At 37.8% G+C, this 72,089-nt stretch overlaps 3 protein-coding genes across 12 annotated transcripts in view; all 3 read right to left on the reverse strand.

Moving 5' to 3' along the window:
* Nucleotides 1–2,900: 2,900 nt before the first annotated feature.
* On the reverse strand, nucleotides 2,901–20,683 carry LOC121864642 (zinc finger protein 525-like). 4 transcript variants are annotated; one of them, XM_042363753.1, is made up of 4 exons: nucleotides 20,360–20,509; nucleotides 14,475–16,413; nucleotides 9,986–10,068; nucleotides 2,901–6,108 (listed from the first exon to the last, which is right to left on the reverse strand). In XM_042363753.1, the coding sequence occupies exon 4, from the start codon at nucleotides 5,819–5,821 to the stop codon at nucleotides 4,610–4,612; it is 1,212 nt and encodes a 403-aa protein (XP_042219687.1). In that variant the 5' UTR covers nucleotides 5,822–6,108; nucleotides 9,986–10,068; nucleotides 14,475–16,413; nucleotides 20,360–20,509; the 3' UTR covers nucleotides 2,901–4,609. The 4 variants fall into 4 exon arrangements, with proteins under 4 accessions (XP_042219687.1, XP_042219688.1, XP_042219689.1 ...); XM_042363756.1 differs by lacking the exon at nucleotides 20,360–20,509 and adding an exon at nucleotides 20,546–20,683 and having other exon boundaries at nucleotides 5,823–6,108; XM_042363754.1 differs by lacking the exons at nucleotides 14,475–16,413; nucleotides 20,360–20,509 and adding an exon at nucleotides 11,476–12,131.
* Nucleotides 20,684–29,036: 8,353 nt separating this feature from the next.
* On the reverse strand, nucleotides 29,037–37,140 carry LOC121864644 (zinc finger protein 525-like). Of its 2 annotated transcripts, none has more exons than XM_042363757.1 (2): nucleotides 37,022–37,140; nucleotides 29,037–30,761 (listed from the first exon to the last, which is right to left on the reverse strand). In XM_042363757.1, exon 2 carries the CDS (start codon nucleotides 30,432–30,434, stop codon nucleotides 29,394–29,396), a length of 1,041 nt encoding a protein of 346 aa, XP_042219691.1. In that variant the 5' UTR covers nucleotides 30,435–30,761; nucleotides 37,022–37,140; the 3' UTR covers nucleotides 29,037–29,393. The 2 variants fall into 2 exon arrangements, with proteins under 2 accessions (XP_042219691.1, XP_042219692.1); XM_042363758.1 differs by lacking the exon at nucleotides 37,022–37,140 and adding an exon at nucleotides 34,180–34,219.
* A 19,809-nt stretch (nucleotides 37,141–56,949) lies between these two features.
* The window catches only part of LOC121864645 (UHRF1-binding protein 1-like), a 126,636-nt gene continuing 111,496 nt past the window's right edge, over nucleotides 56,950–72,089 (reverse strand). For 5 of the 6 annotated variants that reach the window (XM_042363763.1, XM_042363760.1, XM_042363764.1 and 2 more), the window contains 3 exons: nucleotides 60,827–61,099; nucleotides 58,073–58,226; nucleotides 56,950–57,830 (listed from right to left, as the gene is read on the reverse strand). In XM_042363763.1, the coding sequence (XP_042219697.1) occupies nucleotides 57,649–57,830; nucleotides 58,073–58,226; nucleotides 60,827–61,099 (609 nt within the window). In that variant the 3' untranslated portion in view covers nucleotides 56,950–57,648. Of the gene's footprint in view, nucleotides 57,831–58,072; nucleotides 58,227–60,826; nucleotides 61,100–71,446; nucleotides 71,497–72,089 lie in introns of those variants that run through there. The other variant, XM_042363765.1, reaches the window with a different exon arrangement.

Raw genomic sequence — 72,089 nt, forward strand, 5'->3', positions numbered from 1 at the left:
AGGTAGGTGTATGGACCAACATGGGTACAGTCCCGGACGAAAACATTTTATTGAGTCAAGGTGGATGGTGTGAAGTCAGCCCCACCCTTACTGGGCGGCGGGTCGTTGTCAGTGATGCCACTCGTGAAAAAACAAAGTTTACCAGATTCGTGTCCGAATATTTCCAAATTGCTAAACAAAATTTCGAGCAGAACATCTCCAACAAGTTTCTCTTGATCCTCAACAATGCGTCATCGTACCCGCCTACAATGGGTGAGTGGAATAACTATATCAGTATGATGTTTCAGCCCGCCAACACCACCTCACTCATCCAGCGGATGAATCAAGGAGTCATCGCAACCTTCAAGGCCTACTACTTGAGGAGGTTGATGAAGCAGCTGTCTGAGGTAGCAGATGGGGAGGGAAAGCCGACCATCAAAGAATTCTGGCATAGCTACAACATCCAGCACGCCACACACAGCAACGACTAGTAGTGGAAAGAGGTCACAAAAGCTGCCTGAATGCAACATGGAAGAAAGTGTGGCCCGAGCGTGTACACGACTTAGCAGCTTTACAGATGTTGTAGCCTACACCACGACATCACCAGCATCTCCCAGGAAGCTGGCTTTCAGGAAGTTGATGAAGGGAATGTGGCTGATGTCTTGGAGAGCCACTCTGAGGAGTTCAGCACAGAGGACCTGTTGCTCCTGGAAAAGCAGCAGAGAAAGGAGGAGTTAACGGGTGAGGAGGACAACCCTGCACCCATGATGCTGACTTTGAGGATGCTGAGTACTGCACTTGACTGTGTGGACTCAGCAATAGAGCTCCTTGCTGAGAATGACCCCAACTTCATCTGTGAGGGTAGTGGTGGAGGGCATGGTCTGTTACAAGGAGCTGTACCTTAAAAAGGAGGCACGCCAGACAACAATCACCTTTTTTCACACCCCACCACAGTCAGAGCCACAACCCTCAACTTCTGACACCTCTGCAGGCCCACCCAGGAGCTTCAACCTCTTTAAAGCCAGGCCAAAGCTTACGCCTCCAGCCCCCAAAGTAGAAGCCCATTCTAGGACTCTGACTCTGTCTCCAGCCTCTCCAGGCTTCCCACAGGTTGTGTGGGTGTCAGAGTGATGTCTCCACTCCACTTACAAAAGTCCTCTTAGCCTTGAAGGGGATATGTGATGATGACCAGGCTTATTCTTCAGGATGTGGTGAGTGCTATTAAATTGTTTTCTATTGGTTTTATAAGTGTAGGAATTTTTTTGTTGGTGATACATGTGTTTTTGGGGACTGGCTGGGAACATATCCCATTGAACCTAATGTTATAATGCTCCCTATCTACAATATTTCACCAAGCGATGGGTTTTTCAGGAACTTAACCCCATTGTTTATCGAGGTTTACCTGTACACAGTATACTGTACACTCCCCAGCAGATGCTGTCATCTTGGGCTTGTGATGCAGGCAAGTCAAATGGTGATATGATGATGCAGGATGGCCTGCTTTGTCCTGTACCATCTACTGTAGCAGGTGTTACTAACTGTTACTCTCCTCTCCCTCCTTCATGCACTGTACACTATACATACACCTCTACACACTAGCCTACAGTAGGCAAACACTGTCCACTCTGTTATGTAAAATACAGTGATCCCTCGGTTAACGAGATTTTGGTTAACGAATTACCTTCCATAAGATTCTTAACTTAGGTTAACGAGCAATCCCTCAATTAACGAATTTCTTACGAGCGCCCCTCCACATGTTTTTGCTTGTATTTGGCGGTCCACCAGCTGTAGTATTAGTCCGCCAATACAGTAATCGGTTCTAGGGCTTAAATTCCTTACTATTTTAGTAAATATCAAGAAGTTTGTACTACAGTATTCAATAATTTTAAAAGTTTTGTTAAATTTTTTAGTCATTTTAAAAATTATTGAACATAATTGAAGTATAGAAAGCTAGTTTTTTGCGCGCCAAACAGCCTGTCAACACACCATAGAGGCGTCAGTCTCTGTCTTTTCAGTGGAGGTAACATCTTGCTTCAGACTCTCTTCAACATAAATGCTTTTTTCTGTGTTTCCAAGCAAATTATTGGTCATTTTGAAATTTATTTTACATATTGACAATATATAATGCAGTGCAGTGTTGATTTAAAGAAAATAATCTTGAATTACACCAGAGCTAAAATTTTATGGGTGAAATGGTGCCATGGGGTGACTTCTCTTCCACCCCAATGCCTTCTCTTCTCCTTTCTCCTCCACCCCCATTCTAATTCCCATCATCATCATCATCATCCAGGAGCCTTCTACATACACACCTCAAAGTAAGTGTACTTTACTACCTTTTTTGTTGACTTTAGGTAATTTTCGGTGAGCTGGAACCAATTGCCCAAAAACCCATTGAAACAATGGTTTCGGTTAACAAATTTTTCGGTTAACGAGCAACCTTCTGGAACGAATTGTGCTCGTTAACCGAGGGACCACTGTACTTAAACACCTACTCTGACGAAACGGAAAGATTTTCTTGGAATCTCTCTGAAAAATGTGCATGATTTCATCCTTGGAAACTCATTTCCATGCCGAGAATGAAGAGTGTTTTCTCGGAAGGCTCAAAATTTATTCGGCGATTGGAAAGTTCTGGAGACTGGAGATTCTGGCTAACGGGGAGATTACTATAATATACAGTACAATACTGCGATCAATTATTACATTAAAGCTTGTGTTTGAGTAAGGCAGACAGGTTGGAAATGTGAGAAAATTATAGTTTTATCTGATTGGTTATTTTTTTTTAAATACTGTGCTATCCTCTCTTATTGCTTACAATATATCAGATTCAGCCTTAGCACAATAATTTCTGTGGATGAAGCAGAGGTACAGTACTGTATATAGAGACAGTTAATCCCTAAAATTGGTTCAATAAAATGAGGGAAACCGGGGAGTTAACATTTATTTTTAAAGTTAGTTACCGGTTAATGAATCACCTATGTAACTGATAAAATATTCCACAATTGTCTTTTCTTATAGGAATATTTCTGAAGAAATACAACAAAATATTATTACAAATTCAATATGAAGTCCCCTGATCTGCACTAGTTAAAAATGAAGGCTTGATCTTTAAACTCCATTTTACAACAGCCAGTGAGGAGTGACATGGGTACGGTATGTCTGCCTATGGAAACCTGTGGTGTAATGGTCAGCATGCTCGCCTCACAAGCGAGTGGACCTGGGTTTGATCCCCAGGCAGGGTGAAACTATTGGCAAGATTCTTTACACCATTTCCTCTGTCTACCCAGCAGTAATTGGGAACTTGGATGTTCATCGATTTGCGAATCATGTTCCCGGGGTAATGGTTAGCCAGTGCAGTTGAGAGTTGTCCGGTCTTCTCGGACTATTCCTTGACACTGGGTCATGCAACTCGTTAATTTAGGGTGTGGTTGTTGTGTTGGAGACAGCTTCTACACCTTAAACAAATTCACGCCTAGGTGGCCCTTGGGCCAGCCATTCTCATTACACGAGGGGCGACCATTACAGATCTTTAACTCGGGCAACCCTAAACTAATGCAACTGGGGTTAATCCAGAGTCATAACCTCTTCGGGAGGGCTCCCTCTGCACCACTATAAAATATCTTCATCATCCAAAACTATTTACTGCCTCACTTGTCTGTCAATTTAATAATTTCTGTATGTTGATTGATGTCAAAGTATTGATGTGGCATGGCCATGTGTTAAGACAAGTGATGGAAAGGCTGCAAAGGTAATGTTTACGGAGAAATTCAAAATTCTAAAAATTTGTGGTAAATATATACACAATACATGTTACAGAACAGTGTTATGGAAATACAGTATACCATTAACCCCTTGGGTATGAGGGGTGTGTGTGTTGAATAAAATCATCTTGTGTTAGCCAAACAAAATTCAAAATTGTGTCCCACAGTGAAGGGGTTGAGCATTATTAAACATTACTATCAAGGAAAGAATATGACATACCTAATGCAAGAGGTAAAAGATATTTCCAGGTGGGATGATGAAGCAGATGTATGAGTCAATATGACCCCCTCCTGTTCTTCAAGTAATTGATTCAAAATAAACAATACAATTTTCAAAAGAAAAACTAGTACAGGTACTGTAGCAATGACTTGGATTAAAAATTAATTTTATAGGTGAAACCCATTTTACAGAACACAGTCTCAAGTTTAATACCTTACAAGTGAGATGAATTTGAGCTTTTGCGAATTTTTCAATATGCTTTCAATGTTTATTTACAGTATAATGAAAAATGAAAGTGGGCCCCATAGGCATGACTGCCCATTAGGAACAGTGTGGATACAGCAGACTGTATACTAAGCCTTCAGTTCACAAGAAGGCAGTATGGCTGGTACTGTACTGCACTCGACCACATTCACTCCCTAAGTTGTAAACTTAGGAACCCCTTTACAGATGGGTGAACTGGGAGTGCTTGGGAATCGAACCACCGACCCATGAAAAAGGAGATGAGCATTGTATCCACTCAACTGCCACATGCCATATTTCATAATGAATGCCATTAAAAAAGGAGAGGCATGTGAGATTCAATGTTGAAAATCTTAATACTATAGTAGCAAAACCAACAACTACAGTACTGTATATATTAATAAATCTGTTATTCATAGGATTCCATTTCTTCTTTAATGAAAACATCATTTACCTGTGTTTCACTTTTTATGCACTTTTCCTGATTGTTAGTCTTGTCATCATTTTTTATATATATTGTTTCTATGTGAAACTTTTGAGTATCCTCACTGGTGGTTGTGTTGTCACTCAGTAAGTCAAGACCCTCTGTTGAGGAATTACTTTGTTCACTCACACTAGCAGGTGGAATCCCTACTGTCTGGTGGAGTATATGTTTATCTTCACTGGCTATACCAGACTCTTCTCCGTTATGAGACAGTAAGTGACGCTTGAAATCAGACTTCAGAGAGAACTCCTTCCCACATGCCAAACATTTTGAGGATTTTTTGCTGGAGTGAAAACGCATATGTTTTTGAAGATGGCATTTACGAGAAAAATGCTTGCCACATTCTATACAATTAAAAGGCTTCTCTCCCGAGTGAACGAGCATGTGAGTTTTAAGATTACCAGCTCGTGTAAACACCTTCCCACATTCGCTGCAGGTAAGTCGTTCTTTACCAATGTGGTAATCCATATGTAATTTGAGAGTTGCACATGATTTAAACTCCTTTTCACAAATAACACATTTCTGAGATGATTGTATTCCAGGGGAGTTCATATGTTTTTTAAGTTCATCCAACCACATGAAGACATTCTTACATACTGAACACTGAAATGGCTTTTCTCCAGTATGAATTCTCATATGTGTTTCAAGGTCAGAATCACTTCGAAATTCTTTGTGACAAATTGAACAACTTTTAACTGTCAAATAGATTCTTGTTTTCTCCCTGATGTGCACATTCATGTGCTGTCTTAAGTACCAGTTTTTGGTAAAGGCTTTGCCACATTTTGGACATTTAAAATTTTTTCCTATATCATGAACTGACAGGTGCTGTTGAAGATCATTACTCCACATAAATGCTTCCTCACAATATTTACACTGGTAAGGTTTCTCTCCAGTGTGGATGCGCATATGCATTTGCAGAAGATTACTATGTGCATATCCTTTACCACATACTTTACATTTATGAGGTTTCAGTTCAATATGTTTCAGCGAATGTTTTTTAAGTTCACTTCTCAACATGAATGTCTCCTGGCACTTATCACACTTAATAGGTTTTTCTCCAGTATGGACACGCATATGAATGTTAAGAGCATAAACAAAAGAAAACTCTTTCCCACATTCTGAGCACTTCAAGCCCATAGTTTCTGGTAATGTATTTACTCGTATGGGTTTTGTATACAGTATAATGGATCACTTTATTTCTAAGCAAAAACTCAAATTTTTTTGTCTAACCATTTTGTAAATTTACTATCTTAATACTATCTTGAATGTCTTTTATTTCACTGTGAGTATTATTTTCACTTTCGAACAATTGTGGATAACCATTAAAGTCAACTGTTGGTATGGATGAATTACTGGTGACTGTCTAGATGTTGACCTATTACCAGTAACTTGATCAGTGTTGCTGTTGTAGTGATCCTTCCATCCTGTGGAAAAACAACAAATATGATGCTTATTTTCATAATACTGTACTTTAATATGCTAAAATAAACTGTATAGTACCAGTCAGGAAAATGAGATGTTACAGTTTACTGTACATATAGACAAAAAATATGATGTACAGTACAGTGTACAGTTTACATCTCATGTAAAACTGTACAAGCAAGCCTAAATATAAAGTGTGAAATCACAAATTGTCCAACTTACCGTAATTTTTTATAATACAAAAAAAGTACCATCATCAATAGTAATGAACATTAAATGTTGAATCAAACTGCTGTATCTCCAGCAGTAACGCATATCTCTCACCAATGTATCAAGGGTTCGAGCCCAGACACATGTGAGAAGAGTGTTACCCAGTATGACCCTACCAAACATCACAGGTTTCCCGGCCTCTGGTTTCCTCCTGTATTAACAATGGATAAACCAACCGCCGAAAAGTGGTGGGGAAAAAAAATTCCATTCTCTATTGTAAGTCACGAACTCCCTCATAAATATTATCTTACCAAAATGGCACCAAACTGTACAACAAATCATTAATAATTTTCTTTGATGGAAGAGAAGTTATCAGAGCAAAAGACAAGAGTATTTTGTTTCCTATTAAAATCACTCTTAAGTCCTAGCTGGATGAGATTGATTATGTTAGTGTCAGGGAGTTTAACCACCTCATGAAATAAGCTGGGATACCTAATTTTTATGTGGCCCCATTATTTTCCAATAAAAAAAAATATATATGAAATACATGTACAGTATAGTCTGGGTTTACGCAGATAAATTATACGCGGACGGCCATTTACGCCGCACCTGTCCAGAAGAGATAATTATTATTTACTCGGTAAATGCCATCATATACGCGGCAAGCGGCGGGGTAAGGTGCTGGCCGCTGACGTCAGACTCGTGCCGATGACGTCGAGACTGTGATTGGGCCACGTATCTTTACCACCCACGCACCCCCTCCGCCGCGCGCTGTGATTGGTCTATTTAACCTTGCCACCCCTGCCACCCGCGCTCTCGACCACCGCCGCGCCAGTCTCACTGTCCCCGCGTATATTCACTCATACCCAGGAACTGGTTTTGTTTTTTTCTTTCTACACAAAGGCTTCCGCCGGACCCCCACTACCCATGAGAAGCCCTGAACTACCTGGCCCAAGCCCAAGAAGGTGCGACACGCCTTAAGCTATGAAGTAAAGTACAAGATCCTCCTGGAGTTAGAAAAAGGCACATGAACATTACCAAGTCTGTAGGTGCCTCGCTGGTGAAATATTGCCACAATAAGGTGCTGTTGAAGACAGAGAGTTTAATGGTAAGCTACATTATTCGTCAATCAAGAAGGAACATGGCGGTCGACACTCGGGCACTGCAGGACTACACCCAAGAACTCTATGGAGCAGTAGCAAGAAAAATGGGGGTTGCAGAGCCCAAGCCCTCCAGTGCTTCCGTTGGGTGGCTGCGAGGTTTTAAACGACGCAACAAGATCACGAATATTGAGATAGTCGGAGAATGAGCAAGTGCCGACCGGGCTGCCGCCATGAATTTTCCCCCATTTTTACGGAAAATTATGGAGGAAGGACAGTACACCGACGACCAAGTGTTCAATATGGATGAATTAGGGTTGTACTGGAAGAAATTGCCATCCAAGACCTTCGTAGTCAAGTCTGCTAGCAAGTGTCGGGGGTGCAAAATGCAGAAGGAACGCATCACCGTACTGTTCACCACCAATGCCTCCGGCACTGCTAAGCTGAAGTTGTCTGTGATCTACAAAGCCTGCAAGCCGCATGCCTACAAGAATATGGACATGAGCAAGTTAAATGTCCACTGGCTAACCTCAGGTAAGGCATAGATGTTCTCTGGTCTGTCCCTCTCCTGGTTTGACAACTGTCTCGTTCCTGATATCAAGAAATTCTGCGTGGAAAATAATGGGCCATTCAACATTTTGTTGCTCTTCGACAATGCACCAGGACACTCACCCCTTTTGCTGGATTGTCACCCCAACATAAATGTGGTCTTCCTGCCCACTAACACTACGTCATTAATCCAGCCCATGGATCAAGAGTTGATTTGCAACGTGAAGGCTGCTTTCTCCGCCAAGAAGTTTTGGCTCCTGAACGACTTCACCAACACCAAGGATGAACTGCAAAACCTAGAGAGTGGCACAAATAGCGAGAGCGAGGACGAGGAACACGAACAAGATTTGGCGGACCATGAAGTGCTGGTCAAGCAGTTCTGGAAGCAATTTAACGTGAAGAAGGCTGTTGATTTCTTGGTGGAGGCATGGGGGCAGCTATCTGTGGCAACGATTCGGCACGCGTGCCTGCATGTGTTGGAGGGTATCCCAGGTGGGAGGCAGAGGCAAGCGGTGGCTGGCGAGGCTCAGTCTGTTGCTGTAGCATCGGAGAATGCAAGAAGGATTGCACAAAGTGCAGTAATGTGTACTGTATTTACTAATTAATGAATAAATACAGAATATAGCATCATGAATAACAAAATGAGTGAGAGACACGAGTCACGGTGACAAGCACTGAATGAGTAGCAACCCTTTATGGGGAGGAGGGGTGTCTGTATGGTCACTTTTACCCTCCAGTGGTCCCTCCCCCCTCTCCCTCCCTTCCTCACAGCATCTGCTCTAAACTTCTAATTGGGTTAAAGAGGAATTTGATAACATAATGATCCTGTATAAATTCTCTACGAGATGTTTTCAATATGATATCCCTAAACAAAATATTTTTACATGGTAAAACGTGACCAAATGTGCTGAGATTTCCCAGATAATTTTATACAACTCAATATTTGCCGACTTATTTTATAATAAATTCCAAGACCATATACGTGCCGAATTAAATAAAATTTTGAGATATCGAATGCCAAGTTATCAAGGGTTTACTTTAAGTTATTTCTGCCTAATATGCCAGAGAGTGGATATCCCAGCTAGGAAGTTAGGTAAGGTTAGGTAAGAATATTTCTTTAGGTCAGGTTCTATTAGGTTCTGTACACTGTTGTATCGGTTTTATTACTTACTATCTCCCAAAGATCATCTGTGAAAAAATTAACAAAATTGAACAACTCCTTCAGGTATTGAAATTGAAACATTTATTTAGCCAGAAAAATACAGTTACAGTGGTTAATGATAACAATATTGACATGGCTAAGCCAATTGGGAGATATGAGCTCTCTTAGTGGTGTTAGCTGTCTGCTCCACCATTATTAAGAATCCAGTAAATTTGCATAAATCACCTGGTATTGAATTTTGTGAATTTTATGGTTGCGATCTGTAGTTTAGATAATTCGAAGACACTTTTCTTCTTTGATGTTTCTCTGCCAAACGACCTGAACTAACCTCCTAACAGCAGCAGAGGACCCCCAACATATATAAGTCTTTTGTGAGGGAAACAACATAGAAGAAGTATCTTAGAATTATCTAAACTATTGATTGCAACCATAAAATTCTCAATCTTCTACACCGGGTGACTTATGCAATAACACAGTTTCCAGAATCCTTGGAGTTATCTTGTGTTACCCTACCAGATCTCACAGGTTTCCTCCAGGTACTACACCTTCCTTCTGTACTGTATTAGCACTGGACAGTAAATGGGAATTTCTGAAAAGAGCATTACCACCAGAAGTTGTTCAATTTCGTTCATTTTTCCACAAATGTTCTTATCATTATAGTAAGTATTTTGAGAGGGAGAAAACTTTTATTTTATTTATGATTATTTTCTTTTTCTCTATATATAATCATAAATCACCTATAGTGGGCAGGGTATGAAGGATGAGGGAAATTGCAGAGTAAAACAGTGAAAAAATTAACATATGACACTAAAATTATGTCTTTTAAGTGCTTTGTATGCGAAGAAATTAATTATTTACCGTAAATACTCCTCAGAAACATCTGTCGTTGTCTGTGCTGTTTGTTTAAAATCAATCCACTCGGTCCAAGCGTAATCTCACATCTACAAAAAACGAAAAATTACACCATACCACTTCAAAAAAATTGCTTTCATTGGTACCAGATATCAAAATACTGTAAGTACTTTTTGTTCGGTCCGACTAATTACCCAAATGTAGCCGCAATGAAGTCAAATAATGGTCCTACATGAATAAATCGGGTTACCAATCACTTCTCGACTAGTATTTGGTGTCACAAAGTCACAAAAAATTGGAAAACTTACTTTAATCTGAGTTAATACATCGCGTGCATGTAGCGAGGGAGCGAGGAATTACCCAAATGTACCCAAATGTAGTCGCAATGAAGTCAAATAATGGTCCTACATGAATAAATCGGGTTACCAATCACTTCTCGACTAGTATTTGGTGTCACAAAGTAAAAAAAAATTGGAAAACGTAATTTATTTTGAGTTAATAGATCGAGTGCATGTACCGAACCTAACCTAACCTCGACTAGTATTTGGTGTCACGAAGTCACAAAAAATTGGTAAACTAAATTTAATCTGAGTTAATAGATCGCGTGCATGTACCGACGGAGCGAGGAATTACCCAAATGTACCCAAATGTAGCCGCAATGAAGTCAAATGATGGTCGTACAAGCGTAATTCGGGCTGTGAATCACTTCTCGATTATTATTTGGTGTCAAAGTAAAAAAAAATTGGTAAACTTAATTTAATCTGAGTTGTGTTGTGTTAGGTTAGGTTAGGTTAGGTTAAATTAGGTTAGATTAGATTAGGTTAGGTTAGGTACATGCACTTGATTTATTAACTCAAATTAAATTAAGTTTACCAATTTTTTGTGACTTCGTGACACCAAATACTAGTCGAGGTTAGGTTAGGTTAGGTACATGCACTCGATCTATTAACTCAGATTAAATTAAGTTCACCAATTTTTTGTGACTTTGTGACACCAAATACTAGTCGAGAAGTGATTGGCAGTCTGATTTATTCATGTAGGACCATTATTTGACTTCATTCCGGCTATAATTGGCTACATTTGGGTAATTAGTCGGACCCCTTTTTGTTTAATATGACAGGGGGCTAGGAAGTTAGGGAAGGTTAGATATGTTTCTTTGGTTAGTTAAGTCAGGTTCTATTAGGTTCTAGAGTATTTTATGAAACCGCTACTGCCAGAAAACGTTTTTGGATTTTCATTATTTTTTACTTACTTGTTGTTCTGGTGATTGTAAGTACAACAGTTTATAAGAGCGACAACTTTATATTTTCACTTTTGGTGTTTTTTTTTTCCTTCATTTTCTTATACAGTACTGTACCTATGATCAAAAATTACCTGTAGTGGGCAGGGCATGAGGGATGGGGGAAATTGTGGGGTAAAACACTATTAAAAACTAATCACATGGCACTAAAATGATATCTCTATGTGGTTTGTACACGAAGAAATTAATTACTAACCATAAATACTCCTCCTAAAAACTGGGTGCTGTTGATGGGTGCTGTCGATGGGTGCTGTTTGTTTACACTGACTGCTCCACCAAACACTCTCACCTCCACAACAAACATCAAACTACACCATGACACTTAAACCAAAGACTATAATATATAAAATTGCTTCCTGTATGTATATTTATTTAAATCAATACTGTATAGGAATGAATAAAACCATTGAACTGTACAGTATTAATATATTAATACCTTACCAAAGAAGATCTTTCCAGATAGTAAAACAGAAGCTGCACCGTAATATGAAAGGGTTGTTCATTCTTCTGTGGATAATTATTGGGCCAAATTATTCCGCTCGTGTTAATTTGGTCGAAATCACATAACAGTTTTCATTAATAATCTCTGCTCACAGCTTGTTTCTCTTGGAACTCTTCACTGGTGATAGAAAACAATAGTAACTCTATATTCAGTTGTTCTGAATAACATTAAAATAAATCTGAGTCTGTTGACATTTGAGTTTACTGTAATTGAATATAGTTAATTAAAAAATGTTGCACACATTAATTATTAGAATAACTTGTAGGGGTATCGAGATATTAATGTTGTCTAGCACTCAGGATGGAAGGAAACTCTAATGTGGTTTTCTTGTATAATATAAGTTATATGATAGACAGTCTGGTGCTGGAGGTGCCGTGTGGTGAGGGGCCAGCGTGGAGCTTGCTGGAGGAGGTGTTGCTTGTTCAGGAAGATGGGCAGAATGAGAGTTGGTTGGTGAGGAAGCTCAGAGAAGGACAGCTGGTGGGTCGCCATGCTCGCTGGCGGGAGCGAGGGCCGCCAGGCAGGCGAGGAGAATCGAAGGCAGCCAGGCAGCGGCGGAGGAGGAGGTGTTGCTAGTTCAAGAAGAATGGTCAGAATGAATCTCAATGGAGAGACAGAGCTTATATACCCAGCAGCAGCCGCCATGAGTCATGTTGGGAAAACCCGAGAAGTCGCCGGTCACTAGTTCCGTTGCTAAGATACGGTAACATCTGGTTGGTTGCTAGGGAGGATGGTAGCAGCTTGGTGACGCCGCTACGCAGTTTGTAGGGGAGACGTCCACTACAAACTATATGCTCAGAAATGGAGTCTGTTCAGATAGTGTACTTAATGTAAATAATTAAAGTATTTCTACAACTTCAGCTTTTACTTTTACTTTTATCCTCTTCGCCACTGATTGGCTCATTAGCCGCTTGGGCGATCGGTCACGTCTCTTTTCATTTATATTCTTCACCAAAAGATCGGCTTGCTAGCCGCCCGGGCGATCGGTCACGTCTGTCACGCACTGTTGGCAAATACTGGGCATGCACCGGCTCCTGAATGTACCTGAACCCGCTCCAGTGTTGGTCAAGTCTTCTCTTGAAAGAGCTCACACTCGGTGCCGTCACAACACTCTCTGGTAGATTGTTCCAAGAGTTCACAACCCTCACTCCGAAAAAGTTTGCCCTCACAGTTTTCTGGACTTGCGGCTTCTTCAATCTTGAGCTGTGACCCCTTGTGGGGCGAGCGTCCGCCAGCTCCAAGTAAGGACACTCAACTGAGTAGTGCCCCCTGAGATGCTTATACACCTCAACTAGGTCCCCCCTTGCCCGTCTGTAGTATAAGCTAGGCAAGTTCAGGCTTTCCCTAATGTACTGTAGAAGCAATGTTGTGGCTACTTTTCAGTCTAATAGTAACAAACTGCTCAGGAAAAAGGTAAATTTTGTAGCTGAAAAGGATTAAGAATAAACTATGGACGTCAATGCTGTGAGAAAAGTTCTCTGCATTAAGCATTATGTGAATAGCAAGTGAAAAATTTGTAGCTTATCATTAGACGACTTCATCCATGACTTTGCTCTTGGGAACTACGAAAGAAATGTTTTAAATTTTATGTGATGTTCAAACAGAAGAGAAAATGCCAATTGCATTACTGCTCCCATTTACTAAGGGTGAAACTGTTTAATTTCTTGATATAATAGTAGGAGTAACCAGAGAACAGATTATCTCAACTGTTACTCAACTCCAGTGTGACGAATAACTTCCGTTACCAAAATTGTCACGTATACTTGGAGTACACTTGACTAACTGTAAACTGGTCCTGTAGACTGGTCCTAGACTGCATTCTCTTAAGCTACGCTTTGCCAACTATGTAACAATATCTTTGTAACAGTATAACACAGTAATGGGGAGAACATAATATCTCTACCTTTACCAACTGTGTATCTGTTGGGTGACCGTTACTTGTCTTTAAGGCAATCCCCAATTATCTTCAGAAGGTCTTATTTCTAAAGGTAATCCCCAAATATGCTGTCTCCATGCAGGATGGTTTTGTCAATGTACTGTATTGTCTATTGTAAATGGTGGTACATCAGTTGCCATAACTGCCATTGATCTGGACTGGGGAAATCGTCACAATGGAGTGAGCAGATTTAAGAATACTGTACAACCATCCTTAATGACAGGTCACCAGTAAACTGTGTTGTCTTTCTGGGAAACTTTATTACTTTCCATGATGCAGTCACCACATTTATGGTCATTGATGTCAACATTCTGAAGCAATTTATACCTGGCTTTAGCAGCACAAGTTGCTTCGTACAATGGTGGGTGTGGCTTTTGTTTAAAGTAATCAGTTGGCCTATTGTGCAGTTTTCACCGAGATGGAACTTTTAATTTATTTTTTGTGTGTATGATGTGGGACAGATAACTGACTTCCCCTTTTTAATACATCTAGAGTTTCTAAAGATAATATGCCAGTCCCAAATAAGGATGAAAAGTGTAGTTGTGGAACTAGTTCAGTATTGTTGGTGAAATTATCATTGGCACAAGTTATATACTATACTGTAGTCACTTCAGCACAGTGAGACAAACCACTACTGCACCCCTGCTGTTGCCCCTGGAGAGGGTTTTGTTTTAGGGAAATAAAATATGAATAAAAGTTTAAAGTTGACTTATTAATGAGTTGAAGAGAACAGAAGTGTTGCAGACCCATTATTTACCTTACAAGGGGTCATAATCATATCACCTCTCGGTTTATATTCATGGATTGTTTTGGTGTAGCTACACATGACTTCTGTGGGGGCTTCATTTTTCTGTCGATGGTACAAATACTGTAATAAGAAACAGAATGCAGATAATGATAGGTGATCAGCTATGAGTGGGCAGCAAGTATGATTGGTCAGGTGAGGATGTAAGAATAACAAGTTCACAGAAGAACTCTGTCAGTCCTACAGCAGGTTCACCTTGTTCCTTACATAAATCTGACAGTCCTTTAAAGTGTTAAGCACTACTGAAATCCCCAATAAACTTGATGTTTACTTCATTTATTCATAAAGACATGATTTTAGTCATTCAATGAAGAACAGAACAAGACACCAATTGCAACAGAACAAATTAAAAAATTAGTCATAAACTTCTATTTCTTCTTTGAATTTTTTTTAAATTACTGTAGTCATAAACTTCTATTTCTTCTTCGACAAAATTAATAAATTACGTATTCATAAACTTCTATTTCTTCTTTGACAAAATTAATAAATTAGTCATAAACTTCTATTTCTTCTTTGACAAAAACATCATCCGTTTGTATTTCTGTATTTATGTAATTTTCCTGAGAGCTTTTCATATCTTCAGTTTTTATATAAACTGTTTCTATATGAAACTTCCTACTTCCTTCAATGTCTGTTGCAGTGTTACTCGGAGAGCCAAAACTTGAGGAACTACTTTGTTCACAAAGACCAACAAGTGGATTCTCTGCTGTGTGCTGCAGTATATCTCTAGTGTCGCTGGTTATATCACAATCGTTTTTATTATCTTTTGATTTCAATGAAGATTCCTTTCCAAAATGGAAATACATATGTATTGTAAGATTTGCTGATGATTTGAATTCCTTTTTACAAATAACACATATTTGAGATGATTTTTTACTGCTATGAGAGCTCTTGTGCTTTTTAAGTTCATCTGACCACATAAAAACTTTTTTACATGTTGAACACTTGAAAGGTTTTTCTCCAGTATGAGTGCGCATGTGCATTTCAAGGTTAGAATCACTTCGAAATTCTTTGTTGCACACTGAACAACTTTTAAGGTTTGGTTCCCCTGTACAATTAACATTCTTTGTGTGTGCCTCAAGAGTATAAATGTTGGAAAATGATTTCTTACATTTCATGCAGGGTTTTGTTTTCTCTCTTGTGTGCACATTCATATGCCGCCTTAGATACCAACTTCGAGTAAAGCCTTTGCCACATACTGGACATTTATTTTCACCGTTTTTACCATGAAGAAACAGGTGCCGTTGAAGATTATAATTCTTTACAAATGATTTATCACAATGCTTACATTGATAAGGTTTCTCTCCTGTGTGGATACACATATGCATTTGCAAAAGTTTATTGTGTGAAAATGCCTTCCCACACACTGTACATTTGTGAGGCTTTTCAAGATGCTTTGCAGAATGTTTTTTCAGTTCACTTCTCAACACAAATGTCTCTTCACATTTATCACACTTACCGGTAATTGGTTTCTCCCCAGTGTGGACACGCATATGAAGGATAAGTGCATACACAAATGAAAACTCTTTGCCACACTCTGAACACTTAAAGGCCATGGTTTTTGGTCATCTGTGTAGAATTTGTTCACAACACTCCTCTTACTACTGTACAGGTTTTGTACACACTAAATCAGATCACTCATTTCTAAACATGTTCTACAAAAATTTCTTCTCAAAACATTCTGTAAGATTAGAGACACTACCTTGAGTCCCTTAGTCTGTGCCATCACAGGTTTTATTCTTCCAGAAAATTACAGATTACCACTAATGCCAACTGCTGGTACCTGTACCATACATTACTGTGCAGGTACTGGAAAATTACTGTTGATGGTCTGGATCAGCTATCTTGACCACTGCTGTGGCTGTGTTGTTGGTGCAGGAATCCTTCCACCCTGTGAATAAAATGATACACTGCTTATTTTTATATTAAAAACATTAAAATGTCAGTCAGGAAAATAAGATGTTAAAAAATAAGAGGTACAAACAGTACTTATGGTAATTGCAACAAGCAAATATTTTATGTTTTTTAATTATTATATTTGTTAACTTTTGCGTCTTTAACCCCTACGTGGTTTGGGGCGTACACTAACGTCCGCTAATGTAAGGGACAACAAGGTTTAGGACGTACAGTATATCAACGTCCTTGAAACATTTAAAACTCCCACTAGAGTCTATGTCTAGAGCTATAAATAAACATTTTGAGTTGTTTGGCATACACCCCTGCAGGCAATCACGTCATTAGGCTTCGTGTTTCTTGGCAACACGCCAGTACCTTCGCTTGTCCCACTCTGTAAGGATGTCGTCACGTCGCGCTATCAGTGACACTGAAATAAACTCTGTTCTCTTTGATGAGGATGCTCCTTGTGGTGCTAAGGAGCCATAAGGAAAGGACAGTGATTTGAGTGATTCTGTTGATATCAATGACCCTGATTACCCACATGATGACAAGGAGATCTAAAGGTTGGGGATGGTTAAAACAGTCGGCTGTGTATTAGTCGAAACTGTAATAATATCAGTGATTCATTTTAGAAGATACTAAATGTTCCATAATATTTCCTTGAGATAAATGTACAGTATATATCAGGTGCCTTCAAGAGAGCTCTCAACTGGCTAAGCCATGTCAATATAGTTATCATTATCTACTCTGCATCTGTATTTTTCTAGCTAAATAAACTGTTTCAATTCAATTAGAAAGTTGGTATGAAAAACAAGCAATAAAAGCATTGTTAGAAGACCTCACCAACCAAACCTACCTAGCTTCCTAGCCAGGAGACTTGGAAGTGTAATTTTACGTTTTTGTGGATGTGAGAGCAGCCGCCCGCACTAAACGGCTCATAAGCATACACTGAGCATCGGCGTCGATCTGGCCCGGATAGCAGATTGTTTTGAAATACATCAATATGATTGGCTGTTTACATCCTGGGATGAGACGTCAGCGCCGCATTACCACCGAGAAGTCAAAGTAGTGCCGGTAATTATATAGGACTAACCAATGAGTGATTTTTTTTTTTTTTAATTATGAAAACCCCAGATTTTCACTGTTATATTGTAGTGGACACTGTTGTAGTTTGTGGAAATGTTAAAAATTGGATATTTTAAAAATAAACGCTACTTAACATTTGTGGGTATGAAAAATATACCTAACCAACCTAACCAAGCAAACTTACGGACCCCCCGGTATATTAAACAGAAAGAACTTACTATGATATGATGAAATTTGAGGCATTTTCTAGACATGAGATGATACGGCTGCATTGACGCTATGGACCCAGAGTGGCGGAGTGATTTACTGTGTTGGTGGGTTCCACAATAAATGATTATCATATCAGAACTCACAAATTAAAATAATGTAAGAAAATAAACATTCTCTAAGTAAAGGAAGAATGCCGTGATCTTTAAACAAATTTAAGGGGTCTCATTGTCTTTATCCCTAAATTCACAAATTACGTCCATGTAAGATCAGCGACAACCTTCACACGTCATGCTGAAAAACAAATTGCCCCGGGAGCAGGAAAAGCCCCTTCGCAGATTGCGACCTCATTACCGCCCGCAAGATAAACTAGTGTGCGCCTCGGTGCCTAATAATCTATGAAACTAACAATTTCCTCAATAAATGATTATCATATCAGAACTCAATGATGAAAATATTGTAAGAAAATAAACAGTTATAAAAATAACTCGCTCATGGGTTAGTGTTATATATGGTATTTTTGTATTACTGCACACAACTTTCCTACCCCAAATCTAATATCACATTCGAATAAGACGTCTAATTTTAAGATAATTTTCTTCCATTACATTACCGTCACAAAGGTATAATAACGGAGATAGCGCATGCCATATATTTCTCTATTTTCTTCCATTAATCTTCCGCTACTATCGCCGACTTGACCTCCCACTCAGTGTGTTTTCCTTCATAAATCGTCATGAGCATGTGTTCCCGTATACGTCACACGGCCAATCAAAAGCTTTTTTTTTTCCACCATATTAAAATGAATTGTGGTATAATTTGCGGTATTTTTTCCCCAATCAGATTCGATTGCGATTTTGGGTCTCTCATATTTCAAAATTCAAATTCATTTCCGACCAACAAAGTCTGCAATGGGTGTCATTTCAATTATATGGAGTTGATTGCGCGTTTTAGGGAAAAATCGAACAAGCTATAGTATTTTTTAGATCTCAAGGTGTTCTCCCGACATCAGTAATATGTCCTAAGTGTAAGAACGAGAGTAAGTATCAGACTAACATAGTTGGCACTGTGGTAACTCATTCCTTATTCCCAAAACAAAGAAGAGACGTTGGTGTTCATACACTGTCAGTGATTACAAAGAAACCAGAACCAGGCCAATAGGTAAGAAATGAGTGATTCCATCATATGGTGAGAGTTAGGTTAGATTAGGTCAGGTCAGGTTAGGTCAGGTCAGGTTAGGTAAGGAATTTTTTAGCTAAGAGAAAACAGAAGGTTGTAGTAAATGGAGAAGCATCTGACTGGAGAGAGGTCACTAGTGGGGTCCCTCAGGGTTCTGTCCTCGGCCCCCTGCTGTTTGTCCTTTTTATCAATGACCAGCCTGAGGCAATTAAACACAGCAGTGAGGTATATCTATATGCGGATGACACAAAGATTTTTATGAAAATAGAACGAGATGAGGATTGTGACATGCTGCAGGAGGACCTGGATGGGATCAGGGGTTGGACTGAGAAGTGGATGCTGAACTTTCACCCAGAAAAAACTAAATACATGAGGATAGGAAGAACAAAAGTTGCTGACCAGGGATATCATATGTAAACCACGATCAAGAAGACCACTGTAGAGAAGGATATAGGGGTAGTCATCGATGATAAGCTGACGTTCTCTGACCATCTAGCTGAGAAAATCAACATGGCTAATAAAATAGTGGGCATTATTAGAAGAACTTTTGTTCATCTGGAAGCACCTATATTCAAGGTTCTGTAAACTGCTCTGGTTAGGCCACACCTTGAGTATGCTAATCAAATTTGGTGCCCATATCTCATTAAGGATATTAAAGCAGTAGAGAATGTACAGAGGAGGGCTACCAAACTAGTACCACAGATCAAGGATTTATCTTATGATGAAACACAAAAATTACAGTTACCGACACTGGCGTACAGAAGATCTCGTGGGGACCAAGTGGAAACATACAAGATAGTGTGTGGCATATATGACCAGGCATGTACAGCAGGAATGTTCCAGATGACACTACCCGGGCGAACACAAAGAAGATCTACAAAACAAGAGCGAGGCTAAATCTCAGAAGACATTCGTTCCCGAGTAGGGTTGTCAACAACTGGAATGGGTTACCTGAGTGGGTAGTGAATGTGGAGACGGTGGAAAAGTTTGAAGCAAAATTAGATGAATACTGGAAAAATCAAGAACAAGTATATAATTATAGGGCACAAATATCCGCCACACACAGCCACCGTCTGAGTAGAGAAGAGGCTATTGAGCTGAGTCACAGGCATGAGCCTCTTCCAGAAGATCATCTGTGAGTATATGGCGAAATTTGAGGCATTTCTGGACGTGAAATGATACAGCTCCATCGGCACTATGCAGCCTGGCGGGTTAGTCCTATATATTAACCATAATGCATCGGCAGGTCAGTCGTCAATATTAACTCATTTTTCTTTGCAACCAATAGTTCAGTCAATTCTATGATACTTATATGTTTCCCTAACCTCCTAACCGGGGGGGGACTCCGCCACCTGAACCTCCTGGCTTATACGTCATTTGCAAGGGTAACGTCATAGAAGTGTCATAGAATTGTCTAAACTATTGATTGCAAAGATAAAATTCTCGAGATTCGGTGGGTGGCAACTTACGTAATAATACGCAACGAAATCTACCACCTTAAACTGTGGAATCAAAAACAGTACTGGGCTTCAAAACAGTCCATGACAATATCAATTACACTGGAGGGATACTACTATGCCTCCTTCCCTCGGCATAGTCACCTCTAGTGGGTGGATAATAGGTAAATATTGGTAGGTAACCCTTGAACAACTTACACAAAGGTTTACTCCCGTTCACTGCTCTAGCGTCAGGTGTCTACCGTCCTGCGAAAAACAGTAATAATGTGACTTAAATCATGAAGGAATATCCAAGGTTGTCCTCCAACAAATAAAACTCAACTCACTGCGTTGTTATCTTGTATTTTTGAGCCTATCATCTTTCCGTTTAAATACGTTATTTGTGGTAATTAGTAATGTTTGTTTTTTTTATTCATATATTTATAAATTGTGTAGTAATTGGAAAATTTACCAGATAGGATCTAAACTTTCATCGCTTATAACATTATTACCAGAATATGCAACAGTTTAGTTAATTATCCCTTAACTTTTAAGCGTGATATATAGGTTTGTGATAATCTTATTGTTTATAATCACAACATTAACTCATTTAAATATGTTTATTTATAATACAATTATATCTTCCAATTCCCCCAAAATATTACAGCAATTATCTAAGTCAGTCAAATGCTATTGTGGCTTATTATGAAGACATCATTGGAAAGACACTACTGCCGTGTAAATTGATGTAGGTCCATAAGAGTCCCGGCCCTGACATGGTGCATCCTGGAGTGCTAAGAGAGTTGAGCAACGAGCTTGCCGAGCCCCTGAAGATCCTGTTTTGTAAATGCCTGGATGAACAAATGGTCCCCAGCGAATGTAAAGTGGCTTATACGAGTCCTATCTTCAAGAAGGGCGATCGTCACTCCACGAACAACTATAAACCAGTGAGCCTGACCAGCATAATATGTAAAGTGCTTGAGAGTATTATCAGAGATGCCGCGATGGAACATTTACTAAGAATCAACCTTGTAAAGGATTGCCAACACGGTTTTATGCCGGGGCGCTCCTGCTGAACACAATTGCTCAAGGTATTGGATATTTGAACCCATATTCTGGAACGGGGTGGTAATATCGACAATATTTACCTAGATTTTGCCAAGGCTTTCGACAGTGTACCCCACGAAAGGCTGAAAATCAAACTGGAAGAGTATTGAATTCGGGGAAATGTCCTAGCGTGGATAGAAGACTTTCTACATGACCGCAAGCAGTGTGTGGTGATTAATGGCACGAAATCATCATCCGTACCTGTCACAAGCAGGGTACCACAGGGCAGTGTATTGGGCCCGCTGTTGTTTGTTTCATAAATGACATGCCTGACGTTGTACACTCCTCCATACAAATGTTTGCCGATGTCGCCAAGTTATTTCGGGAAATGAAGAACCAAGTGGACTGTGAAGAGCTGCAGAAGGACTTCTGTGGGCTCCAAGAATGGTCGAAGAAGTGGCTGCTGAGATTCAATGTCTCGAAGTGCAAGAGGATGCACCTGGGGCGTACCAACGGTAAGGAGGCGTATCATATGTCCCAACGGGATGAGGAAAATGCACTATTTGAGACTGAATGTGAGAAGGACCTAGATGTGTATGCTGAAAATGAGCTGAAGTTCTCGGGCCATTGCGAGAAGAAGGTAAATAAGGAAAATAAATTATTGGGTCTTATTAGAAGGTCGTTCAGATATCTAGATGGTCCGTCCCTCGTAACGACCTTCAAGAGTGAGGTGCTTCCACATCTGGAGTACTGTCACCCCGTCTGGTCCCCGAGATATGCTAGGGACTGTCAGTTGGTTGAAAATGTCCAAAGGGGGGCCACCAGACTGGTGCCTGCCCTTCGGCACCTCAGCTACCCTGAGAGATTGGAGCGCCTGAACTTGCCTAGCTCATACTACAGACGAGCAAGGGGTGACCTAATTGAGGTGTATAAGCATCTCAAGGGGCACTACTCAGTCCAGTGTCCTTACTTGGAGCTGGCGGACGCTCGCCCCACAAGGGGTCACAGCTCAAGATTGAAGAAGCAGCAAGTCCAGAAAACTACGAGGGCAAACTTTTTCGGAGTGAGAGTTGTGAACTCTTGGAACAATCTACCAAAAAGTGTTGTGATGGCACCGTGTGTGAGATCTTTCAAGGCAAGACTTGACCAACACTGGAGCGGGTTCAGGTACATTCAGGAGCCGGTGCATGCCCAGTACTTGCCAACAGTGCGTGACAGAGACGTGACCGATCGTCCAAGCGGCTAACGAGCCGACCAGTGAAGAGGATAAAAGTAAAACAATCCATAGTGATAACAGTGACTGCGGTGGTCAACCAAGTCATATTGGTGCCACAAAGAAAGTTTTTCTTTTGTGTACGTGTTTTTTCTGGTACTGAAATTGTGCTTACAATCCACCGTTCATATGGAGATACAGTGTACATACCTGCTCTACTCCCCACCCAGGAGGCAAGCGCCATGTAAACAATGTCATCTCTGACCACATCCCACAAAATACAATGTAATTAGTAAATGCTGCAGCTACTGAGAATGGGGGAGGCCGGAGTCACTACCAAGATCAGAGACGTTACCGAGAATAAATTCCGGCTTGAAAGCCATGTACACTAATACTGACACGTTCCTTGATAAAACAGCAGAGATTAAAGTATTAGGTGGCCCTGTAGTAATTTTTTGGACCTTTCTGAAATTGGAATGTATATGTTAGATGAGCTTCCTTATTAGATATTCCTTGGTTCTGAACGTACTATCGTTTTCGTGAAACGCGCTTTACATCAACCAAAATACATAATAATATATCAATATATCAACTTCCCAATTTATTGATGATAAATTATCGGATATCTCTGAAAAGGCTCATTCAAGGAAACACATAAAATTATTTAAATGAAAATATATATCAGAAGGTGCACATAAAGATGGCAAACCATTGAAATGTCTATGTTAGCTATAATGTAATAAATTATACTTCTTTCTCATATAAATAAAACTTTTAAAAATGTATTTTAATAATTTTTTTAATGTATTAAGTTATGGAATTGCAAAGAAACAACCAAATAGGTATTATATGTGGAAGAAGAGTGTGTGGAGGTGTTGGTAGGTCTGGTGTGACGTGTGTTGTGTAGACGGATGTGACGTCAGGAAACATCTGAACGTGGACGACACAACACAGACTGGTGGAACACTCTAGTGGAGCTCGCTGTATAGACAACTCCTTGCACGGATATCCCTGCCCAACATACAGGTATGAATATTTCTGAACATTGATGATGTTCTTGATAGGATATAAGTGTTAATGTAGTTATGAAGTTTTTCACCTTGTGGTGCATATATTAAATTTTCTGAAAAATAAGTCATCCAGGTTAGTTGTTTCACACCCTATACTGCTATGTTTATCATGTCTGTTCTTTGAAAATGACCTTTATATTATTTAGAGATTAATTTAACATGGCTGGATATTCTTGACGTGAATTTTTTATACATGAATGGTGCTAAGCTTAGGTGAATTTTCATCACAATATCATGTCTGAAGCACCACCGTAATGTAGTTGAGTTAACCCAGAGAGTTTTTCTCATATAATAGCAAGTGTGAAGGGGACCATCTATTATTATTATTTTACAGTTGACCATGAAGTTTTTCTTGGACATATATTATGGTGACCAGGAAAAGGTCATTTTGGGTGCAGACCACCATTATCATAAGGTTTTGGGAGTGTTAAACGACAAATGTCTCCTAAACATTAAAGAATTCATTGGTAATTTATAAGAACTGCACTACCATCAGAAGGAGTTCTTAGAACTTGTTAATTTTTTTCCATGTTCTTGGAAAGTATGTTAAGAGGCGACTATTTTTTTTAATTATGGGCTGGGCATGTAAGATGAGGGAAATTGCTGGATAAATCCTGATGAAAAACTGATCATATGACAAAAAAGATGGTAAGGTTAGGCGAGTTTCTTTGGTTAGGTTGGTAAGGTTTTCTAACAATGCTTTTGCTACTAAGGTTAAGTTAAGTTTGATTTAATTTAGAAATAACCAATTACGTTAGGTAATTTTTTTGTCATTTGCGAGGGAAACGTCCGAGAAGAAAAGTGTCTTTGAATCGTCTAAACTATTGATTGCAAAGATAAAATACCTAAGATTCCATGGTTGTGTGTGAATATTTGGTGGGTTTATATTGAACAGTCATTTATACATGTATGATACTATTTTATTTCTATTATTGTAGTGGCAGAAGGGATTTAGGCTTTAATATCTTAATGCCATTTCTAGTTGGTTAGTTTTATTTTAGAAATATATCAAAATGTACACTATTAAGACAAGACAAATGTGTTGGAGGGGATAGCCTATTTGATTGAATGCCTAATTTATATTGTAGTGCAGGTGCGTCTCTACTTATGAACAAGTTACATTCCTGTGACTTTTTCTCAAGTCCTACTTACTCTTGTAGGTGCTGAGTACATTGCAAATACTGTACAGTATACCGGTATATAAAAATAAAAAAACTTTTGGAATATTATCACATGTAATGGCTCACATTGTAAGCTTAAAGGCTGATGCAAACTCACCACTCCTGTTCTTCCTTTTCCAGCATTCATAAACCATACCACCTACCTTCCTTATGTCATTTAACTAGTGTTGTGCTACTTCAAGCAATATTTCTATACTATGTAGATGAAAGAGAGTAGCAAAACCATGAAAGAAAATGCTATGTCCTTACTTTTGCTCTTGTTGACAGCACCATGGATCAGGTTATGATGCTAGTTGAGCCTGCACGGCAGTTCAGCAAGGACTCGATGAGACTGGTTAAGCGCTGCACCAAACCTGACCGCAAGGAATTCCAAAAGATTTCCATGGCTACAGCAATTGGATTTGCCATTATGGGCTTCATTGGCTTCTTTGTGAAGCTTATCCATATTCCTATCAACAACATCATTGTGTAAGTAATTTTTGAGTGTACGGTACTGTATCTTTCCACTTGCTCACTTATTAAATGTATTAAAGGTAATGTAAATACATACTGTACAGTATTGAGTTTCTTTTTATTTCTTTTCGTGTATAATATACTTGGTCAGATCTTCATATTCTAAGTGTACTTTTCACTTTACAAGTATTGTATTTACCATAAAATATTTACATTTTCTTTTCAGAGGCTCGTAATTGATGACAACGGCACCATGGATGTAGACACAAGTTATTCATAACCATGTGATGATTAATTTTAATGTATTTACCATGTAAGGAAGATTATCTATTAAATGTTTCATATCCTATACAGTTTCCTATGCCCTAGATAAGATTCAAGACTATGAATAAGTTGCAGTATCTCATTAATTTTGAGCAAAAGTGATTTAACAGCTTGACATGGATATCATGCGAGTCATAACTGCAAATTTTGGGGGGCAAATACATTGAGTAGTGCCTTTGCATCTTTACACTTAAAAAATAATTTGTATATTCAGTATTGTACTGAAAAACTATAATTACACTGAAATGGGAAAAAAATAATAAGTTAATCTTGTTTGAATGGAAACTGCTGGATGCCTCGGACACCACACAGTTCAAGTGACCACCAATACAATACAGGGGATCCTCGTTATCCACAGATAATTAGGACAGGAAAAGTGCCTTTGACAACGGACCCCCTTAAAGTGGCGAATTAATCCCGTAAGAAGTAATGGAAATTGATTAAATCAGGACAATGACATTGTACACGACACTAGAAAAAAAGTAATATCTTTGAACAATTATTTACCTTAAAAACATGTTCAACATTTGATAACATTATTTTAAGAAATTATTTAACTTTAGAAGTTACTTAACGTCCTTAAAGTTCATTGGGGTCGGTGTGTTGAGACAACATAAGTTGTACCAGCTGGTGCACATTCACTTCAGTGTTTCATTGAGACAAAACACAAATTGTTTTAAAAATAAATAATAACCTAATAAAATATTTGTATTTACTTGACCTCAAACGCAGAGATGTTTGGTCTGATTGGATTGATGGAGGTGGGTGTTGGGAGAGGAGGATGGAAAAGAAACAAGACTAGGTGGATTGTCCACTCCCACTTTTTGCCAAATCACTACTAATTTTACATTTACACTATAGCTAGGTGCTTCCTTTTGAGTGCTGCACCACCATGTCTGGGTTGGAACCTCATGGCTACAAAAATAAAATAATTCACCACAACATGCATGAAAAGACACAACAAAGGCAGGAGTAAACACAACACTGCACTGGTCTGGACAAAACAAAGCGGGAGAGTGGTGATGTGTGTGCATGCATGCATGCATGGTGCCAGGAAAAGAGTGAAATTTCAAACACTTCAGCTATAAATCCGTAGGTTTTATCGGGAGTGTGAGTGGAATTCACTTAAATGCCGGGACTTTTTACGTGGATGGTCACATAAAGTTGACCACTTAACTGCCAAACTGAGGATAGTGAATATTCTTAAAACGAGTTTATCAATCATTCTAGTGAATGTGATGTAATACCTCTACCAATGTCTGTGAATGAAATAGTATGGTTGTGAAATTGTCACAGAATTGGTTTAATGGCAAAATATGATATTGTAATTTAATTGATGGTACCTGTATTAGAAACGGTACGATCAATAGGACAGTAACAGATTGTGTATTGTACAGTACAATGACGAAGTGTATTTTAAATCTAGTGGACTTGCTAGCACATTTGTCTTAAATATTGTCTAGTTATATTAACCAAATATGAAGTGTTTCAGTCAGTGAAACTGGTTTACTGCATAATGCAGTAGTAAATTATCTTTGAGTAACTGTAGTGTCATGTAATATACAAATATGAAAAAATTCTCAAAGAAAAACACATGGTCTTGAAGGTTGCCATCTTGCCTTAACCAGTGTGTGCGCTGTTTTATCGAATCCTATTTGCTATTCCTGGCTTTGAGTCTGTTCACTCGAACCTTGCAACGGAGGCCTAAGATCAGTTTGTAGCAAGGCAGCTGGTGGATGGACATGGAAAGTCACTATAATTCTTTAGTATTTAATCTACTGCACTTATTTTCTGATGTTTTAATGGATAACAACAGGAAGTAAGATGCTGTAACTACACTAACCATAAGGAACCTCTGAAATTCTATTCCATTGTATACATTAACCTTCATTGTTTAGTAACCCCTCAAAAGTCTGGACAATTTTGGGGAAAGGGAATCTGGAGTTTTACCAAGTTTTTTTGTGGGGTTCTTGGGGGCACTAAGCAGCCACTCATTAACCCGGACACCCCACCACCACCCACAACACAGGAATTAACAGTGCAACACATCCAGAGTGAGGGAGACATCTGCTGTTGTGATGTATTGCTAATTTAGTGTTGTGTTTTAATATTTTGTGTACTGTGGATCTTATTATACGACAAATTTGTTTGGAGTTAACTGAAGTACAACTGCATGGAGGGGAGTTAAAGATCAGCTGTTGAGGAGCCTTTGGCAACATTCCTTTCCACTCCATCTAATCACCCACACCTTTCTCAGTCCATATTTGAAAACGTAATGTTGAATGGATATAACATTGCTCATTTACAGTATATTGTAGTGTACGGTACTTAAACACAATTTTGTGGGTAGATATCAGCTGTTCACTAGTGACTGTCTGTGCTGCAGGCATGGTCTTGCCAAAGAAACTGATAAACGCATCACCTCACCACTTGCCACAATCTCCTCATCACTGCCTAAATAATAAGTGCAAACATGTATTAGCTAGAGCAGAACTGTGATATCCACTGCCTCCCTCCTACTCACTGCATCACACGCTCGTTCATCAAACGACTGTCGCTCATGATACAACATTGTTTATTTGTTATTCGCTCATAAGTAAAGATACATTACTGTAATAAAGTTTATTAATGCATGTACCTTTCACATATGTCATAAAGAATATATCTCCATATATGCAATGGCATGACAGTACATTAAAAAATGAATTATTTTCTATAAAATAAGTTACCTTATTTATTATTATATATACAGTGGTCCCTCAGTTAAGGAACACAATTCGTTCCACGGAGTTGTTCATTAACTGAATCCATTGTTTCAATGGGATATTTGGTAATTGGTTCCAGCTCTCAGAAAAGTATATACAAAGTAAAAAAAAAAAATGTAGTAAAGTAAACTTACTTTGAGGTGTGTATGTAGAAGGTTCCTGGTTGATGATGATGGGAATTATTAGTGGAGGACAAGTCACCTTTCAGGGGACCCATGCTTGATGTCATCATTTCACCAATAAAATTTGAAGTTCACTAGGTGTAATTCAAGATTATTTTATTTAAACCAACACTGCACTATATATTATCAGTGTTAACTAAATTTCAGAATGACCAATAATTTCAATGTAAAAGTGCAAAAATATTCAAGACATCAACAAAATAGATGTTCACTCCACTGTCAACAAAGTCAAACTGATGCCCGGTGGCTGAGTCAAGCAGCTGATGAGCTCATAAAAAACTAGTTCCCTGTACTGCATATATTAACAATATGTTAACTAAATTTTAAAATTACTAATAATTTTAATATAAAAAAATGCAAAAATATTAAAGAGCACAACTTTCTTGATATTTACTCCACTGGAAACGAATGTAAACAGAACAGATGACTGAATTGGCAGACTAGCTGATCAACTGATGCTTACAACAAAACGTGTTGTTCGTAAGGATTTCGTGAATCGAAGTTTTGTTCGTTAACCGAATTGAAGATACTTCTGGGAGGTAATTCGTTAATCGAGCCATTCGTTAACCGAGGGACCACTGTACTGTATCGTCTTTAATGGGGATACCACACAGTGGTCTAATCAGTACACAGGACAACTCAGTTAGTCCTACAGCAGGTTCACCTTGTTCCTCTTACATAAATCTGGCAGTCTTTGTAAAAGAGTTAAGCATTACTGAAATCCCCCAAAACTTCATGATCATTTCATTCATACACAGAGATATAATTTAAGACATTCAATAATGAGTGGAACAAGACACCAATATTAAAAAAGAAAGCGCAACAGAACAAATCAATAAATGTCATAATCTTCCATTTCTTCTTTGACAAAAACATCATCTATTTGTATTTCTTTCTTTATGTAATTTTCCTGACAGCTGTTCATATCCTCAGATTTTATATAAACTGTTTCTATATGAAACTTTCTACTTTTCTCAATGTCTGCTGTATTGTTACCCTGACAGTCAAAACTTGCTGAGGATTTACTTTGTTCATTAAGACCCACATGTGGATTCTCTACTGTGTGCTGTAGTATAACTTTAGTGTCACTGGTTATCTCACAATCTTTTTTATTATGGGAATACATATGTACTGCAAGACTTGCTGATGACTTGAACTCCATTTTACAGATAACACATATCTGAGCAGATTTTCTACTGCTATGAGTGCGCATGTGTTTTTTAAGTTCATCTGACCACATGAAAACCTTTTTACATGTTGAACACTTGAAAGGTTTTTCTCCAGTGTGAGTGCGCATGTGCATTTCAAGGTTTGAATCACTTCGAAATTCTTTGTTGCACAGTGAACAACTTTTAAGGTTTGGTTCCCATGTACAATTAACATTCCTTGTATGTGCCTCAAGAGTATAAATATTGGAAAATGATTTATTACATTTCATGCAGGTTTTAGTCTTTTCCCTTGTGTGCACATTCATATGCTTTTTTAAATACCAACTTCTTTTGAAAGTTTTGTCACATACTGAACATTTATATTCTGATTTCCTCCCATGAAGAAACAGATGCCTCTTAAGGTTATAACTACTCACAAATGATTTATAACACTGCTTACATTGATAAAGTTTCTCTCCAGTGTCAGTACATATGTGCATTTGCAAAAGTTTCCTGTGTGAAAATTCCTCCCCACATACTGTGCATTCATGAGACTTCTTTTCAATATGCTTTGCAGAATGTTTTTTAAGTTCACTTCTCCACATAAATGTCTCTTCACACTTATCACACTTAATGGGTTTCTCCCCAGTATGGACACGCATATGAACATTAAGTGCATATACAAAAGAAAACTCTTTGCCACACTCTGAACACTTGAAAGCCATGGTTTCTGTTTTTTTTTGAGTAGAATTTGTTCACAACACTCTTAGAACAGGTTTTGTACACAGTATAAAATATCACTCATTTTAAACATGTTCTACAAAAATTTCTTGTCTAAACATTCAATAAAATTAAAGACACTACCATGAGTCCCTTAGTCTGTGTCATCACAGGTTTTAGTCTTCCAGAAAATTACAGATAACCACTAATGCCAACTGCTGGTACCATACTATACTTTACAAGTAGTACTGGTAAATTACTGCCGACTGTCCGGATCAGCCAACTTGATCACTGTTGAGGCTATGTTGTTGGTCCTGGAAGCCATTCATCCTCTGAAAAAAAATGATAATGTTTATTATAATACATGTATTGAAAACATTGGTGTGTCAATCATAAAAATAAGATGTCAAAGAAATAAGAGGTAAAAAACAGCACTTAATTGTAACAAGCCAATTATTTTGGTTTGGTTTTTGAATCAATATATTTAAGTTCACCTTGTGTTTTTTAATCATTCTAGTATTTGTTTTATTTGGGGTTTTTACTAAAACATTAGTATGAGTACGGTACAGTAGGGTAAACAGAATGGACAGCTGTAGTGGGGCAAGGAAAATACAGTACAGTAAGTCCGCGCTTAACGTCGTCCAGCTTAACATTGTTTCGGTACTACGTCGCTAAAGTTTAGAGACCAAAAATTTGTTTAACGTCCCGGTGATATGATACTACGTCGTTTTGCATCATCACGGACTACTTTCTATGGCGCACCACCCTCTCGTTTGGCCGAGCTACGCTCTATCGGCTCGGCGCAGTCTCAATGACTCCATCCACTCCCGCCATCCGCCTCCTCTGCTTCACCACCACCGCCCATCGTTAAGTACCAATACAAATTTAGTAGTTGTATATGAATGCAATATTTTCTATAGAAATGGCAATGATTTTGTGTATATTTAATATATTTCATGGGGCAAAGGGAGGCTCAGGAATGGAACTTCCATATTTTATCTACCCGTATTTCTTATGGGGAAAATTGATCTGCTTAACATTGTTTCGTATAACGTCGCATTTTTAGGAACATAACCCCGACATTAAGAGAGAACTTATTGTACTGTAGTGAATTTATTTGATGTTAATACTGATGATGCGGTGTCGAAGCTGTTGCCTCATAAACAGCACCTCGTCACTTTTCTATTTCTGGGCTTGCACAGCCAGGTAACCCAGCTATTTCTTAAAAGAGCTTGCTTAACCAGCCTACCCAGTCAAAATAATAAAAAAGTCGACACAACAACGGTCAACCACATAGTGATAAACTCCTTCACTACTGAATGCAACTTTTAATATTTTCTGTCGCTAATGCCAGGATATTTTATTCAGCAAAGAGAGACCCCTTGTACCTAAGGGGTTAACGTGAAGGTTGAAATGTACAGTCATGCGCCGGTTAACGTCCTAGATACGTTCTTGGAAACGTGACGTTAACCGAAATGGACGTTGTCCGATCATCACATAAACTTTGTATTTATACTTTTACGATCATCACCGGGAATTCTATCACCAGAACGCTTCTTGGAGATATTCTTCTTTATCACATTCACAGTTAATACCACAAAATTGGAGAAATAGTAAGCAAAAATCGCGTTATAGCAAACAAGCGTTCGCGTTATACAAATATCGTTCCTAATTCATAAATCGCATTAGAGCAAATTCGCGTTATCAAAACACGCGTTATAGCAGAACTCACTGTACAGTGGAAAGTGACGAAAGCAATGACTCGCTTTCTTTCGTTCAAAAGATGTTACCGTAATCGCTTTTCGAATGGTTTTCAGTTAAAAAACTTTTGTATTACAATAAGATTCTATCCTAATTCACTTTTGGTGCAACAGTTTTTTTAACTGAAATTCATTCGAAAAGCGATTACAGTAACATCTTTTGAACGAAAGAAAGCAAGTCATTGTTTTCGTCACGATTTTATCCCACTTTCCACTGGAATACGTAAATCATTTCAGCAAAAATATTACATTTCCGTGAATGCATTATATGAAGCACAGTATGAATAGAATATCATTGTAATATAACAGTATTTTAACCGAAAACTATTATAAAAACGAGTAACATCTCTTGAACATCGGAAGGTTAGGTAAAGTCTTTTGTTTTCGTCATGTATTTTATCCTATTTTACATTGAAATACATCATGTTTCAGCAAAACTGATATTTATTTCTGAGAATATATTCATTCGGGCGCAGTTTAGGGAAAATATACATGTGATGTAACATTTTTTTAACTGAAAATGATTCGAAAAACACGTACCCTCTAGCCCTGTTCAAGGAAAAGACTGGGAGGAGCTGTTTGGTGTTGAAGACGATGACAAGGAAAATAATTTTGATGGATTTTAATGAAAATATTCAGAAATATGGTACAGTGGTTCCTCGGTTAACGAGCACAATCCGTTCCAGCATGTTGCTTGTTAACCGAAAAACTCATTAACCGAAACCATTGTTTCAATTGGTTTTTGGGTAATTGGTTCCAGCTCACAGAAAATTGCCTAAATTCAACAAAAAATGTAGAAAAGCACACTTACTTTGAGGTGTGTATGTAGAAGGCTCCTGGATGATGATGATGATGATGATGGGATTTAGAATGGGGGTGGAGGAGAAGGAAGAAGAGAAGGCATTGGGGTGGAAGAGAAGTCACCCCATGGCGCCATTTCACCCATAAAATTTTAGCTCTCTTGGTGTAATTCAAGATTATTTTCTTTAAATCAACACTGCACTGCATTATATATTGTCAATATGTAAAATATATTTCAAAATGACCAATAATTTGCTTGGATACACAGGAAAAAAGCGTTTAGTTGAAGAGAGTCTCAAGCAAGATGTTACCTCCAGTGAAACCAGAGAGAGACTAACTCCTGTTTGCTGTGTTAAGAGGCTGGATGCCGCGCATTAAACTAGTCACTTTACCTTCAATGATGTTCAATAATTGTTAAAATGACTAAAAAATTGAATATTAAACTTTTAAAATTATTGAATAGTATAAACTTCTTGATATTTACTAAAATAGTAAGGAATTTAAGCCATAGAACCGATTAATGTATCGGCGGACTGATACTAAAGCTGGTTGCCCGGTCAGTGCAAGCAAAAACATGTTGAGGTCGGTTCGTAAGAAATTCGTTAACCGAATTTTTGTTCTTTAACCGAATTGAAGATCCTTATGGAAGGCAGTTCGTTAACCGAAATTTCGTTAACCGAGGCGTTCGTTAAACGAGGGGTCACTGTACACGAAAGCGCTTGGGAACTTCGTGTTTTCTTCCTTCCTTGTGGTTATCAGCATATACCTAGATCACGCGCATCTACAGTGATTTACTTGCATATATATATATATATATATATATATATATATATATATATATATATATATATATATATATATATATATATATATATATATATATATATATATATATATATATATATATATATATATATATATATATATATATATATATATATATATATATATATATATATATATATATATATATACAGTATATATATATATATATGTGTGTGTATATATATATGTGTATATATATATACAGTGACCCCTCCGTTAACGAACTCAATCCGTTCCAGAAGGTCGTTCGTTAACCGAAAAGTTCGTTAACCGAAACCATTGTTTCAATGGGTTTTTGGGTAATTGGTTCCAGCTCACCGAAAATTTCCTAAATTCAACAAAAATGGTAGAAAAGCTCACTTACTTTGAGGTGTGTATGTAGAAGGCTCCTGGATGATGATGATGATGATGATGGGATTTAGAATTGGGGTGGAGGAGAAGGAAGAAGAGAAGGCATTGGGGTGGAAGAGAAGTCACCCCATGGCGCCATTTCACCCATAAAATTTTAGCTTTCTGGTGTAATTCAAGATTATTTTCTTTAAATCAACACTGCACTGCATTATATATTGTCAATATGTAAAATATATTTCAAAATGACCAATAATTTGCTTGGAAACACAGAAAAAAGGGTTTAGTTGAAGAGAGTCTCAAGCAAGATGTTACCTCCACTGAAAAGAGAGAGAGACTAACTCCTGTTTGCTGTGTTAAGAGGCTGGATGCCGCGCATTAAACTAGTCACTTTACCTTCAATTATGTTCAATAATTGTTAAAATGACTAAAAAATTGAATATTAAACTTTTAAAATTATTGAATAGTATAAACTTCTTGATATTTACTAAAGTAGTAAGGAATTTAAGCCCTAGAACCGATTAATGTATTGGCGGACTGATACTAAAGCTGGTTGCCCGGTCAGTGCAAGCGAAAACATGTTGAGGTCGGTTTGTAAGAACTTCGTTAACCGAATTTTTGTTCGTTAACCGAATTGAAGATCCTTATGGAAGGCAGTTCGTTAATCGAAATTACGTTAACCGAGGTGTTCGTTAAACGAGGGGTCACTGTATATATGTATATATGTGTGTATATATATATATCATGTAAATCCACAATGAAAACGTGGATAAGATAGTTTTGATTCACAGGGAATTGAAAACATGAGGTCAGGTCATAATGAAGGCTGGTGGGATTAGTGATGCTCATTATGACCTGACCATGTTTTAGGTCACCCTGTATATTTAAGTTTCTCTCTGTCCATGTAATCCAAAGGTTTCTGAAGATGTCTTGAATAAAGACGGAAGCTAAGGTACTGTTTTATTTTCCCGTGATTTTATCAAGATATATATATATATATATATATATATATATATATATATATATATATATATATATATATATATATATATATATATATATATATATATATATATATATATATGCAAGTAAATCACTGCAGGTGCTATGATTTGTATATGTTGATAATTCACAAAGTACAGTCTGTACTCACCACTGAAGATGTGAATTACACGAAAGCGCTTGGGAACTTCGTGTTTTCTTCTTTCCTTGTATTATAGCATATATATCATATATTTATATATATATATATATATATATATATATATATATATATATATATATATATATATATATATATATATATATATATATATATATACACACACACACACACACACACACACACAGTTAACCCTCACTTTACGCGGTCCCGCATTCCGCGTTTCCACGTTAACGCGGTGCCTTGCCAGAACCTCACGTGCTCAAATTACGCGGTTCGTTAACCCCATTACGCGGAGAGTGTCCGGGGCGACGCTATTTTTAGATTCGCCCCACCCGCCACCCGCCCGCCTGCCTGCCTGTGCTCCTCGCCTCCTCCCTCCGCTTGGGCAAGCGGCGCGGTAAGGTTGCGCAGTGTGTGTCTTTGTTGCAGTTGTTCCAAGAGTTCAAAATTCTCACTCCAAAAAAGTTTGCCCTCCCAGTTTTCTGGACTTGTGGCTTCTTCAATCGTGAGCTGTGAACCCAGGTGGGGCGAGCGTCCACCAGCTCCAGTTATGGACACTCGACTGAGTAGTGCACTCTGAGATAACCTATACTTTTTAGGTTTTTTTCTCTCTCTTCCTATAGAAGATGGAATACATAAGAGGGTGTTGGCAAATTCTAAATATTAACCATTTATACACCTTAATTAGGGCACCCCTTGCCCATCTGAAATATAAGCTAGGCAGTTGCAAGAGCTTGAATCTCTGGATAATTGAGGTGCTATAGTGCAGGTGCCATTCTGGTGACCCTCCTTTGGATTTTTTCAATCAACTTTCACTCACATTCCTGTAAACATAATATCACTGATTTGAGACCAAGCAAAAACCCAATCAACAGAAGTTCGATGTTCTGGGTGTGTACCGCAATGTACGAACATAGATAATAAAATGTTAAATGTCTCGCTTAAACCTAATTTGCGCCATAAATTATATTGAAGAAAGGTGTCTTAGGATTGTCAAAACTACTGATTGCAACTATAAAATTCACGAGATTCATGTAGTGACAACATGTGAAATAATACCGGAAAAACATAGTTTTTGTTAAAATCGAAACCTGGCTATTATAATAAATTGATCCTGAACTATATAATTGCATAGCTAAGAAACACTTTCCAATTGTAAACCTGTATGACAATTTGGTCAATTTGCATTTTCAACCAATATGGTGCTCGAGTTTAGCAATGTGTTTTTCGATGGTTTAGACAATTTTGAGGTAAAATTGCAGATTACAGCAACCAAAGATTTTGAGAAAAAAATGTGTTACCTAACCTAATGTAATATAAGAAAATTATCATAAAAAAATTAGTTCAATCGATTGAGTGTAGTGAATTTCCGGAATTCTGTGGTTGCTGTTTACTGCACTATTACCAAATTAAAAACACCTTTCTTCTATGACGTTTCTGACGCAAATGACCTAAAATTACCTAAATTAACCTCCTAACCGGGGGGAGGGGGGCTTGGTCCCCGTGGATCCCCCGGTATCCAACTCATTTGCGAGGGAAACGTCATTGAAGAAAAGTCTTAAAATTGTCTAAACCATCGGAATAACAAATTGCTAAACTCGAGGACCATATTGGTTGAAACTGCTGCAATACCGACAACTATAATGAATATGTGCTAGTAGTAGTAGTAGTAATAGTAGTATCTTTAGCTCACAAGTTTTCCTCCCGTTCCCGACTCAAGTGTTAGGTGTTGACTATCCTGGGAGAAACAGTCTCGTTTAGATCAATGACTATCTTTGGTTGTCCTCCAGCATATAAAACTGAACCCAGTATGTTGTTATTTTCATTATTTTACGCCTATGTTCCTTTATTTTAAGTCCGTTAACTATGGTAACAATTAATGTTTGTTTTATGCGTACATTTATAAATTATGTAACAATTGCAAACTTCACCGGATGAGATCTAAACTCAAGATCGCTTATAACATTATTACCATTTTCCTCGGGGTTATTACAACTATTTAAAATACATTGAAATTATAAACTAAAGTATAAAACAGCTCCAAATGAAACTATATTGAAGCAAGAGGAATACGAATTTGTCCACCATGATAAAGTGGCCATATATCTTGGAGCTAAAGGCAGGACATACCAAATATCATGAAAGAAAACCCTACAACCCATATACCAACACGGATTACACGGTTATACTTGACCCAAAACCCAAACAATTGTACATAACAATGATATTTGCCTACTTACCTTCTAATGATCGTACTTTTCACTGGATAAGATTTGTTTTAACATCCCTAGATGTTAAAATTGTAGAATCCCAGACAGGTTTGGTTAAGTTAACTTTCGTGACTAGTAAGGCTTTGAGGATTGGGGCTTTTAGTTGTGATTTTTAAAATGTCTTCAGGTTGTTCATTTGATAGAAAACACGTTCGGTAGATGAATATGCTCCAGGAAGACAGAATGAACTGAACCAATTTTAACATGTGCTGCTGGGTGATATCTCTGTCCTTAAAGTGGGTAAACATTTCTACCCAGCGCTGGCCTGTAGGTAAATTAGCTGCATTCCACTCTGACACTTTGTCCTCGGAAATGTTGTGGGGTATAGTTTGTGTTTGTGTTCACACTCAGGATGGGATGGAGGAAGAAAACTCACAATGCGCTTTCTGTATATATATTGTTGTATAGTGCAGTGCTTAGGAGTGACTAGGTGAGGAGAAGCTTGCTCAGAGGTACTGTAGGACGAAGAGGTTTCTGAGGAAGCTGGATGGTGAGGAGTTGTGAGAGATGTTGCTGGGCCGGTAGCCGAGTGTAGAATGGTTTCCCTGGTTCAAGTTCAAGCTTAGAAGTATCCCTGTTCCAAGTTTAGAAGCTCCAACAACTTTCCCTGAATACGAATTCACAACCTTTCGATTTACAACAGGTACCTACTTTACTGCTAGGTGAACAGGGACCAAGGGGTTGTAGGAATTCGTGGTATAATGTTGTCTAGCACTCAGGATGGATGGAAACTCTAAGGTGGTTTTCTTGTATAATATAATTTATATGATAGACAGTCTGGTGCTGGAGGTGCCGTGTGGTGAGGAGCTGCTCAGTAGAGACGTTCGGTGAGTAGCGTGTTGAAGGAAGTAGATGTGCAGGAGCTTCGTTAGAGAAGATGTTGCATGTTGCTGGCCTCCTGGTTGAATGAAAGCTGGACAGCGTGGAGCTTGCTGGAGGAGGTGTTGCGTGTTCAGGAAGATGGGCAGAATGAATCTCAATGGAGAGACAGAGCTTATATACCCAGCAGCCGTGAGTCCTCTATGAGTCATGTAGGGAAAACCCGAGAAAGTCGCCGGTCTTTGGTTCGTTGCTAGGTTACGGTAACATCTGCTGTCGCCGCTCACTTGGTTGCTAGGATACTGTCGCATTGGAATGCGGATACGCAGTTGTAGGGGAGAAGTCCACTACAATACTCCCCCTCCCCTCCCGGCGCGGCGGGAGGCTGGATGTTGTCCGGGTTGTGTCCCACACATAACACATACCGGGCAGGTGTATGTACGACTCGACCGCTACGTGTAACAACTCCGTCTAGTGACACAAAACCTGTGGGAGAATTAGGAGGAGAAAGAGGGTTTGGGATTAGAGGAGGTTGTACAAGCAATGGTTGTTGTGCTCCTGCTGCTGCAGGGGCTGCATCAGGAGGAGGGTCCATGGCAGGAGCAGGTTCTATGATAGAAGGGAGGTCTATTACAGGTTCAGGTTCTATGACAGGAGGAGGGTCTATGACAGGAGCAGGTTGTACATGAGGGTGAAAAGAGGGTGCCCAGAAATGTCGTGGGCGTGGTGCTGCTGCCGGTGGTAACTGCGGGTAGACTGGTGCAGGCGTAGTTTGTTGATGGTGCTGCTGGGCTGGGGGCCCGACGGGTAAGGCGGCCGGTTTGACTCGGTCTATGCTGACGGTGTCATGTCTGCCATTCCGGATAATTGTCAGAAACTTTGCTGAATGGGTAACCACCTGGAAGGGTCCATCGTAGGGGCGTTGTAATGGGTTGCGGTGAGCATCATGCCTGACGAAAACATACTCGGCTGTGAGTAGTGCAGGAAGGATGTGTTCAGGGCGCCGAGTAGGCTGGCGTGGAGCAGTAGCTCTGAATGCAGAAACTGCTTGTCGTAGCTTTTGGAGTAAGTCGTGACGAACGGCTGGAGTGGTTTGGTTGGGATCAGGAGGAAGTGAGAAATCCCCGGGTAGCCGAAGGGGCTCGCCTAGTGTCAGATCTGCTGGGCTACAGTCCATATCCTCCTTGTGTGACGCACGGATGCCGAGGAGCACTAAGGGAAACGCATCAGTCCAGCTGTAAGGGTCGTGCTGTGCCTTGAGTGCGTCCTTCAGCTGCCGGTGAAAACGCTCTACCATGCCGTTGGCTTGAGGGTGGTATGCTGTAGTGCGTTGTCTAGACGTGCCGAGGAACTGTAGGAGGTGCTGCCAGAGTTGTGACTCAAACTGTACTCCTCGGTCAGTGATTACGGTTGCGGGGGGGCCAAAACGGGAAACCCAACCGGACATGAAGGCGCGGACAGTAGTCTCTGCTGTAGCGTTGGACATGGGAATTGCTTCTGTCCACCTGGTGAAACGGTCGATGCAGGTGAAGATGTAGGTGCTACCGTAGGATGATGGTAGAGGTCCCACGATGTCGAGGTGTACTACTTGAAAACGTCCTTTGGGAATAGGGAAGGTTTGTAAGGGGGCCCGTATGTGACGATGTATTTTGGAGGACTGGCAGGCCAGGCACTGGGCAGCCCATTTCTTAGTATCAGACTTGATGCCGGGCCAGACGACACGTTGCGTGAGGAGGCGCTGGGAGGCCCGCACACCCGGGTGGCTGAGACCATGGATGCGGTCGAAAACAGCGCGGCGGTGGACGTGAGGCACGAACGGTCTAGGCTGTCCACAGGATACGTCGCACCACAATTTTATCTTTGTGCCAGGAAGAGGGAGTTCTTGGAGTATGAGGCCTGAGGGGGATGTCTTGTATGCTGCCAGGTCTTCGTCTTTCTCTTGAGCCGCGGCTAGCTGCCCATAATCAATGGGTGGAGATGAGGGAAGAATGGTGGATATACGAGAGAGGGCGTCGGCGATCTCGTTGTGGCTGCCTTTAATGTGTTGGACGTCGCTGGAGAACTCCGAGATGTAAGGCAAGTGGCGCAGGACACGAGGTGTATGTGACTGGAAAGCTGAAGCGAAGGCGTGGAAGAGGGGCTTGTGATCAGTGAAGATGGTGAACTGACGGGCCTCGAGGAAGTGCTGGAAATGTTTGACAGCCAGGTATATGGCCAGGAGTTCTCGATCAAAAGCGCTGTACTTGAGGTGTGGTGGTTGAAGCCGTTGTGAGAAGAAAGCAACGGGCATGAAAATTCCGTTGATCTCCTGCTGTAAGACGGCGCCCACTGCAGTAGAAGAATTGGGAACCTGGATGGTAATCAATTTGCAGATCTTTTTCTGGGGTAATGGTTAGCCAGTGCAGTTGGCGAGTTGTCCAGTCTTCTCGGACTATTCCTGGACACTGGGTCATGCAGCCCATTAACTCAGGGTGTGGTTTTTGTGTTGGCGACAGCTTATACACCTTAAACAAATTCATGCCTAGGTGGCCCTCGAGCCGGTCATCCTCGTAACATGAACAGGACAGCATGTGAAAGGTGGCGACTCTGGACTAGCAACTGCTCACCTTCGTCAGTACAGGCTAGTCATCATATACATTTGCATAGTACTGTACATCTGTGCCATATTGCCAGGGAGTGTACCTCTTAATGCACAAAGAGGATTTTGATGTCTTGAACCAACTCTTCCCTTTAAGTGATAAATTTATTATTGATATTCTTGCATTGATTACTCAACTCTTACTTTATCTGTGACATTGTAATGTTTAAATTTTTCTTTGTTGACCTTTACATTTTATGTCTATGGAACATTCCTTGTACTGTCCTGTAGTGTGTTGTTTTTTTTATCCAAAGTTAAGTTCAAGTTTACACTTGATATGAACAATAATTAACAACTTTATATTAAACTCTCACAAGATAAAAACAAAAATAAAGTGATTGCAATAAGGTTTATTTACTATACAGTATACTATACATATTATTTGCAAAGAGAAACCGAAGTAAACAAAAATAATTGGATTATTTAAGTCTTTGAATGTACATTTAATACTTCAAAAACCTATTTTACACAGGAACTGAAATATGTTGCTTAAAAGAGTTTTTCTTAAATTTCTTTGGTAAAGGCATATGTACAATGACTTAGATTGTTTATTAGTGACATACAAACTTGTGATGACTTAACCTCCACACATTAACACCTTCTTCAATTAAAGAATAACATTATAAAAGTAAGTCTTGGAAGATGTTAAAATATTTATACTGCAATTAAAGGGGACAAGATATACTGTACAGTGTACACCAATTAATCATGTCAAAGAGTAAGTTTCTTAACACAGTTTTCAGATTAAACTAAAGAAATGCTCCTTCCTATGCACACATCAAAAACGTTTTAGCATATTAAACAGTGTGGAACAGTGTCCTTTGCTACTTGCTGAAAAAAAAAATATCACAAACTTTAAGTAGATACTTTATGCTTACACAAGTAGGAAATGACCTTGATACTATCATTGAACAGTAACAGTATCACTTTAATCAATTACATCTGGGTTTACCTCTACTTACTGTAGTTATACATCAACAATGCACTTTTATTAAAGCTCTACACATTAAAAAAGAAAGAACATTTCATTATAAGATAGACAGACATTGTTAAGTTGATAAGCTGCAACTTGGACCAGAAGGTGCATTATTTCTGTGAGACAAGCTAAGCACCACCAAGAAGGATAATAACATTTATGTAATAACTTCACACTTATCATCAATACCAGTATTAAAAATGAAATTTTTTAACAACACAAATGTGTTTTGATGGTAAACAATGTTAGTGTTCATGTTAACCAAGTGGGTGTACAACACTGTGTACAGTACAGTACTGTATTTATGAAAAAATATTCTCTAAACTAAAGGGTCACGTATAATCATAAGTTAAAATATAATAACATTCAACATATTCCATGTGCACAATAATGGGTTTTTAAAAAAAAATTAGTAATTGTACTATCAAATATAGTTTTCAAAGTTAACTATGCATAGTAAACATAACATTATTGACAAATCACTGACATACCAGTATTGGAAAATTTGCCAATTATGTTTTTATGGTAAAGACAAATATGCTTCAGAAAAAAAAGCACACCAAAAATAATTCAATATCAAATTTATGAAGGCAAAAGCACAATCAATATATGAGTACTGTACATTAATACAGTTGTACAGGATACATAATGGACTGTACTACAATATATAGGAACAAGACCAAACAGGCTTGAATAAACACAGGAACACCAGCAATACAGAACAAAATCAACTTTTCTTGTGTGGTAATTGGCAATAATTTTGGCAAACATTTATATAATTTTGTTTTTTATATAATGGCAAGTGGTGCAGGATCCTGATAATATTAATTTGGAGACAAAATATAAAAACTACAATACTACAGTATTGTACCACGATATACTGACTTCTTCTTTATCACAAACCACACCAAACAATGTGTTATGGGGTCAAACAAAGATGGCACTACACCTTTTGTATACAGTATATATCCAGGTATCCTTCGATATACGAACATTCGAGATATGAAAATTCGCTTATACGAATTTCCTAAATTGACGCACCACTATTTTGAGATACGACAGCTTATATAAATTTGGGTCTGGCAGTAGGCAGCTATCAAACAGGGAGATACTACTGCCTGGGAAGATATTGGAAGCATAATGTATTGTCTAATGGTAGACCCTGCTGCCATATGGCATCACAAATATTATGACAAAGTCTCAGGTTGCTGATCTGTCTTTCTGCCCCATTTACTGTACACACAATTGCAAGGTCTTGATTGTTTCTCTTACTTGATAACACAGCATACTGTACATAATACTATCGATTTTTTTTTCATTTTTGTATTTATTTATTACTATTATTACAGTGTTGTTATTATTGTTATCATTATTATTTTATTTTACCTTTTATTTTAAAATTTATTTATGTACTACGAATTACTGTACAGTATTATTATTACATTTTCGCCCCCCAGGCCCTGATGTGGGTCAGTGACCTGCGCCTAGGTGGGCTAATCCCCTAAAAAAAAATGACAGCTGGTCAGAAAAAAAAAAAAACACCGAGCCTTATTTCCAGTATGCTTTATGGCTATCCACCACTTGGAGAAGGAGGAGGGGAGGGGGGATATTACTGTATATGAAGATGAAAAACAAAATAATAATAATAATTATCTGCCATGTTCTCCCACTACACGATTCAATCCCTCTGCCATCTTTGTTGATTTGTTATGATTCCCGAAGAGAGAAAATGTTCCCCTGGTGCATGACTTATGAGCCACCCTTTATACAGTAATTGATAAAAATATTAGAAGCATATTGGAAAAATCAAGATAATTAAATCCAGATATTCACCATGATCACCACTGTGTCATACAAACAGATAGGGTGGGTTTCACAGTCAGTTCATACTTAACTCAGCATGTGGTGCAGTACTGTACAGTATTACGTCTTTAATATCCTGCACCTTCTTATAATACAATTGTTCTAGGACTACTGTACTTCTAGAATTAATGCTGTATATTTGTACTTGCTATATTCACTTCCTGATTCAAAATGTTCCATTAAGATGCTTAACACATTTTATAGCTCTTAAACTGAATGATATGCATTATTGCATTTCATGTGATTACATGATCACAGATATGTGGTGTTGATTCATATACAAAAACAAAAAAAAGTTCCAATCAGATTAGGGTTTGATTGTTAAAAATTCTCAAATAAAAATTAAAATAGCTGCACGTACTGTATACAGTATGTGTTTATACAAACACATCCAAAGTACCTGTATATGCAGGCACAAACATATGCAGTGCTGTACATTGCAGTATAGTCTAATAAATGTACAGTATATAACAACATAATATACATAAGCATATTTCTACCCGATGTGCAGGTGGGGAGGTAAAAACTTGGTTAAATTCAATAGTAATAAAACACAGTATTTACCAATTACACTTACCAAATTAGATGATCTCCCACCAATCACATTTCAGGATGCAATCATTCTGCCAAACTCTAAAATAGATATGCTAGGCCTCACCACTTCCTCTAATATGTCATGGAAGCCACACATCCACATTGCTAAAGCCGCCTCCCGAAAACTGGGAATGCTGTGCAGATGCCGTAGCTACTTCACTCCTAAGCAGTTGCTTCAAATTTATAAGGGATTCATTCTTCCTAACTTGTAGTACTGCTCATATATCTGGGGTGGCTCTTCTTCTGTCTAACTGTTAGATAGGGTGGAATCAATGGCATTTCGTCTTATTAACTCTCCTCCTTTAGTTGATAAACTCTTCCATTTCTCTTCGCCACAAAGTTGCTTCACTCTCTTTTACAGGTACTTTAACAGGCAAGGTTCGGTGGATTTGGCATTCTGTGTATCTGCCGGCAAGGCCATGGGCTCATATCACTCGTCTTATCCGCGGTGCCCACCGTTTCTCTGTGGATGTCGGTCACACTAGAATAACCCATTATAGTACGTCCTTCTTTCCTCACACAGCCAAACTGTGGATTGCTCTGCCTTCTTCTGTGTTCCATACTTATACAATCTGTCTCACTTCAAAAAGCTGGTTTTCCATGGTGCAGATTAATATAATCTTTTTCTTTTCTATTTTTAATTTCTTTTTACTCATTTCTTCGCCCCCTAGGCCAGTTGTGGGTCGATGACCTGTGCTCGGGTGGGCCATTCCCTGTAAAAAATATGAGACCTGGGCACGAAGACAATGACTAGTATGACTCCTGTCTATCAATCAATTTATTTCAAGGAAAACATATGCACCAAGCTTCATTGTAAAAGAAAGAAAAGCACATTAGAGCAAGACAAAGTAACCAAGTATGACTCATTCTCAACACTTAATTAAACAAAGTGAATCAGAACTTCCTTTTTGCCAAGGAAAACTTTCAATTTCTTAATCACTCAGGTAACTTAGAGTGGTTCATCAATAAGAGTTAAGTGTCCATTCATTCTTCTTCACTAATAATGCCACTTCTGTACTCTCATGAGGTCAAATTAAATTAGGTGGGGTTTGGATAGGTTAAAAAAAAATATGACATGACATTACAATATATAAATAAAACACAGAGATATATTATAAACCATTATACAATACTTATATGTATCATTACCTGATATGACAAACTAACATAAGACCAGAATAAGGTTCAAGATGCCTACTTGACAGTTTTCTGTGCATGTAAGGTGGCAAGTTAGGTTAGAACTGGCAAGGTTAGAATAGGCCAAGTTAGGTTGGGTTAGACTTAGTCCAGTGGGTTATGCTAAGTTAGCACTGCACAGATTCATTTAGGTATGGTTAAGTTGGATTAGGATAGGTCAGGTTAGCTTAGGCTAGGTTAGGTTTGATTAGGATAGGTCTGGTCACTTTACTGTAGGTTAGGTTAGTTCTGGTCAGATTAGGTCGATTGAATTAATGGTTAAATGAAGTTTGGTTCGGTCAAGTAAGATCCATAAGATTAAATCATGTTAAGCTACACTAATTTAGGTTAGGTTAGATTAGACTTTAGTTACTATAATTTAGAGTAGTTTAAGTGAGATGAGACTGGATTGGATTAGATTAGGTTAGCTTCGATGGTTATATTTGGCTAGGCTAATTTAGTCTAGTCACGTTAGATTGTCTTTGGTTTGGTTAGATCCGTTTATATTCATCAGGTTAGATTAAGTTAAATGAGGTGGGGCTAGATTGAATTAAATTATGTCAGGTTAGAATTAGTTCAGCAAAGATTAGAGTAATTAAGTTGTATTAGGTTAGGTTTGGTTAAAGTATATTTGGATATATCAAATAAGGTCATGTGAGGTTAGGAGGATAAAACTAAGAAAGTAATGAGTGTGAAGGAATAATGTCGTTCCCCCAGCTACTACTGTATATTCAAAATTGAACTTGCTGGCAATAGTTTTTGGTATCACAGAAGAAATTACAATATGGCAGCAATGTAAATTGAAAATTATCAATGACATAAATAATGGCTAATATAGTGTTCTCCTAAATTCCTTCCAGTATTGATTATTTAGCCAGTGTAAACAAGAGACAGCATAGGGTGTCATGACACAGAGAAAAACAGTTTATTTGCAATGCCTTACAAAAATCTGAAACAACAATATAAGTAAGGTAAGATAGTGTTGTTGTTGTTTTGTTTTTGTTTTTTACACGGGGATTAGCCCACCCGCGCACAGGTCACTGACCCACATTGGGGCCTGGGGGACGAAAATGTAATAATAATATTAATAATAATAATAATATTAATAAAGAACCATAAAGAAATACAAAAATGAAAAAAGATCAAAAGTGAGAAACAATATACTGTATGTATGTTGTGTTGTCAATAAGTGAAACAATTGAGACACTGCAATTGTGTGTAAATGAGGCAGAAAGTCAAATCAGCAACCTGAGACTTGGTTTAATTTTTGTGATGCCATGTGGCAGCAGGGTCTACCATAGACAACACATTATGCTTCCAATATCTTTCCAGGCAGTAGTACCTCCCTGTTTGGTAGCTGCCTAATACCTACTACAATTTGAGGAAAAAAGCTATATTTTCATAATAGGAAACACTTATCAATTGATCACACACTTTATCCAACAAGTGTAACAAAGAATTAACTATATGTTGTTCATAACAAACCAATCATACAAAGATAATAAATTGCACATAGAAAAAGAAATATTTATAGTATCTGAAGTAGCATTAATATCAGTACGTACTTTATTTTCCCAAATTTTGTAGGACTCCCATTAGTTCCCCATCAATGTCTTATTGGATACTGTACCATCATATATTCAATCCTAGTTGAATCAAATGTATTACACAGTTAAAAGAGCCTTTTCTAGGGTCACTCTAAGAGATTATTTGAGATGTTTCTTTTTAATTCAATTAGTGGCAGAAATGTTTACATGTCAAATGGACCCCAGTTCCAAATAGACCCCCACATAACCTATTGTGATTGGTGCTCATTTGCATATAGGCTTATTAGAACTGGGGCTCCAATTCTAAAGGTTTGATTTGAGTCTATTAGAACAATGGCCCATGTGACCAACTACTACGTACAGAAACAAAAACTAACAGCCTATCACCATCCAAAGCACTTCGATGATATGTTACTCATTTTCAGAATGTTATGTATATACTGTATACAGTATAAATTTCAATATTCTGTACAAGAAGAAAATAAAAGAAGAAGTATAAGGTCTATGCCACTTTTTTTTTTAGTGAACGTAACAATTCACCGAGTGAAAGGCCGAATAGTTTTAAAATATGAAGAGCATGACCTGTTATGTAATGATAAATGAATTACTGTACATATACGTACATTCCTAGGAAGGTAACAGTATACGGTATGATAACAATTGGGGGTCTTCTGTCACAAACTGAATTTAAAGGTGAGAATTTATGCTATATACAGTATTTGCACTTAAAATACAGTATAGGCACACCTGTATTTAAGAAATCATCCTTAACATACTGGTAAATTCTAGTTTATAAAATGCACAGATTTTTATTAAAGCAGGAGAATCTGTATTTTCTGCACACAAATTATGAGTTATATGATCACAGCAAGCAATAAATAAAACACATTTTTCAGCACACAAAAACTGAATTACACTAATAATAACAATCATAAATGAAATACTGTCGGAGAAACGGGCAAATTCTGATACTGTATCCTACATACTATACTGTATTAATACATCAAAATAGTGAAAATAACAGAGTATTTCTTCATTACCAAAAATATCTGATGATACTTCCCAAGCTCCACATGTTTGTAGAAGAGAAATCTTCAACATTCCAAGGCTGTCTTTTCAATACCCCAAGCTCAACAAATTTGACCTAAGTTAACAAGTGCCGTCATCCACACAAGCGAAAATGAACTCGGCAACAAAAAGAATTTCACTTAACATTATGGTATTCATGTATTGAGGATATACATGTAAATATTCAGTGTTCATGTATTGAGGATATACATGTACATATTCAAAGTGTATTTAATTTGATGAATCATATAAAAGTTTATTTTTTCATTGTGTTAATATAATGATAAAAGCAATACTCAACACCAAAAATTATGAGCTGGAGTTTGTGTGTGTTAAATACTGTGATTAACTTTAAATTTATACATTAAGAACAACATAAAACCTTATGAATGTTCGAATTACATACAAGTATCCCTCGCTTAACAAATGGGTCAAGTTCCTGGAAAACCATTCGTTACGTATTTCGTATCTTGAATACCAGAACAAATGGGAAATATAGGGTTCGGTTCACCAACGAAAAATCCCCAATATTATACCCCCAAAACATGAAAAATAGTAACCATCTACTGTAATTTATTATCCAACACATTAAAAACATTAATAAAAATACTATCTAGATGAAAATATACAGCTAAAACCATTACGGAAATGCTAAATGAAAGTTTAACACAACCACCATTTGCATAAGACGCAGCCCCGTGGCCTTAAAGTTCAAATGAAAAAGAGGTGTTACTATATTTTACAGCATATAGGATGCACTTTTTTGTCTGAAAAATGGCAAAAAAAAATCAGCCTGTGTCCTGTATGTGAAGTTGCAGTCTTCTGTCTATTGAATCCCCAGTTGCTGTCTCCAGTAGGCTAAATTCTAACTAGCCCAACTCCAGACTAAAAATAAAAATTATATGTTATTGCTTCTCTTGTGCATTATGCAGAAGACCCGACAGCAGCACCCTTATCCACTACCTCCTAAGATGTCCCCACACACAATTCTTCCGTGACTCCTGCTGGACCACCACTCCACGACCCCCTGACGGAGACATGATGATCCTCCCCATACTGGCCAGACATTTTGTAAATAATATTGATTATGTGTTCAAGGAATATCCTTCCTTCCTTAGGCTTTAGTAAGACCCTTTATAATATTTATACTGTATATACTTGTCACACTTGCCAGATGCTTCTGGTGTCATTATACAGGGGTACCTAGTGACAGCACTAGGATCCTGCTTCCTCTATCAAGGAATAAACAATTGAAATTGTTATTGCTTACTTAAACACAATATTATTATCTTTAATTAAATAAAAAAAAAGGTATTATTGTAATTATAAAAGATGGATTTATAACTACATTACTGATGATGATAACCCCAGACAATTAGCGTCCATATGACAGACACCCAACTCTTCAGAGCTAAGAACCACTTCTGAACTATTACAAGCATTACTATCTATTAAAATCATACCTGCAACATTTTATTTAAATCTATAAATGCCTGATACAAATGAAGATTTACAGATAATTTTCTTTCCACATTTGCATCTACAGGTATTAACATTGCTGGCAGCATTGTAGCCAAGTAAGACTCATTGCTGTAGCCACCTTGAAACCAGGTTAAGCTGTGAGGTGTTATGGTCATTTTTCAATTCGTAATTTTGAGTAGATGAACGCAATTTGTAAAAAAAAAAATGTACTGTTATATGCACACTCAATCTTACATACAAAATGAGCAAAAAAATTAAGACAAATAATTATCATAGGGTCAAAAACATAAAAGGGAATAAACTTTCTTTGTGTGATAAGAAGAGGGATCTCAGCGGTTCTGAACTGTCTCCCATGTGTAGTGAAATGAGTGACAAATTTTATCATCCAGTAACCAAATAGGAATATCTGTACAGTATTTTTTGTTTCAACTTATTTATTGGTATTATTTTTATTTATTAATCATTTTTACTTGTAGATACTATTTTAAGAAAACTATGGCTACAGGAGGAAAATACACACAAATGTTTTTTCCCCTAAATATCCCCTGCCAAAATGGGGGGTAAATCTTATATGCTGTAAAATATGGTCATTTAGGAAATTGGTACGGTAATACCCCGATTTACGCGGTCAATTGAACCCGTGGAGGCCCGCGTAAAACGGGAAACGCGTAAATGGAACAACAGAACATATGGGATTAATTGAAATAGAGACTGGGCCGACCCCCAAACTCCACTTTTTCCTGACACAATATGTACCTTGTAGTCAAAATAACATCTCAATTTTATGATGGTATGCACACACAATTAATAATTAAGAGAAATATCAATAATATTAGGTTTTTTAACACTTACATTATTAGAAAAGATGGCTGGGTACACGGGGATGGGGGGTTGGTTCCGAAGCAGAGGGCAGATTATTGGCCCTCACCTGTATCACTATCCACCACAGAGGCTTGTAGGGCCTCTTTGTCAAACCCCTCAAAGTCCATATCCTTACTATCACTATCATTGACTTGGGCCGGCTGTGGTGGGTGGCGGGTGAAGAACCCTGCCCGCGCCGCTTCCCGCATATATGAGTAGATGCACCGCGTAAAGTGGGAATTCCGGTTCTGGCAGGGTACTGCGTAAATGTGGAAACTCGTAAACGGGAACCGCGTAAATCGGGGTATTACTGTACAGTATTAGCAAATTTTCGTATCTTAAATGAACATTAAGTGAGGGATACCTGTACACAGTTAACAAATAAATCCTGAAAACATGAAAATTAATCTTAACAGAGGTTCTACTGGTTGGTTTTCACATTTCATGAGGACCTTCACAACTGTTTGTAAAGCTTGAGAAATTCCATGTTATACTGTAATACTCTGTCTGCAGTTCTTTACTGTATTTGTATTGTTTATGTCAGCATCTTACAGTAATTATTCAGATATTAATGGATTATTAAGCTCATTTTTGTGGACCTTGGCATAGCAATAGTTATACAGTACAGCCAGTGAAAGGCTTGCTCTAAAGGAAATATTGATTTAACAGCACGACCTTCCCTCTGACTAGCCAACTCTATCATTAACATCATGGTTGACTGACAGACTTAATACAAGTTTTTTGTTAGCCCAGGAAAACCAGCCTTCAGTAATGAAACATCCAATGCTTGGTCACCTTTACTGACTTCTTGAAGTAATTAAACCTGAATAATCCAGGTATTGAGATATATATAAATTTACAACCCATGATATGTTTCTCATCTAGTTAAGACTTGGCAGTTTTAAATGATAGATGCATAACTTCAGCCCTAAAATGTTCATCAAAACTTGAAAAAATAAGATTCCCTTTCTTTAATATCAAATGGTGACAAAATATATGAAAGTTTTAATATCAAGATGTACAAACTTCCTTCTTTAACAGCTTACTGTTTCAAACTTTAGCCATTAACAATCTTCTGTTGCACTGTGAAAATCTTTCCTTATGCAAGTGGAAATAATTAACTTTAGTGTGGATCACAAACAGAGGCAGTAGAGTATTTTATCTGGGTGAACATAAGGAGTTTATTAGGTAAAGATATTGGAAGGTTAACTCGGGCAAATAAACGGGAGATTACAGATGTAAGTGCCTCCTGGGATATGTGGACTGACTCAATTTTATAAATTTTTTAAGGGTTTTTTTCTACTCAAGTCATTATAGGTCATTTTAAGGATTCAAAGTTGATATCTAACATTTTTAGAACTTGTATACAGAAAACATATATATGGTGACTCTTGGCCTAATAACTACTGTCATATTAACTTAAACATGTACTTGTAAAAAAATTCACCCACCACATGGTAGGTGACTTGCCGAGTACAGCTGTACTGAAAGACAGCACTAAGCTGCCGAGAGCATATGAGGGACCAAGGAATAAATAATTTTTTCCACACATGTTAAAACTTTAAGGGGCTAAAGAACGTTCATATGATGTATAAAAATCACTAGGGTGTTAATTCTAGGCTAAAGATCACATTAGGTTCGGTGTTCTACTCCACCTTGTAAAATAGACAATGCAAACCCTCGCCCGACCTGGAATTTGGGACAAACGGGACAGACCTTCTCCTCAATTAGTCCTGATTAGAGGAACTTTACTGTAGTTCCAGACTGAACTAAAATTTCTAGCAACTGTACAACTTAATTAAATGTTTTACTCATAAACAGATAACCCCAGCATATCTGCAACATCTAAGACTAAGGCAACTCTAGTATATATACTGGATCCTGCAATGATGGTCCTTTTTGTGCTTTTTTCAGGCAAGTTGTTCTTTTACGTAAGATGCTTTCTGGTTGGTAGAGTACAGTGCTTCCTTAAGTTGGTACTACATCCTTGGTAAGCTCTAAGTTAGTACTAATGGTACAGTTTCAAGTCAAGATCATGTACTTGGCAAACTAAAAATTGGCACTATGTCCTTGGCAAACTCTAAAGTTAGTACTATCTTCAAGTACTGTATGCGGCAAGTTCGGTAATTAGTTGGTGTTATATCAAACCGAGGCTCAGGATAATTTAACAAGGAGGTCACCATCTCACATTGAGTTTAGAATGGAATACATTTGATAATAAAAAGAAACTGCTGTATGATATTAAAGTACGTGATAAATAACTCTCTTGTCTCATAATATACAGCAGACAAATTTTAGCTCTCCACAATCTTTATAAGACCAATGAATTAACATATTATTTAAAAAAAAGCCACACAATTCTGTGCTAAATACAAATTATGGTACTACTCGAACTATATATATAGCTCTAATTATATCTAAAGTCCATAAAAATATGGACAGACTTCTTGTTAACAAAGTGTATTCCTATAATCTGCAGTGTAATTAAAAGTCAGAACTGTAACACAAGATGACTTCAGCAACAACTGTAAAGGTAAATAATTGTTGTCCCCGACAAGGAGCAACTCTGTTAACACTCTCGTGCACCACATTGTTTATAGCAACTACCCCTCCCACACACAGGTCTAGTTGTGACCTTGCACGGAAGAGCCATGCTGTACCTTTTTTTCTTTGGAAAGATTTTTCGGCAACCAGTTTTGTTTTGTTTTTCTGTACAAAACCAACTATATTCACATGAAACCAGAAAAAAAAAAATTGAAGATGTGAAGTATAATGCATTAAAATTTTCAATACAATCAACTTGTATTTTAGCCAACAAACAACCAAGTAAGAATAATAAGTGTTAAAAAAAGAGAGGACAATTTGCCACTTTATATTAGTAAAATAAAAATATTGACAACAAGGCTGTTAATTGGAAAAAAAAATACCACCTGGAGGGCAGGAGTGTGTGAGAGGGACAACAGGAGAAGATTTAAAGGAAAAGTGCACAACACATTCTGGCTTGACTGCTGGGACACTACGAAGTGCTTAAAGCCTTGCACTAGTCGGATTTGTCAAATACCCTGTACTGTATCTAATTAGTGGTGGAATTACGATGGGAGAGAATGGTTCGAGGAGTGACTCGCCAAAATCTCACACGTCAGTCATAATTAATAAATTTTTCGCAATTTTTTCTTTCGAGTAACGTGAGAATGGCGTCAGTGCCAGATATCAAGTTATGGTGCGCAAGAGTGTTAAAGGTGTTGCCAGCACAACAACCACAGAAATAGATGTGTCACTCAGTGCCAAGGAGCAGCTCAAGAGAACTAGTTAACTTACCCATCAAAAATATAACAACTGGCTGGTGACCATAACAACACTAAGTGTTGACTAACTCTTTGGCGGTTGAGTCACCATCATACACCACACATTATAATAACAAACAAAATACAATTGCTGGGATACAACCTTCATATTTAGAAATAATATCAGCCACAACTTTACTATTGCAACAAAAGATAAATATAATTTATGATTTACAGTGTATACTGTATTGTAAAGTACAGTAATCTTAAAGTTTAAAAGATATATTTTTTCTGGCGAGTCTAAATTGCATCGTGTAATTATCAAAAGGTAATATAATTTGCTAATGGTGAGTTACTGTACATTGTAGTTCTAGAGGAATTCTAAAAAGAATTATATTAATTTCAGTATCATAACTAGTTTTCTGAAAGGGACAAGGAAGTTCAATTTGAAACTTATGCTCCAAATACCTAACTTGTAAGTTAACACAAGAAATACAGAGACTAAAAAGTATATACTGTACTGTAGTCCATAATAACATATTAAAGTCATTCAGGTGTGGCAGTACAGTAGTGTTAAAGTAAGCCAGTTGTGAGGTGCTTGGGTTTATGTATCATAATTCACATCGAGTTTAGACATGATCGTCTTGTAATGCCATAACCTGACTGTTAATTTTATGTAGTAATCTCCCTGTTAGCCGGAATCCCCAGTCCCCGAAACTCTTCAATTGCTGCAATGGAAATCGGGCCAGAAAAATTCCTGTAAAACTTTCTCCATTCCGAGTCTGCGAACGAAATTCCGGGGATGAAAATCAGACACATTTTTGGGAAAAATTATGAGAAAATCTCTTCAAACCTTTCCGTTCTAGGCTTCGGAAAAAATTTCCAAGAGTTCCGAGAGATTGCACCATGCTCTGCCGTGTCCCATGTTTCCCCACATTCCGGACATCTCTTAGCAGTTATGCAACTTCTTAAACACTTCAGTAAATTATTTTGAATACTTCCCATAAATCTTCACAATTCAATAAATTATTTTGAATACTTCCCATAAATCTTCACACAATACAATGTCAACAACAAAATATTAAGGTACAGCTTATAAAGTTGAAATTCACACAGGTAATGCTTTGCATTTTGATTGAAGGAGTAACAGGAATTAGAGTGAGCCAGCTGAATTACAGAAAATTCCATTTAGTAACAAAATTTTTCTTCTTTCATAAACATGAATAAAATACTTTTGATAACAGCATTTTAGTTTAATTATTTTAAATACAGTATGAAGGAGGACAGCCGGGATCAATATTACGATGTAGAACCAAGATTCATACACAATGTGTTATTAACAATATGTGAATAAAATTATAAATCATCTTGTATTAATACAATAATTACCAGGAACTTAACACTCTCAGAATCGACCCCATCAGTGCTACTAGACTCAACCCTCAGGTTTGTGATAGAATATTTGCCCTTGAAAGTGCATTCAACAATGTTTTTTGTAGCCCACTTTTCACAGCTAAATAAATTCAAAATGATGTAAGTGGAATGACTTCGAATGCAAATAAGGTGCAAAGAATAACATGGAGAGAGAGAGAGAAGTAATATTGATATCTATAACTAAATTTATTTTTCTGTTCATGGTGTGGATAAATATTAGTGTTTTTATGGAATAAACATGCCAAAAGAGGAAATGATTAGAAATAAAGTGGTGGTGTAATCAGAAATAAGATGTAAAAAAGTATGGTGTAATAGAATAAAAAAAAGTAGAAATGGAAAGTAGAAATGTTTACACTGTACACATTTTTGGTCTGAGCATAATATATATTATAGAAAAAAAAGTAAATACTGTATATATATATATATATATATATATATATATATATATATATATATATATATATATATATATATATATATATATATATATATATATATATATATATATATATATATATATATATATATACACCTAGACCCCGACTTACGACTACGTGGACTTACGACCGTCGGGACTCGACCGCCTCAGATATAGATAAAAAAAAGAATAAAAAAATAAATTTTTTTTAAATGACACACGCATTTTCTATACCGAAACGTTTCCAGTTAATGTAGTCTCCATGTATAATTAGAAAATTATGGGGGCCCCATGTGCATTCAGCTGACTACATTAAAGGTTAAGTGCTCAGTCACACTGTATCCATTCCTTATTATTTATTACTTTCACTGTACTGTATCCATTCATCATTATTCATTACTTTTACTGTACTGTATTTCATTGTAGACTTACGACCTGGATTTGGGTCCCTAACCCCGTCGTAAGTCGGGGTTTAGGTGTATATATATACACACACATTTGGTAATGCACGAAAATTAAAATAAATTAATAAATTACTGTATTCACCTATTATTGGCATCCATTTTCTTTTGGAGAATGCCCTATTAACCATGGATAAGGGTCAGCAGAGCCAAAGTAGTCAGTTAGTAAGGTTGTAAACTTTCATGTTCACCTGAGTAATGGTCAAAAGCCACAAACATGAGCCTTTATGACACACCTCAACACTCTTTACATCATCAACCACTTCAGCACATACACTGTACAATATTGTGAGAATTAACTATTATCCATATACAAGGGTCAGCAGGTCTTAAGTGGTTGGTTTGAATGTTCAGGGAGAGGAAAGCATTCCACCCACACTCACATCTAGGGTGGAATTAGAGGTGTGTGCACCCATAACCTTGAAACATGTGACAACTATGATCTATTGACCTGTGAAGAAAATATGGGCAACTGTTGGCAACCAAATTTGGACCAGATGCACCAATGAATTAATTTTCTACATACAGGGTATATATTTACCTGTTGGATGCCACTATGGCTTCTTCCAATATGAGAGTTAACTGATTTTACTTCTTATACTATAAAGTAATCTTAAATACTTTTGGAGGTGAAAATGCAGTACAGCATAATAATTTGAACAAGTACAGAAGTGAATATAACTTGGCTCCCAAAACAAAATGACTTTTACTTATATTTAATGACTGGTGGATGAAGCAACATATGAATTGCTGATCTACACACCACACTGTGTTTCTGATCACACCCACGACACGTATAGGAAATATGGCAGCGGAGGTAAATATGATTATTGGTAAATTGTACTGCAGTTGCACTGGTGTGAGTACATAAAAGTGTGTGTGTGTGTGTGTGTGTGTGTGTGTGTGTGTGTGTGTGTGTGTGTGTGTGTGTGTGTGCAAACCTCATATAAGCTATGTGTTCATATTTATCCTTCAAAATCCATGAACTACAGAGTAACTACATGTGTCCTTTTACTCTATAAAGCACCATATAATAATAAAAGAATGAGCAGAAAATTATCTCTGCCATGATCATTGGTAGTTAAGTATTTGTTTGTACTAATATAATTAATACTGAAACTACCTCCTGCACGCGTAAGGGTCACTTCACTATCTGTGGCTTTCTTTGTGTACTGAAAATAATATTGCACTTCCATGTACCTCCTTCCCCCACCCCACAAAACAGGATAAATAAAAATATCCTACAAATGCTGATAATTCTACATATTATAAATGCCCATTCTTAAGTAAGAAAACTGGCCATTTTATGAGGTTGTTTTATCACAAACTGTTACTCATCTGTGGTATATGGCTATTGATGCCTTCATGTGTAAGGAGAGGCTCAACCCCTCACTGCCACTCACAACATGACTGGAAGCACTCGACTTTGTTACGGAAGAGGAAACTTTGGTAATGAGAACCCTTGAGAGGACTGACTTTCCTGTAACTTTGCCATTTCTGCTTGTAGAGAGCAGTTTTCCTCCTCCACCTGAGCCAACTGCTGCCGCAACTGCTTTAGCTCTTCTGCTAGTTTGTCACGTTCCTCTTTTATGGACTCTGCTTCACTATTTCCTGCAAATACACTTGAGGTCAAATTCTACTATAAAGCAAACATGGTTACCTGTAACATTATTCTGGAGAGGCCTACTCTTTGATCTCATTTGTGCACAATTCTTGGGTTAAAAATTAACCTCACTCTCTGCTGTGTCTGTTAGCTTTGATTTTCCTTTCATTCTTTTATGACATTTGTTAAGAGAAGATGAGATTTTTATTTAAAAAAGATTAAGGTGTACAAGGCAGATTTTATGTCTCACCCTCTCTTTGAGGAAGCAAAGTAAAGACACCATCAGTGTCTCGCTTTACTATAAGCTTTGGGAGCCACACTTGGGTGGGGACCGAGCCGGGAGATGTGATGTTAGCCGGTACTCTGTCTTCTGTCAATTGTAGCCGTATACGCTCCACCAGTACCTGCAGAATACAATATTACGTTTTAACCCTCTACAGTACTGTGCACAATTTAACAACATTATGTCCACATACAGACAGAAAACTATCTGGATGATGCCATAGACATTTCTGTTACAGTCAAATCATTCCACACAGTCTACATGACTGGTAATTAAAACTCTCTATCAGCAGTGCATTATTCCCAAAGACTGTACAGTAAGTGGGTTGGCATAGGTTCATTATACTTCAGAATAAGCAAAATACTTCTAATGGTGATGAGGTTTATATTGGATGATGCAAATTTAATCAGAAATGTAATTAATTCATGAGTTTCTCATTTCCTTTGTCTTTCACTCTCAAACAAATTATCTTCACACTGTAAAGTAACTACAGTAATTACTCCCAAGGCATATATTTTAGTAGTTATTTTATTGCATTAAATAAAGTGTACCTGTATATTGAAAAATATGTTGCTATAAAACGAGAATCCCCAAGTTTCGACTGTCCATGTAGCTACATCCAGTCTCGGTTTCAGAGAGTAAAAATTTTATATTATACTGTTCACAGATTTTTGAGAATTCTGAGTTAATTTCTGCAAGATTTTTTTTCTTGAGCCAGCACTGGCATTTCATTTAATCATAATATCTTATGGTGATGTAATGAGGGGTAAGCTAATAAATATATATTGACGTTACAGTACTAATAAGAGTTTATTTATTTGAAGAATTGCAAAGTGTGGAAGGTTTGGTAGTGTGGCCGATTAGTTATTTAACTGTATATTATATTCGTAGGGGAATCTTCTAAATACCAATTCTAAGGACAGCTACTTATTATTCACTCAATGGCATGGACACATTAATATATTGACATTACTTGACAATGACTCTCGGACACAAACATGAAATGGATACACTTCCCACCGTAAGTAACTCACCCTAGGGATCGCTGACAATGACTCACGTGAGACCTGAGGGAGGCCCAGCAGCTGGGGAAGCTGTCAGCAATTGCTGCTGGACTCTGTCTCCTGTGGGAGACTGCTAGCTGGGAAGGGAAATCTCCCTCCTGACCTGGACTAATGATAAGCGTGGCTCCTGTCTTCTTCTGAGTTCTGTCTCTCCCTGTCTGACTCTGGGAAGGAGCTGTCGGCCCCTTCCCTGTAATAATAGTGATCTCCGCGTGGAAGGAGCTGAAGGCCCCTTCCCTGTTCTGATAATAATACCTCGTGGAAGGAGCTACAGGCTCCTTATATTGGAGAAGAGCTGGCAGATGACCTCTCCTAATTAACACTAAACTGGTTAGATCTGGACAGCTGTGTTTGCTCAGGTGTATGGTCATGTCACCGGTCGGTAAAGCTTCCTAATTATTACCACCCGGGTGTGTCTTGGTCAGGTGAGTTTCTTTAACACGGTCATGATCGCGTGGGGGTGAGAACTCTGGGTCAGGTCTTAATTACTGTAATGAGTGTAGGGTGTGTCAAGTTACGAGGGTTACCATGTGTTGTCTTTCTCTGGGCTGTAAGCTAAGACCTGATAAACAATCATTACAGTGAGGTAAGGGTTAAGAAACAACTTAAGACCTTTGTTTTGTTTAAAGCTTCTAATCCTGAACAGGTACAGTGATGGAGAATTACAGGGTTTAGGAACTATTACAATCTAAGGGTAAAGTAGTATATAAGTATGATGGAAGTCAAACTGTCACTTTTTGTTATTTTTTTGGGGGGGGTATTTCTTTTTATTCACAAATCCTTGACTTTGTAGTGCTTTGAGTGCTAGCTAATTCTTTAGAAGAACTGGCACTTTTAAGAAACTAAAGACCAGTTATTATTATTATTATTATTATTATTATAACCTCTGTCTTTCCTGCATTTGCTCTCAAGAGTTTTCTGGTACAGCTCTTCCTTTTCTGCCATTAAGACAAGATCAGCCACGAATAAGAGCACCCACAACCACCATTCCCCAATGTTCTCAGTACAGTACAGTACACCACACTGTTGTGCCTCTTTATATGCTGTCTTTGGTAATGTTTTAGTACCTTCTAACATCCTCTTCACCATCCTGACTAATTTTCTAGTACCCTTTTCTTCTTCAGGCACTATTAAACCACTTTCCTTAGGATTCAGTCACATACCTTCTTCTGTCTACCAACACACTATACCCCTTCCTACTTCTTTCTAAAACCCTTTCTTAGAGTTGTAACATGATGAGGGTACCACCTACTAATCCCTTCCTTTTCTTGAATAATTATACAGCATTTCCTAGATATTAATTGTCTTCCTTAACTTCTGGTTCACTATCCGCTCCTAAACCTTTTGTAGTTTGCTCAATCAACTAATTCCCGTGCAGTAGTTGCCATAATTCTTGATATCAACATTGTGGTACAGAGTACAGTAAAGGCAGTATCATTCTTTTTTTCCAGTTCCCCAATATTTTCTCATCTCTTCACTCTTTCCTTAACAGATCTAACAGACACTTTCACCCACTCATCCCTCTATGGTTTAGAGATATTTGTCAACTTCTAAATATTCAAACATCGAATAAAGATTTTTTTATGATGGCTTGGTAACTACAAAAACAAAGGAGATACATGTTAGTATAAAGTCTGAAGATACAGTGTGTAAATACCTCCATAGGAAGTGGCTGCGGCACGATCTCATCCTCTATAAGGTCAATCAGGCCCGTTACAGTGCTCATCAGAAATGACAGATTAAGATCAGCCACATGGCCTCTGAGGAAAGGTCTTATCAGCACTGGGAGAGGGGCCCCAGAGATGCCCCGAAGGTCTTCAGCACCAGGGGAAGTTGGTTCAACGTGTGTGTCCAGACGGAGCTTGAGACAACAAGGTTCTGTAGCAGCTACAGAATCTGACCAACCTCTACACCGACTACTGAACTTCGTCTGTAAACAAACAATGGAACATATTTTGTATTAAGGCTTTTAGAGTACATAATATTTAAGGCATTGATTTATTGAGTATATGTAGAAAAACATATATGCTGGAGGCAAATACATATGCCTACTTTATATACAAGTACAGTAAATAAAAAAAATGTGAACAATTAGCAGACCTATGGTAGCCTTAATGACAATGAATGGTGGAACTTAGTTAAATGGTGTACAAAAATTTATCTATGGGTTCAATAATAAACATCTGATGATTAATGAGCATCAACTAATGACACAATGGTGAGGTGAGGTATGAATTTTGTGGGTGAAAATACTACATAAAAATTTGCATATATATATATATATATATATATATATATATATATATATATATATATATATATATATATATATATATATTTTGGATGGACGGTTGAGTGGTTAGTTGGTTGGTTAGATGGATGGGAAGTTGGTTGGCTGTACTGATGTTTGTGTAATAAAAGGGACGCCCACGATAGCCTTCACTGGCTGCCTGCACGTCCATGATAGCCAACTGTTACAACTACTGTAGAAGGTAAGACAGGAAATTTGAGCTTGTGTTATGTAAAACCGTCAGCTGGGAATAGCTACTAAATTTTCATTCTCTCAAGAAGGACCAGATGCCTACTGCCAGTGCCATGGAGATACCTCTGCCCATAGAAGTAACTGACCACACTCATAGATGTGTCTGACCACTCAGAAAAAAAGGGCCTTAGAGATTTTGAAAAAAAAAAGACTGATTGGACAGTCAGAACATACTTTTTACAGCTACAAGAAAATGTCCAAAGATCAGTTTGGGTTGGTATGTGCTGAGGGTGTGATTGGGGATCCCACATAAGGCGACAACTACAGTTGCAGTAGTCGCATTAACAAGGCGGAAAACTTGATGAATGTAATTTCTCTTTAATTGTGCGGGTATAGTGAAGCTCCCCACAGTACAATATATCTAGTATCATGTCTTTTGTCTGAATAAAGTAAGAATCATAGATATACATATATTTAAATTTTTCCTAACAATACGGAGTTCCCGGTAATAGATGGATGAATATATACTGTAGAACATAAGTAAATGATAAGTGACATCTCTGTTAGCTGGAACAATTGGTGCAGAGCACTTCTGGGAATGAGTGATTTCCTGGTAATGAGACGACTCTCTCAAAGCTGGAAAAATCCCTCCTCCTCAGAATTTTCCGGGTAACGGAAAAATGTTTTTGGAAGTTCCAGAAATTGCCCATTCCACTCTACAACACGGAAAAATATCCCTCATCCCTGGAATATTTTGGGTAGTTCAAAAATGTTCTCAGAATTTCTGTAAAATGTGCCTGATTTTCATCTCTCAAACCCAGAAAAAACTCCCCCATCCCTGGAATGGACGAGTTGACGGTTTCGGGTAAACACAAGAAATACACAGCCACATTCGTAGAGTGATACCGTATATATAATTTGCAATAAACACTCTACCAGAGTGTTTAAAGGTAGATCCTTAATTGCAGAAACAGAGAGGTTACTTCTCATTTGGATTAAGGAAAAGCAAATGAAAGGAGATTCAATTTTGAATGAATTTATTTTTGAAAGAGCCAGGGAAATATACGAACATTTGAAGGAAGAGCAACCTAGTTCTTCTGGCACAGAGTTTGAAGAGTTTAGGGCCAGCAAGGGCTGGATCAAAAAATTTAAGAAAAGAAAGTGACATTTTTAGTTTTATTAGGCATGGTGAGGCTGTCAGTGCAGAATTGAAGGAGCAGCAAAATATGTAGTGAAGTTTAAGGAACTGGTGGAGGAAGAAAATTATCTTCCACAGCAAGTTCTGTTGTTTCCACATTAGGGTGCCTTGAAGACAGTTTCCTGAACATCTCCCAGTAATGAACAACATCTTTTAAGTCTGAAGAAGACATATGGTCATCACTTTCCCTTTCCTCTTCACCACTGTCAGCTTCTAACATGTCATCCAGTTGTTGCAAGGAGTAAGTTCCTGCTCATGAGATATCACAAGCTCTTCCACATCATCCTCCTCCACTTTGAGGCCCATTGACTGACCAATGGATGCAATCTCTTTGTCCAGCTCCGCTTCTTCCTCAAATCCCTCAAAATCATGGACTACTGATGGCCACAGTGCTTTCCATGCAGAATTGAGGGATCTAATGGAGACTTCTTGTCATGATAACACAATCAATTTTACAGCCTCCAAGATGTTGAATTGTGTGTTCTAGAACTGTGCCAGTGTTAGTTCTGGATCAATGGAAGTTGCCTGATAACACCTCCTGAACATTTTCTTTATGTACAGCTTCTTGAAGTTGCTGATCACATTCTGGTCCATTGGCTGCATAACTGATGTAGTGTTGGGAGGCAAAAACAACACTTTGACAAAGTCAAATCGAGCCTCGAAAGTGCCGACAAGTTGAGGGTCATGACCAGGGGCATTATCCATAAGGGGAAGAGCCTTTAAAGGGAATTTATTGGTGGTTAGGTAGCTCTTCACAGAAGGGCAAAACACCTCAACAGCCCATTCATTAAAGAGCTGTCTTGTCACCCATGCCTTACGGTTGGACTTCCAATAAACTCCAAGCCGTCCTCTTACCACTTTTTGTTGCTTGAACACCCTGGGGTTCTCAGAATGGTAGACAAACATAGGCTTCAGTCGGAAATCCCCTGAAGCATTGGCACCAAGCAATAGAGTGAGACGGTCTTTCATGGGTTTATGCCCAGGTAAAGAGGTTTCATCTCTGGTGATGAATGTCCTTTTGGGCATCTTTTTCCAGAAAAGCCCTGTTATCGCCGCTGGCTTCAGCTACAGTGCTGGCGTGTGATGCCATTAAATCTTTCGACCTGTGACCTCGCCAGATGTAGAAGTGTTTACAGACAAGTCCTGGTTCTGCTGAGTGGACTGTCTTCGACTCGTGGCGGTGCTGCCCGCCCCTCCATGAGACAGATGGCCCTCTCTAATGATGCTGTGAAGACCAGCCTTCTCCTGTCCGAGAATTTGTGCTGGGACGATTTACGCAATACTGTTGTCTCTTGGAACACCATACTGATCTGCATTGACCTGCACTTGTAAGTACAGCCTAAGTGATGACATACCCCTCGGTACTGAAATATTGTTGACTAATTACGCCTACTCGTTTCTGCCTAACCTGGAGTAATAAGACAATACAGAATGAAGCGAAGCTAAGATTAATAGGTTATGAACTTTGTGTTATGTCAGTATGTTTAATAAATAGTAATTAAGATAAAATTGTGTGAGACTAATTATGTATCAGATGGATCACCATGTAATATTATGAACACCTTCTCCTCTGCAGGTTTTGACCACATCAATAAATATTGAATGCATCAAAAGACGGATTTCAATCATTCCTTTCGACTTGCCCATAATCTGAATGTCCTTAACTAAGGCGTTTATAGTCAAAACAAGTGCTTGAGGTCGAAGGGAATTTTCAACTACCATGAGGAACAAAGGAACCACCAACGCCGGGAGTTACAGCGTTGGACAACGTAAATTGTCATAACGTCAGCACAAGAGACAGTGACGTAGAGTGTCGTGCATTTGAGTGAAGTGTTCAAATATCTGAGGAGTTGTCATAAAGTTTCGGTTCAAGCGTACAGGGCTGTGAGTGTTTGTTTGCGACGAGCTAGCCCGCGCTCCCAGTGAATGAATATTCATTACACTCGGACAGTGTCATAAGGTTTCGGTCCGAGCGGACAGGCTGTTATTGTTCATTCCGGACAGGCAAGCTCACCCTCCCAGTGATTATACGTGTGTGTGTGTGTACACACCAGTGATCATAAAGAACAGCTGATCCGCCTGCACCAGTGACGTACCATGGTTACACTGATGAATCATGCAGAACACCTATGTACAGTCGACCCTTGTTAATTCGGACCCCTTTAATCCGGATTTCGGATAATTCGGACAAAATCTGAACAAACTTTTTTTTTTTTTTTTTTTTTTAAATTTGTAGGAATATTACCTACGCGGACCTTAAGCTAAAATGCTGGTCCACCCACTGCTGGGATAAAACACCAGTGTCTTTTTGGTTAAATGTAACATCTCCACCACTAGTGTTGGGGGGGGAGGGAGATGCAACTTTTAGCTTCAGACATGAAAAATATTAACCATTTACTGCCAGTAAACAATGGAAATGTAAAATATGTACCAATTAGTAATGAAAAGTTGTGCAGTTCCTTCAGCAAATGAAGCTCACCAACTTACAATAGGCTAAATTACCTTACAACGTGTTTTAAGTAGTCTATGTTGAAGTTCTTAGCACAGGCTAACTTATCATATCATATACAGTATAACAGTTCTCATTGATCTACAAAAAATACCGGTAATAAAAACCTTTTTGATATTTCACACTTAATATAATACCCGGTAATCTACTTCAACCTCCTATTGTTTACAACGACGCATGACGCACCACCAGCTGTTGAGTATCAGCTAGACGGCACACGTGTTTTTCGAATCGTTTTCAGTTAAAAAACTGTTACATTACACGTATATTTTACCTAAACTGCGCCTGAATGAATATATTCTCGGAAATAAATAGAAGTTTTGCTGAAACATTATGTATTTTAATGTAAAATAGGATAAAATACATGACGAAAACAAAAGATTTTACCTAACCTTCCGATGTTCAAGAGAAGTTACTCGTTTTTTTAATAGTTTTGGTTAAAATACTGTTATATTACAATGGTATTCTATTCATACTGAGCTTGATATAATGCATTCACGGAAATGTAATATTTTTGCTGAAATGACGTACGTATTACAGTGGAAAGTGGGATAAAATCGTGATGAAAACAATGACTTTCGCTTTCTTTCGTTCAAAAGATGTTACCGTAATTGCTTTTCGATTGGTTTTCAGTTAAAAAACTGTTGTATTACAATAATATTCTATCCTAATTGACTTGAATAAATACTACGATACCATATTTCTGAATATTTTCATTAAAATCCATCCAAATCATTTTCCTTGTCATCATCTGCAGCACCAAACAGCTTCTCCCAGTCCTCTCCTTGAACAGGGCTAGAGGGTGCGTGTTTTTCAAATCGTTTTCAGTTAAAAAACTGTTACATCACACGTATATTTTACCTAAACTGTGCCTGAATGAATATATTCTCGGAAATAAACAGTAGTTTTGCTGAAACGTGATGAATTTCAATGTCTAATAGGATAAAATACATGATGAAAACAAAAGACTTTACCTAAGCTTCCGATGTTCTTGAGATGTTATTCGGTTAAAATACTGTTATATTATAATGATATTCTATTCATACTGTGCTTGATATAATACATTCACGGAAATGTAATATTTTTGCTGAAATGACGTACGTATTACAGTGGAAAGTGGGATAAAATCGTGACGAAAACAATGACTTTGAAATATAATGCAATATTAACCCCTAAATCGGTTAATTCGGACAATCGGCTAAAACGGACACCCTTCCCCCCCTATTAGTCCGAATTAACAAGGGTCGACTGTAGTATATAAAATATCAAGTACCTGTACAGTGGAATCTGCATTTACGCGGCTTTTGTTTACGCGTTTGGTCATTTACGCGGTGCCTTGCCAGAATGAAATGCTTTAATTACACGGTAAATTTGGTCATTTACGCGGGTGAAATATAATTTGTTTACTGTATTTACTGAAGATATTTGTTTTAGCTCATAAAATTCATACAAATTACCCGGCCAGAATATAATTTACATTGCTGGAATTCTTATAAGATTGTGATTATTTTAAATATAAACATCATGAAATTTGCATTAGACATACAAATTTTAGATCTAATTTGAGAATTTTATTGGAAAGAGCAAAAATTTTATCTTTTGTGCAAAATATATGACGTGTATATTCCAAGAATTCCTTGTCCTGCAAGGAATCCAGCAATGTCAATTATATTATCCTAACTTTAGTCTGAGGTATCATTTATTACTACAAATGTAAGCCTACCGTTTTCACCCAAACATTTCTCAGAGAGGGAGGAGCCAGCGAGCGTGGGAAGAGGGGGGGGGAGGGGGGGTGGGAGTCGAGTCCATTATTTGAATGGACATTAACCGGCGACTGTATTTCTCTTAAATATTAATTGTGTGTGCATACCATCATAAAATTAAGATGTTATTTTTACTACAACGTAGGTATTGTGTCGGAAAAAGTGGAGTTTGGGGGTTGGCCCAGTCTCTATTTCAATTAATCCCATATGTTCTGTTATTTCATTTACGCGTTTCTCGTTTTACGCGGGCCTCCACGGGTTCAATTGACCGCGTAAATGCAGACTCCACTGTAGTTTATTTAGCCAGAAGAACACAAATACGTAGTAATAATAATATTAATAATAATAATAACAAATAGTAATAATAATAATAATAATAATAATAATAATAATAATAATAATAATAAAGAACCATGAAGAAATACATAATTGAAAAGGACCCTCCTTTGAACATTTTCAACCAACTGCCAGTCCCAAGCCTATCTCGGGTACCTGCATGCTGTCTTGAGGTGCGGTGGCGTTTAACGATGATGTCTCGGCACTTAAGTATTTATGGCAAACCTGACGATATGCCTTGGTCGGAGTTCCTGGTACTCATGCTAGTCAACAGCAAAACGTCCTTCGCTAGTCAATCTTCTTGGAAATGGGGACGAGGAGGCATAACTTGGAGATGTCAGTTGTTGAGAATATGTTAGACGTTGACTCTCACAAGCATTAAATAATCTCCGTGCACCCATGTGGTATGCATAGGATTTCACCAAATATAGCGGTATTGCAGAGAACCTCTAGTTGAACATCAGTTTACTTGCACATACATGTAATCCACATAAAAGATATTAGTTATGTTGATTGAGTGTGAAATAACGACAGTAAATACACCAATTACCAAGACAGACTGATGACTACATGAATCGGAGCCTCTTAACTTACAAGCAACACCAAAGATGTTAGTGAACAATAATCCTAAAAGAAGCTTGTACTATGAGATTCAATACACAGACAATTTAGTCGGAGTAAAATTTGTTACAGTTTGACATAACAGTGATTCAAGGTCGTAAATATGGGTGTGTATTAAGAAATATTAAGTAGATTTTCTTCAACGATACCAGTTTCCATTTTCTATGTATGAAACGGCACAGAACTGTTTCTGCTATTAGGGATCTACCTTTGAACACTCTGGTAGATTTGTCTCTCACTTTCACTTCCTTGAATTTGTCTTTCTGTGCAAGAATTGTTGACACAGTTGATGTCGACATGCCATATTCTTTGCTAAGCACATTTGTTCTAATGCCTTCTTCATGTTTTTTTAATAATTTTCTGTTTCACCTGAATTGAAATCGCTTTTCTTGATTTCTTGGGACCCATGCTGGATTCAAAAACAATTTCAACACGTGATATTTTAAGTTTAATTGCTGTAAATAAAGAATATTTTCTTTAAATCAACACTGCACTGCGCTATATATCATCAATATGTAAAATAAATTTCAAAATGACCAATAATTTGACTGGAAACACAGAAAAAAAGAGTTTATGTTGAAGAGAGTCTGAAGCAAGATGTTACCTCCATTGAAAAGATACAGAAACTGACGCCTGCTTGGTGTGTTGACAGGTTGTTTGGCACGCTAAAAACTAGTTTCCTGTATTCAACTATGTTAAATAATTGTTAAAATGACTAAAAAATTTAATATAAGACTTTTAAAATTATTGAATAGTACAATCTTCTTGATATTTACTAAAATAGTAAGGAATTTAAGCCCTAGAACTGATTACTGTATTGGCGGACTAATACGACAGCTAGTGTGCAAGCGAAAACATGTCGAGGGGCGCTCATAAGGAATTCGTTAATCGAGGGAATGCTCGTTAACCAAAATTAAGAATCTCATGGAAGGTAATTCGTTAACCGAGGGATCACTGTAATGATTTATAGTAATGAAAAGAAAGAACAAATTAGAGAATGAACAAGAAAAAGAGTAAGCACAAACTAAATGTTACAGTTGGATGGCTGGAACAATGGCTGGATGAATGGCTGAATGAAAGGAGGGAAGGATGGCTGGATGAAGAGACTAACAGGAGCCCACCAACTCTGAGGCAGGAGTACAGGTATTAACAGAGAGAACACAGTCTCCAAACAGAGAAGAAAAATTTTGGTCTGGTCAGTGTCAATAAATATTTTATGGGCTCAGAAGTGTTGGGAAATATGCTCCTTCAGCTTACACACCATAGTAATAGTGTACTGCATGGCAACTTTAGTGCATCTGGCAACATGTCAAACATACAGCATTTAGGAAAGTTGTATGGAAAGTGATATAATATATGGATCCAGAACAAAATCAAAGAAATGGTGATTGATTATATGCTTTAAGAGAGTGGCACACAATCTTTCAGAAAACATGGAAGCACACACACTGGATGGAGGTATTGTACAGTACTTTAACAGGGCACTGAATGATGTAGTACAGTAAATATAAGAATGATAATTATTAGAAGTATAATGTTATATTATATTTTGTTCTGTTAGGTTAACCCTGTTACAAAACTTAGGTTTGGTTAGGTAAGACTAGGTTAGGTTAGTTAGATTAAGTACAGTATATTACAAATGTTAGGTGGGTTACGTTAAGCATATTACAAAAGTTAGGCTAAGCTAAGCTAGGCTAGGCTATGTTAGGTTAGTTAGGTTAAGTAAATTACAGTACAAAAGTTAGGGTATTATCACACATATCAGAAAATAGCTCAAGGAAGGCTACACTGTACTACAGAGAGAATCAGGATTGTGGAAAATTGTGATAAAAGATAATAATACTTTATGAACCACCACCAAAGTGATCCACACATGGTTCATGAAGTGAGAGTAGCAGCAAGGTTTGTGATCTATGTGAGGACGACAGTGATAGTGAAGACAGAGAAGAGATGATGCAAAGTGAACACAACATGTAACAGGAGGAGCAGAGGAGTGATCAATGCTGTTAAGTTTATGTTGGGATCTGATAAGCTTTCAGGAAATAGTGGTTATGGCACAAACTTTAATGTTTTATGTTGGCAAAATGTAAGTTATGGATGTTGTTATATGTGGATAACAGAGTCAGGTATGGAAGTGTCACTGAGGGATCCCAGACCAGAAGATCAATACAATCAGACACACTTCCTACTATGAGAACATAGGTGCAGCTGAAATCAACATGCTAAACCTACTTAGAGAATTTTCTTTCATAGATAACACAGTGACTTTAACTACCTTCAGAGATATGTCTTGGGTTTATAATACTGAAATTATATTAGCAAATCAAGTCAGATGATTTACCTTGGTAATGTCACCGAATAATTTGGGGAGACGACACTAAAGGAATTATTTAAAATTTATGTTTGTATCTGGAATTACACATACAGGTACTATATGGAGTTGGCAGAAAACACTACTTGAGTCCTTCTGTTTGTTCTGGCAGCATCAAATAATTCTATAAGGAGAATCCATAAACTATATTATGACTCATCAACCTACTGCCTCTAGTTACACTACACTACACTTGCCATCAACATATTGTACTCATAAAAGGAAAGTGAAAAATTCCCCAAATGTCTTAAAATTCTTGATCTTACGGCAAGTCATAAACCACATTAATGATGTCAGGGTAACTGCAAAAAAAATATTTCAACAAATTCTGATGATTAATGCAACATTTGCCAATCAATTCTTGAAATAACTTTCAATCTGCATTTAAAACAATATCTATACCATAATTGCACAGCACTGTATTGAAAAGCTTTTGAGAGGTGAACCTTTTTCATACCCAAGAAAAGGTTGAACCTACTCCATATCTGACAAACTCCAATTGGCTGAGTACAAGTCAGATAAAGTTATTGTATTATATTTTGTGGGATCCTATGTTACTGTCACTACAAAATATCTAACATTACCTCACCATGCACCCGTTTGGATATACATACAAGCAATGCAAGCAGCTTCAACAGAGCACATGGAGGTGCACTATAAAGGTATGGACAAGTTTAGTTTTTGATGTAGACATTATCTAGGATATTGTCTCACTAGGAAATTATCTCATATTTGTGTCAGTAATAAGGTAGCTGTGAAAGGATCTGAACTTTTCAATTATCAGAAAAATACCATCTGCAGTAATTTTAGTCCTGTTGGTACCCTTTTACTTTTCCAGAGAGGGTGGCCAACCCCCTCTACTGCTCACAAAAAATAGTACCAAAGTGACATTCACTTAACAATAATACATGCAACCCAGGTTCATACCATCTCCCTTGTAGTGACCACAAAACCCACATAATTTTCCACCTGTAAATTTAGGCTATGTCTTTCTCACCTCAAGAAGAAATGAACCTGGACTGGTGGGTCTGCTGCCAGAACCTACACCTGCAGAAGACAGATATTCACAGGGGAATCTGCATTAAATATGTTTGAATTACTTGCTTCATTGAACTTTATACTCATCAATCTGACATGCAAAGAGAATCAACTATGAAAGGAAAGAATCTGAATCTCAATTACTGAACATAAAACAGTATGTTTTGGGGCTTGACAAGCAAGGTAAAGATAAACAAAATTTTCAGCAAAGCAATTCTTGCTGAGTCACAAGTATGTAAAAGTACATGTTGATAGGAGTGGCATCAACCACTCTAATAGAGTATATTCTCAATTTAACAGAATCTGATATAACGAACTCTCGATTTAGCGGAAGGAATTTTTTCCGTAATTTTTTACTCAATTTAGTGAACTACAGGAAGTTCGCTAAATCGAGAATAATTCCGTTAATACACTCACACTTACGGAGACACTTCAGACACATGATCTGTACATAGAAGCACTAGAAACATTATTCATGGTTTACCTTAAACTAAGGGGTTCGGTATTTGTTTTAAATTTTTCTATTAATTCCAAACTTTTTTCCAATTGATAGCTGCACTCTTCTGACTCCCCCCCCCCCCAACCACTTCCTTTCTGAGACT

Source organism: Homarus americanus, unplaced genomic scaffold, assembly GCF_018991925.1.
Source record: "Homarus americanus isolate GMGI-L3 unplaced genomic scaffold, GMGI_Hamer_2.0 scaffold57965, whole genome shotgun sequence".
In the NCBI taxonomy this organism is placed as follows: Eukaryota; Metazoa; Arthropoda; class Malacostraca; order Decapoda; family Nephropidae; genus Homarus; species Homarus americanus.

Bases quoted from the DNA above. Each gene is read 5' to 3' on its own strand.
- LOC121864642 (XM_042363753.1), bottom strand. From the start codon at position 5,821: ATGGGCTTGAAGTGCTCAGAATGTGGGAAAGAGTTTTCTTTTGTTTAT.
- LOC121864644 (XM_042363757.1), bottom strand. From the start codon at position 30,434: ATGGCTTTCAAGTGTTCAGAGTGTGGCAAAGAGTTTTCTTTTGTATAT.